Here is a 72,089-nt window from a genome sequence, read left to right on the forward strand (position 1 = left end):
TCATGTAAGGGTATGTGTGTGTGTGTGCGCACGCGTATGCATGCACTAATTGAAATGCAGAGAGAATGAAAGGGCAAACTGCACAACGACTAAGTCAAAACTCTCTGCCCCACTAAGTTACAACTTCCTCCCAAGCTGCTTCCTTGGTGGGCACAGTGGGTTCCCATATCCATTGGAATAATGGGGAGGGAGGGCCATGTGAAAACCGTTGGGTGGTTTGTCAAGATATAAACTCTAGTGCCTCATTCTTTCTACAAAATGCTTTTAAATGAAAAAGCTCTGCCCCTTAGACCAAAAAAAAACCCAACCTTCTTCTTGGGAAAAATCAGAGAACCTTATACTGATGCCTGTGGAATAATATAGCTAATGTATCATTATGAACACCTAATGAATGGAAATATTATTCACATTTTCCTGTGATTTTTGTGCTTGGTTACAGAGCATCCCAAGGCAGGCACTGTGGCTGGCATAGTTACTTTGATATTACAAATAACTCTATTTCTGATGTCATTATACAGTCCGTATATTTCCCTCTAGTTGTGTCAATAAAAAGATGGCTTTTTCCCAATCTATGCTCTCTGTCCATGATTTACATCTTACTTTCCTTGAGGGTCTGTGTGCTTTTAAGTAAAATAGTTAATTTTCCACGGTGGTGGTGGGGAGGGGAAACTGGCCCTGTCTTCAACCACTCCATGGCAATTTTCCTGTTAGTACTCAGAAAGGAATAATGTTGTTCTTTTTCTGTGAAGAGAAATACCACACACAAGCAAACATCACTAATAGCTCAAGTTCTCCAGAATTCTTACCGCCAACCCACTGGGTTTCACATGTATTTGTTTAATCCACCTTCATGACCAGTGGATGAGGCAGTTCTCTGATTAACCCCATTGTGGAGAAGACACTGAAGTTCTTGGAGAATCCAAGGACACTCAGTGTGATCCAGAGCCAGGTCCCTCAAAGTCAGTGCTCCTGACAACATGATTCTGCTTTCCTGTCCTTTTTCTCAATGAGGAGGTTCTCACATTCTGTGACTGGTAAATGTTCCAGTTTGCAGCACCTTTAGCAAGGATGTAATGGAAACAGGCAGTCATCTTCCAGCTTCCTCCATGGGACCAGCTGAATGACCCTGACCCTCCAGGACATGAGTGTCATTATCTATCAAAGGGGTAATTACAGAACAAGAAAACCAACACACATTGTTTCCACATGAGATATAGTGTTGTAAGTGATTAAAAGGGCTGATGGTGGGGAATGTGCTCATCACAGAGACTGCTTGCATCCTAGAATAAGAGTTTTCTCAAATGAGTGCAGCACATGTCTTTCCAGTGTGCTGAGAGAGGGAAGTCTTCTGAACTTCCTTGTGACTGTAGCCCAGCTTCTCTGTTAGAAATTCCATAGACATGCGGGGCATAGTGCTGCAGCCTATAATCCCAGTGATGCAGGAGACTGAGGTAGGAGGATTGCAAGTTCAAAGTCAGCCTCTGCAACTAAGTGAGGCCTTCTGAAACTTAGTGAGACCAAACCTCAAAATTAAAAAAAATGGGAGGGTAGGGGTGGCCTGGGGATGTGGCTCAATGGCAAAGCACCTTTGGGTTCACTCCCTAGCACCTAAAGAAAAAGAAGGAAAGACATTTCCTAGACTCACTTGAGCATCCCCCTTTCATCTCCTGACTGTTTTGTCCAAAAATGATCTGGACAGTTCTTGGCATGTGGCTTCTTCACCACAAAACTCACAAACAACTATGGGGGCTGAGCAGCCTGGAACCAGAAACAGCCCAAAGATGTACAAACCCATTAACAATGGATCATGATTGACCTTCTCCCAAGAAGGTAGACATGGGTCAATCAGCACAGGAGAAGATGCTCAGCATCCTTTAGTCCAGGGGCAGAAATGCACTACTTCACATCCCCCAAGATGGGCATAGCCAGGAAAACAAAGAACACTCAGGGTTGGTGAGGACATGGAAAAACTGGAAGCTTGGTACATGGGGGGCAGGAAGGACAGTGGGACACGCACCAAGGAAAACAAGTTGGACCTCCAAAAGTTAAGTGGGCAACCACCAATCAGCCAGCAATTTCACTGCAAGGCACAAACCCAAAAAGAATTGAAAATGGATTATCCAACAAGTACTTGAACCTAAATGCTTGATTAACCATGCATACTGCAGCATGGGTGAACCCCAAAAACATTTTACCCAGTGAAAAACCTGGACACATGATACTACAGGTTGTGCAATTCCATGAAATTGCCTCCATGAGCAATCCACAGAGACACAGCAGATTCCTGATTTCAAGGGACTAAAGGGGAGAGAAATCAGAGAAATTACTTGCATGGGCAGTTCTCCCTCTTGGGTGATGCAAAAGACTCTCCAGGGTCAATGGTGTTTGCACAACCCTGGAGTGTGTTTAGCACTACTGAATCATCACTTCAAAAGGGTTCCTTTTATGTTACATTCATTTTCCTTGGTCATCAAAATAAATAAAAGCTGACTTCCACCTGCCAGAACAAAGGACACTCAGCCTTGGACTCCAGCTCTATACCTACACCTGCAGTCTCCCTGGAGTTGGCCTCCCAGGCCCTGTCATTCTGGTCTTGAAACTCTGCTTAATGGCCTCCCAGAGTGAGTCACCAAACCTGCTCATTCTTGGAAGCATTTTTGATAGGATGTGGCTGCAGGTGACCTGGATCTTTACAATAGCTTTATCTTCATTTCCCTCTAGGAAAAAAAAATTCATTTGTCAATTGAAGGGCATCTAGGTTGGTTTCACAATCTAGCTATTATGAATTGAGCTGCTATGAATATTGATGTGGTTGTATCACTGTAATATGCTGATTTTAAGTCCTTTGGGTATAGGCCAAAGGAGTGGGATAGCAGTAGGTGTTGGTAAGGATGTGGGGAAAAAGGTACACTCATACATTGCTGGTAGGGTTGCAAATTAGTGCAGCCACTCTGGAAAGCAGTGTGGAGATTCCTTAGAAAACTTGGAATGATACCACCATTTGACCCAGCTATCCCACTCCTTGGCCTATACCCATAGGACTTAAAATCAGCATACTACAATGATGCAACCACATCAATGTTCATAGCTGCTCATTTCACAATAGCTAGATTGTGGAACCAACCTAGATGCCTTTCAATTGATGAGTGGATAAAGAAATTGTGGTATATATACACAATAGAATATTACTCAGTCATAAAGAAGAATAAAACTAGGCATTTGTAGACATATGAATGAAGTTGGAGAATATCATGAGAATATCATTGGCTAAGTGAGATACGCCAATCCCAAAAAACCAAAGGACGAATGATCTCTCTGATAAGCTGATGAGGATAAATAATCAGGGTTGGAAGGGAGGCAAAAATGGAGGAAGGATGAATTGTATATAGGAAAAAGAGGGATGGGGTGGGGGGAAGGAAAATAACAGAATAAGACAAATACCATTACCCTATGTACATGTATGATAACACAAATGGTATGACTCTACTTCATGTACAACCAGAGAAACAAGTTGTACCCCATTTGTTTACAATGAATCAATAAATGAATTACTTAAAAAAAGAGAGGGAAAAAGTTAGCAAAGATAAAAGAATTAAACAATACTCTCAACCAAGAGGATATAATTAACATTAATAGAATGCTCTTCCCAACAACAGCAGAACACAGGCTCTTATCATCTGTCATGGAACATTACTGAGATAAACCATAACCTCAGACAGAAAACAACAAACTTCAACAAATGTAAAACAATTCGAAATCATAAAGAATATGTTTCCTAATCATAATAAAATTAAACTGGAAATAAAGACAAGAGGGAACCCTACAAACATTTAGAAATTAAGACATTTCTAAACAATGAATGGATTAAAGAAGTCACAAAGGAAATGAAAAAACACAGACTTGAACTAAAATGATTAATACCGCATACCAAAATTAGTGGGATGCAACTAAAGCTGTGCCAAAAGGAAAATGTATAATCCTAAATGAATATATTAAGAAAGAAGAAATTCCTCAATAATCTGCTTCTACCTAGAAAAGAATGGCAAAACAACCCAAAGTGAGCAGTAGGAAGGACATCATAAAACAAAAGCAGAAATCTATAAAATGGAAAACAGAGAAAAAATACAGCTAAAAATTTCTGTGGAAAAAAACAAAATTGATAAATCTTTTTATTTTTACAAAAATGAAAAGACAATATACATGTTTTCCTCAAAAATTTAAAAATAGAATAACCATATGATCTAACAATCCACTTCTATATATATATATACTCAAAAGATTTAAAATAAGGATCTCAAAGAGATATTTGCACTTACATGATAATTGAAGCAATATTCAAAATAGCTAAGATGTGAAAAACTTAAACATTCCTGAAGAGATTAAAAGATTTTTAAAAATTGTATATGTGAGTACACATGTGAGCATGCATGGATGCACATGTACATGTGTATGCACACATACACACACACACACTCAGTGACCCTGGGTTAAAGGACTCAATCCTCAGTACTAGAAGTGGAAAAAGATAAAAAGGAGCATCCATGAGCAAGTGACATGGTGCATGAAATTTGAGGACATTACACTAAGTGAGCCGGACACAGAACTTTAAATACTATGTAATTCCCCTATATGAGGCATGTGAAAAGATCAAAAGTTCAGATGCAACAAAATATTCAAACTCATAGAAGAAAAGTTTGCCAGGGGTCGGAAAGGGAGAGGAAGAAACAGAGAGTTGAAAGATCTCATGCCAAGAGTTCTCGTCAGAGTAAAATAAAGTAAGATAAAATAGAAGAAATAAATCACTAATATCTGAAACAAGACAGGAAGTATCACAGCTCCTATACCCATTTGAAAGACAATAAGGGAATACTATGAACAACTTTGACAAATTTGATAATTTAGTTCACAAATATGGCAGCTGAGAAGTCACTAAGATAATGAAATCCACCAACATAAAATAGATACCTTCAATGAAGTTTGTAATGAAAAGCCTCCTGAAAGCAAAATCTCCAGCCTACTTGTCTTCACTAGAAAATTTTACCAAATATTTGAAGAATGTATATTAGATTTGCACAATCTCTTTCAGAAAATAGGAGGAAACTCTTTCCAAATCAATTCATGAGATATCACCATGAAACCCAAACTAAACAAAGACAGGGGGTGAGGGTGGAGAAGAAAGAAAGAAAACTTAAACTCAAAAATCTTCAGCAAATATTTTTCTAGGGGTGTAGCTCAGTAGTAAAGTACTTGCCTGGCTTGTGTGAAGCGTTGGATCTGGTTCCAGCACTGCAAAAAACTAAAAACAGAAAAAAAAAGTAAAAAAAAAAAAAAAACTTCAACAAAATATCAGCAAATTCAATCCAACACTAAAAAAAATAGAGACCATTAAGGAGAGGTATACCTATAAAAAATTAACCACAAATAATTACAGTTAAATAATTACAGTTAAATAAACATCAAACTATAATGGGTTTAGAATAAAAGTAGGAGAAAATCTCTGGGATCTAGGAATAGATAATTCTTAGACTTAACACCAAACTATAATCCCATTATTTAAAGCATGTGAGAGTGGTTTGATATTTCAAAATCAATTAATGAATCTACCTCATCAAAAGGCTAAAGATGAAAACTCCTATGATCCCTTCAACTGATGCAGAACATCCACACAAAAACCCACACACAAATGCTCAGGAAGTAACAGAAGACCACAACTTCAACTTGATAAAGAGCACCTACAAAAAATAACAAACATCAGCTTTAATATCACAATCATGGTATTCCATTGTGGAAATTTAGATGCTTTCCACCTAAGAGCAGGAACAAGACAAGGGTGTCCGCTCTTGACACTTGTATTCAACATTGTGTTGGAAGTTTTAGCTCAGGCAATTAGGCGATTAAAAAAAAAGTGAAAACTAAAAATAGAAGAAAGAAAAAGCATGCTGATTATAAAACTATAAATGAAACTGTCCCTATTTGCAAATAACTACCTCATAGAACATGGAATAGATCTGTGAAAACACTGGAATTAATAGGCAGGTTGAACAAGGTCACAGGAAAAAATGCATTTCTATATACTAAAAATAAGCATACAAAAAGTTTGTTGATGCCATCTATAATTACCTCAAAGAAATGTAAATAATTAGTTATGAACTTAACAAACATGTACACAGGGGCTGAGAGTAAATCTCAGCAGTAGAGTCTTGGCCTAGCATGCTCAAGGCCCTGGGTTCAATCTGTAGCAAAACAAGAAAAAACAAATGCAAAACACATACATAATATGCATGCTGATAATTAGAAAATGTTGATGAAATAAATTAACCCCAAAAAATGAAGAACTACCATATTCACAGATCAAAAGCCTCAACACAGAAGAGCTGTCAATTCTTCCAAAATTGATCTATAGTTTTAAAGCAATTTCTATCCAAATCCTAGCAAAGATATTTGTACATATAGGCAAACATTTTAAAATTTAAATGAAAAGACAACAGAAATAGAATGGCTAGACAATTTTGAAAATGAAGAATAGATATCAAGGATTGTTTCAACTGATTCCAAAACTTACTCTGTAGCTATAGTAATCAAGACAGTTTGGGGCTACCGGGGACAGATACATAGACCCATTGAACAGAGTAGAGAACTCAGAAACAGATACACATAAATACACCCACTTGATTTTTGACAAAGGGGTCCCTAAATTGAGGAAGGACGCCTTTACAACAAATGGTGTTAGCGCAATGGGACCTTCATAGGCAAAAAATATAAACCTTGATCTAAACTTCATACCTATAAAAAACCCCAAATAATTACAGTTAAACTATATAAACATCAAACTATAAAGGGTTTAGAATAAAAGTAGGAGAAAATCTCTGGGATCTAGGAATAGATAATTCTTAGACTTAACACCAAAATATAATAGCATTTAAAAAACTAGTAAAATGTACCAAATCCAAATTTAACAATTTGCTCTGCAAAACACCCATGAGAAAATAAAAAGACAGCTACAGACTTCAAGAAAACATTTACAAACGACATATTTGATCAAGAATGAGTACGTAGAATATATTAAGATCACTCAACACTCAACAGTGTGTAGAAGCAAAAATATCCAATTAGGCAATGGGCAAAAGAGGCAGTAGAGGCAGAATCCTCCGGAGCTCCGCCCTCGGGGCTGGGCGGGCGCCGCGCAGGCTTTCTGCCCCTCCCGCGCTGGACCCAGGCGTGCGGGACGGGCGTTCGGGGTCCGCGCGTCTGAAATCTTAGTGACCGCGGGCGGCGGACAGCCGCGGAACACCGAGGTGGTTAACCCGGTCTCACGGCGGCGGCGAGGAGGGAAGAGCGCTAGGCTCGGGCGCGTGAGCCCGGTGGGGCCCGCTGGTTGCACAGGGCCGCGGGCGCGAGCGCGCGGATGGAGGACGCGTGGCCAGCCAGCTAGGAGCGGAGGCAGAAGCAGCCGAGGTGCGGGGGCGACCCGCGGTGACGCTGCGGCCCTTCGCTCCCTTCTCCGGGGCGACAGCAACTGGAGCTTCATCTGCTGCGAGAAAGAGGTGGACCTGCAGGACCTGTCAGCGCCACCATCGCCTGCCACCTGGACCCGCGCGTGTTCGTGGACGGCCTGTGGAGGTGAGGGCTGGGCCGGGCGGAGGGCGGACACCTGTTGCCCACAGGAAACGGCGCGGGTAGCAGCGCCGAGGTCGAGCCGCCGGCAGGGCGGGCAGCGACCCCAGGGACTAGCCTGCAAGGGCCCCTGCTCTTGGGGTGGCGCCCCGCCGCCCCGGTTCCCTGAGCGCCTGCCAGCCGCGCGCAGCACTCAGAGGGGCTTCGGAGGTTCAGCTAGGCCAGGGCTCCCGGCTGCTTCCCAGCAACGCCCCTGCGTCTGGTGGTTATTCGAGTGGGGGAAGAATTAGCACCCCAATTGTCCAGGCAACCCCTGGGTACCCCTGGGGCATTAGCCACAGCCCTGCATTTACTCCTTTGGAAGGGGAGCATCTCATACATAGGGAGGAGGAAAAACGTTGAGCGGCAGTGTGACTCACTGTTCATAAACACGACGTCTGTGCATGATTCTAAGAAAAGCCCGTGTTTGGGGGAGGCTCCACCGTTGCTCTTTATCCTGTGGTTCTTCGGCCAGTTTTGGTCGAATGGTATTAGGAGGAAGGAGACCATTTTCAAAACCTTTTTATGCCTTAATTTTTAAAATGAATGGTTAAGTGCTATTGGAGGAGCAGAAAATATTTTTTTCTCCATTTGGTCAAATATAGGTCAATTTAAGTCTATATGTAGATAGCACAGTAAACGTACTTGATATTAGGAAACTCGAAATTAATCTCTTTGAACGGCTTCTGTTCTACATCACTTTAATATTTTCCCTACCTTGAATTCTGGCCTGATAAACTCTCTTATTGTCTTGTTCTGTGTATTCCTTTCTTGCATCTCCTTCCCGCTTTCTGGTTTATTAACTTCGTCCTACTTTTTTCTTTCTTTATCCCAACCCTTTTTTATTTAATTTCCCACGAACATTTGTTGAGCTCTTAGAACAGATTGCCCAATATGTTCTCAGTCCTTTGGGAATTTACAGTTTGGTGGTGGTGACTGTGGTAGTGACTTTGTTTAATGGTGAATTGATGAGGAGTAGGACTCAGACTTTATCTTATGGGTATCTTCTGATGAGAATCAATTTATCTCATCTTATTAAGGATGAGAGAAAAAAGAATGCTTGTAAAAGTGAACATTTTTGCATCAAAATGAGTGGGAGGGGCAATCATAAATTAATAATGCCTGAACCATTTGGGAAGCCCTTTGTGTCTAATTTTACATTCTTGATTCTGAGAAAAAAACTGAATGAGTTTAAAGGAAAGATCATTGTAAGAGGAACAATTCAAGGAATATTTTGCAGGAGAAATGGCAAAACATGGCAACTTGAACCTAAGAGTGAGGGGAGGGTATAAATAGTCCACAATGGTGCACAGGTTTGAGTGTGAATTGTGGGCATTGGGAGGCTTCACTTACATTAATAGAAATAGGGGAACTGGTAAGGGGAGTGCAAAGTGATGAGTTTAGTTACATACGTGTTGACTCTTAAGTGGCAGTAGGACATTCAAATGGGAATATGGTCTATATTTATATTATCATCTAACAATTTTTAGTAGTTTATGTTCTTACTTTTTTCTAACATTCTCCTTGCATTATAAGTTTGTACTGTGTAATCACTGAGGTAATTTTTAAGGATTTTATGTTCGAGTAGACAGATTATCATTGTTCTGTGATATGCATGATCTTGTACTTTGGTTTGGTCCAAATTAGTTTGGGGTTATAATACACTGGTTATTAATCAAGAGGAGACTTGTTTTAACATTTGACTTAATGAAACAGAAATAGAAAGGAAAACATTACATAGAAGTGATGTCATTGAGCAACTTGGGAGGCTGAGGAAGGAGAATTGCAAGTTCAAGGCCAGCCTAAGCAACTAGTGAGACCCTGTCTCAAAATAAAATATAATAAAATGTACTGGGGGACGTACCTAAGTAGTTAAGCATCTCCAGACACAATCCCCAGCTTCCCCCCCAAATAAGTAATGTAATTGAGTTGAATTGGTAAGTATGCTTTGAGTAATGACATTTATAAAGGGTATTTGCAAAGGTCACTTTGCAATTCGTTATACTGCTTTTGTATAAATACCACGGAAAGATAATATCATTAAATATTTAGTCACAAAATATTAATTGATGCTCTTTATAAATAACATTTTATTTCTTAAAATTGTAATAACAAAACAAGCTCATTTAAAGGGCACTGAGATGTTAAGGAAATTATTTAATAGTCTTTTAATAAATGTCTTTTAATAAATGTCTTTTTGACATATCTTTGATGATTAAGTTTTGTCTCAATCTCAAAATGAATTTGTTGAATCAAAATGAAGTTGAATGAATCAACTTCTTTAAAAAAAAAAAAACTCTCTTTCTAATGATGGTATCGTAGTCTTACCTTCCTTATTTCGGATATACAGTTTTTGTAAACTTACCTCTTTCTTAAGTGACAACATGTGTTCTTTCTTTCTGTCTTTTTTTTTCTTTTTTTTTGGTACTGGGGATTGAACTAAGGGATGCTTTACCACTGAGCTACATACCCAGCCCTTTTTATTTTTTATTTTGAGACAGGGTCTTGCAGAGTTGCTTAGGACCTCACTAAGTTGCTGAGGTTGACTTTGAACTAGCAATCCTCCTGCCTCAGCTGCTGGAATTACAGGCATGATCCAACATGCCTGGCTAATTTACTGATTTTTGTGACTGTTTTCGAGTTACCTGTAGTTTAATAATCAGCCCACAAAATTTGAGAATATTTAACAACCTGTTTATATACACCATTGATATTTACTTTCAGAGACACAGTGGGGCTGATCTTTTATCCACCTGCACTATCATTTATAAGCATAATTTTTCTGTTTTTTCACATATAATATATGCCTTATTGAGATTCATATACCACTATAATTCACATATGCACTTAAAGTGTATAATTAGGTATATGCATGAAGTTTTGTAAACATCATCATCATCCATTTTAGAACATCTTTATCATGCCACAGAGAACCCCCATAGCCATTAGCATCATGCACCCTTTCTTCTAACTTTCTCATCCTGTACCACTAATCTATATCCTCCCAAAAGACTTCTTACACCTCCTGCTGGTCAGTACCCTTTTCTGCCAGATTTGTTTGTTTACCACCAAAGATTGATTTTCTTTATTTTTTTTCTTTTGGTACTGGGAATTGAAACCAGGAGTGCTGAACCACTGAGCCACATCCCAAGCCCATTTAAATTATTTTATTTAGAGACGGTCTCACTGAGTTGCTAAGTGCCTTGCTGTTCTGCTGAGGCTGGCTTTGAACTTCTGATCTTCCTGCCTCAGCCTCCCAAGTTGCTATTACAGGTGTGATCTGCCCAGCAAGTTTTCCCTATTTTAATTGTCTTTTAGAAGGAATCATAAAATATGTATTATTTTGTGAATAAGCATATACTTTCAGAAACAAGTTATATTGATCATTTTTTGTGTGCTAAATTCTTTCTAGAGGATAAACTGCTTTCGCTAATATCTTTCCAGCCTTTGAATTTAGTCCAATCATGTTATGATCTGTTTAGAATTTTAAAATTCTAAGTATATATCACTATAGTCCTATAGAGTTAAAAGGATTGTAAGGGAATATTATGAACAACTACATACTAAAATATTTGATAATTTCGATGAATAGCTATAAAGAGACAAATTACCAAAATGAGGCAACATAAAATAGAAAATTTTACTAGACTGATATCAAGTAAGAACATTGAATTAGTCATTAAAAATTGCCTACCATGGACTGAAGGGCATAGTTCAGTGGTAGAGCTAGAGACTCCAGATTCAGCCCCCAGAACTGCAAAACAAAACCAAATACATCTTCCCCTGAAGAGAATTCCAGGCCCAGATGGCTTCATTTGTGAATTCTATTCAACATTTAATGAAGAAATAATACCAATCCTGTACAAATACTTTCAAAACATAAAAGAAAACAGAGCAATTTTCAGCTCATTGTGTGAAATCAGATATCAAAGTCAGAGAAAAACATCCTAAGAAAACTACAGTTAAAAATTTCTCACAAACTTAGATGTAAGAATTCTTAATGATATTAGCAAATTGAGTCCAGGAACATATAGAAAGTTTTTTCACCATGACTAACAGGGATTTAGCTCAGAAATGCAAGATTGGTTTACTATTCTGAAGTCAATTAATATAATATACCCTAATTAATAAATAGAGGAAAATCCAAATTATGATTACTACAATCTGTGAAGAGAAGATAATTGTCAAAATCTAGCACTCATTCATTATAAAAACTCTCAGGAAACTGCACAAAGAAGGGAGGTTCCTCATCCTAAAGAACATCTATAAAAACACTTGTAACTAATATCATACTTAATATTGAAATATTGCATGCTTCCCACCCCATTCTTGGAATGAGGCAAGAATATTTGCCCTTTCCACTTCTGCTCAGTGTTGTACTAATTCTAACTGCAATGGAAGCTAATAAAAAGAAAGAAAACAGGGCTGGAAATGTGACTCTATGGCATGTGTCTAGCATGTGTGAGGCCCTGTGTTTGATCCCCAGAACTGCAAAAAGAAAAAATGAAAGAAAGAAAACATTCAGATTGGAAAGGAGCAGGTAAAACTATCTTTATTTACAGACCACATGATCTCATAGAAAATCTTAAGGAATCTATACTAAAACTAATAATTGACTTTATCACCTTTGGAAATAGACCAGACTTGGAGCGGGAGAACCAAACAAATAATTGAGGTTAGCAGCATCACAGGACACAGAAATAGACAAATCAATTACAATTACACAATTAGGTACAAATCAACTATACTTCTGTATATTAGCAAGAAACAGTCTAAAAATAAAATAAGTAATTCCATTCACTGTAGTATCAAATGGAATAAAATCTTAGGAATAAGTTTGGCAAGAACTCTCAAAGTAATGTACAGAGAAACGAGCATACTTACTTGCATTCTTGTTTTTGTTTTTTTTTTTTTTTTGGTGCTAGGGATTGAACCCAGAGGTGCTTAACCACTGAGCCATATCCCTAGCCCTTTTCCTAGCCCTTTTTATTTTGAGATAGGGTCTCAGTAAGTTGCTTACAGCCTTGCTGAGTTGCTGAGGCTGACTTCAAACCTCCAGTTGTCCTGCTTTAGCGTCCTGAGCCACTGGGGTTACAGGCATACGCCACCATGCCCAGCTATACTTTCATTCTTAATTCAGCTTTGCCTCTGAATAACTGCATACAATTCATACAAACTTCTGAACTTTGTTTCCCTCATCTTTAAATTGAGAATTCTACTGTAGTATTACTTGCCTTACAGGCTGTTATGAACATTAAAACAAAATTAAAGTATAAAGCATCATACAGTGAATAATTATACTAAATATAGCCCCCAGGAGCTGTTTGCCTGTGTTGCCTGTTCTGTATTTCTGCAGAGGAGCAGGAGCCATCATTTTAGATCCAGATAGTTGGGATTCTGTTTAGATTTCCAATTGGATCACTCAGTTTTACCCTGAAATCACCAACAAGGCGTTTATTTTTCATGCCATGATTTATTCACTTTGTAAAAGGTTCCAATTTTCAGTTGTCACTTTGAAATAGCATATCCTGACCCTTCTTCATGTTATAAAGTTTAGGAGGAGTTTTTGTTACAGCATATTGAATAACTGAATTGTTTTTCAGTACTAGGGATTGAACCCAAAGTGCTTTACCACTAAGCTACATCCCCAGCCCTTTGTATCTTTTTTATTTTTTATTTTAAGTTACCTAGGCTGGTTTGGATCTTGTGATCCTCCTGTCTTAGGCGTCCTGAGTCATTGGAATGGAGACATGAGCCTTTGTGACTGGACCGATTGTTCTTTAAAGCTGTCATTTTTTAGTATTTCAACGTGTACCATTGAATTTAACTTTCTTTTCCTTAATTCTCCACTTAAGGCTTTACGGCAGCCAGCTCCTTTTTCTGATGAAATTGAAGTTGACTTTAGTAAGCCCTATGTCAGGGTAACTATGGAAGAAGCCAGCAAAGGAACACCTTGTAAGTAGATACCTAATCATTTTGTTGTGTTACTAGTTTTTAACATTCTGTTGTATTTATCAAATACATACCTACTCTCCATATACTTCCCTCAAGTTTACTTATAAATGTTGTGAAAGTCATTTAGGCTACTATTCTTATTTTTCTGTATATTAGTAGAGAGGGAGGGATTCCTCCTATTTCAATTTGGGAGGGTAATTCCAGGCTATAAAATTTTATATTTTTCCTTAGGATGATGCACTTGTTTCTTGACCTATTGTCATATCTGTGAGATATAATGAAACATAGACAATAAGTTATTAGCTTGCTTTGCTAATTTGTGGTCCTGAGCCTGGGCCCTGGGCCTTGTACATGTTAGGCAAATGCTCTACCTACTGAGCTACACCCACAGCCCCATGATCTTGTCTATTTTTATAAAGATTCAGATAATATCTCAATCTCTCATATTTTTCATATCATTCGGAATTTTCCTCACAGTCTTCCCTCATTGTGTCTGTCAGATATGATGCTGATTGATAGAGGACAAAATATCCCAAGTTGGGGGATATTTATCACTTAATTTTGTCCTTAGTAGTAGTATAATTTTCCAGGTTTTATTTTTTTCCTTTTTGGTACTGGGGCTTGAACCCTGGGGCTTTACCCCTGAACCATATCCTCAGTCCATTTTAGAATTTTTATTTTAAGACAGAGTCCCACTGAGTTGCTGAAAGCCTTACTAAATTGCTGAAGCTAGTTTCAAACTGGCAGTCCTCCTGTCTCAGCCTTCCATGTCACTGGGATTGTAGGTATTGCATCACCGATCCTGGCAAGACTTGCTTTAATATTTTTAAAGCTCATACTCTTTGTTTGTAGGCTTAATTTATATCATCGTTTAATAATTTTTACCACATAAATAAATTTTTTAAAAAGATTTTTGTAGTTACAGATGGACAGCATGCCTTTGTTTTATTTGTTTATTTTTATGCAGTGTTAAGGATTGAACCCATTGCCTCACTTGTGCCAGGCAAGTGCTCTGCCACTGAGCTACAACCCCAGCCCAACCACGTAAATTATTAATATGTGTTCTGGATACTCCTGTTTGAGGCAATTGGTTTTAGGAATCTTTATAAATAGAAACTTCAATGAGCACTCTTTATGAGTACAAAGTCATTTAGGCAACTATTCTTACTATTCTGTAAATTATTCTTTTTTTACAGTCCTTTTATATTTCTTCTACTCACCATGGTAAATGCCCTCTCTACTCTGTAAATACACGACTTGACTTAGACCAGAGAATAAGAGGCCATGATAGCCACAAATATTCCCTATATACATATGATACCAGTCTTAGAGATCAGGATTGGGCCCTTGTCCCCTTGTGTTGAAGATTAAATACCTGAGAAACACCAAGGCAAGCATAGAAAGCAAGTTTTATTTAAGAAAGAGACACAGATAGCATACTTCTCTGGAAAGAAGTGGGGCCCAGAGCTGGATGCCCATGGAAGTGGGCGTGTCTTGCTCTTTTATAGACCCCAGAATCCCCCACCTTCTCTTCTCTTCTTTTTTTCTTCTCCAAAGGGCAGGAAGGTGCGGCCCAGGGGCTAATCATTAATAACTCTTTGTGCCAGGAAGTGAGATCTAAAGGTTACATATTAGCGATACTATGAAAATCCTCAAACTGAGTGGCAAGAAGTATATACACAGTGGAGATGCATGTATACTTCCTTTTTAACATTCTGTCTTCCTTGTTTATTGTCTTTGGCTCATTACATGTCTTTTTTTCCCCCCAGAAAGTGAACAAATTTGTTTGATGTTTTACAACAAAAGTTCATCATTAGTTCTTTGTTAATTAATCTTGTCAAAAATAAGATACATTTCTGCCTTCCAGGCTTCAGTGTCCACATGAAGGTGGATATTTTTATAGTTTATTAGCCAGAAAATTGCTTAAAAATCCCCTTTATATATTTTCTTTTAAAAATTTATATTATTGAAACATCATTGGTTTTCTTGATCCTGGAAAAGAATGGAACAGTTATAGAAGTAAATGACATAATATTGTACTGATGTGCATTAAAATGAAATGAATGTGACTAGGCCAAGAAATGGAGGAAAGTACTCGGTGGGCCTCAGGATGAAATTCCGATCATGTAACACTGATTCTTGTCCAGAAGACCTTCCAGAGAAGCAGTGCTCTGACTTTGATGGGAAACATTTCAACATGTTTGGAGGTGGCTTCCAATGTACAGTGGGAGCAAGTAATTATAATATCTTTGATGTAAATTTTTTGAGACCTAAGAACACATGGCTTTATTATTTTACACCCCGAACTGACTCTTTTTAAAATTTTTACAGTTGCCATAAAAGATCTTTGTAAACTGTATTTTCAGGTTGTCAGAACTACTAACTTCTACCAATTGAAGGATAGGGTTGTCGAAACCACTGACATGTGTTCAAGGCCTATGTCTGGTAAGTAAACTAGAAGTTTATATATATATATACATAGAAGTTTATATATATATATACCGTGATTTAATTACAATAGTTTTTTTTTTTTCTCTTTCTCTAACCAGATATTCCTTGTGTGGCTTCCTGGTACATTCTTGTGACTTCCAATAAATTAATTTTTACATCATGTTATCTATTGGAATGTGATTAAATTTGTTACTAGGTCATTCTCTGTAATTTAATAATGACTCACAAAGCACTGTTTGCTGATTTTGTTTTGCTTATGCTATTCAGAATCAAGATAAAGATGGTGTGAGCTCCCTAAAATGGTAGAAACTGCTTATGCTACTTTGATTGTGACCTGCTGTGGTGACATTTAACTTACACCTTTGTTAAAATTCTCTCTCTAGCCCTCTATCTCTCATTTCTTATGTACATTCAAGGAGTATCTTAATTGTACTAATTGTGTTTTGAAGCAGTCTGACTGTGATCATGTGTTAAACTCCAAGGTCAAGAGAGACAAACATGGAGTGTGTGGTGGAGATAACTCTTCCTGCAGGACAATGGCAGGTGTCTTCAGCAGGGCCCATTATGTTCAGCTGTGTATTTGCTTCTAGTTTTCCCATTTATTTAATGTAATAGTAGAGTACATGATGAAGGTATAATAGTAACACTTCGCTATTGCTTTCTGTGCTCTATACCCTCAGTTCAAAATGATTATGAAAGAAATACTTCCTAAATATAAAAATTACATCTTATACCAAATGTACTTTCAAATTAATGAATTCACCCTCCCAAGACAAATCTAATTATTAAAAATATAATAGGTGCAATTTGAGAATAAGAGTAATTTCAGTGTTATTTGACCAAGATGTGTAAATAAATTCCTAGAGATTGAATGTTACTGTAATCTAAAATGCATATACTTATGATATTTTTTTCAGGAAACTTGCTTTAAGTTATTATCATTTGAACCACTCTTTTTTTTTTGTCTGACCTGGTCTTAGCTGTTGTGTTTGTTATTAATATTGAAAATTTTGATTGAAGACAAAGAATAAAACCATTAACTTAAATAGTAGATCATAAGTATCATCACATTTGATTTCTCAAGCAGTATCTGAATTATAGATATTAATAATATTTTGTCTTGATTCCATTTTTACTCAAAATGGCTGTGAGAATATCTCAGATATTTTCCAGTCTAAAATTTTCTGGACAAACATTTTTTTTTCTTTTATATGAAATAAAAGCAGACCATTAGGACTTTCCTTGCACAGTACAAGTGTGTTATTTATAGCTATGTTTTTCAGCATCATATTGTGTTCATATATGTTTGAACATGTGTTAGGTTATTATGAGTTACCTCAATTAAAGAGGTGTAACTTAAAACTCAAAGATTATATTTTTACCTATAAATAAGTGTAGAACACTTCATACTCTTCCAGGCTGGTGGTACTTATTAGATGATTTGACATACTATTTTTCTAGTTTTTTTAATTCATTGTTTCATGAAAGCCACACACATTTGATCTCCTTCTATAATCAATGACTCATACTTATCACAGTCTGTTGAAAAGTATATTTTTTTGAGGAAAAAAACATATTTCAAATTAGGATTAAATAGTTAACCTTGCAAAAACTGTATTGTGAATTAATTTATTTGTAAATGGAGAAAAGTGTTGAAGTCATTTTCAGTACCTTAAATGGCATTGGCCACATTTCTGCTCCATGGTGGTCACCTTTATCTTGTTGCCTTTGCAATGTGTCAAGCTAGCTTTCTTGAACAACTCTAGCAGCTAGAGTGAAAGTAGTAGACAGGAATATTTTATAGTGAAGAGAAGGTGAGTTGAAATTATTCTTTAAGGTTGATAACCTACAACTAATATGTATGTATACTGTATGCAGACTCTTCCTACTATTTATCACATTATATTTAAAATGGGATGCTTTAAAGAGATAGAAAAAGGCACTGCAAATATATCAGGATCACAAATTTAAGCTTTTATAAAACTTATTAAGTGTATCCAATGTTTTAAAATTTAGTGCATGAGAAGTATTGCCATTTCTCTCACTTTTTATTAAGTAGGGGAAAATCCTAATAAGAAAGGACAAGAAAAACTTAGATTAACATAACTAGAACATAATCAATTATATACTTCCCCGAGAGTATTTGGATAACTATGTAATATGAATGTTTCTGTGTCAGGAACAGAATGTTTCTGTTTCTTGTTTAATGTATATTTAATATAGTATTTCCCCTTTTTCTTTATTGAATTTGATCTCATAAAATAGAGGTATTACTTTTATTTAATACCAGTAAACTTTTAATTTTTCTTCTAGCTAGTTTATTAATAGACTTTTAAGAGCAATGTAAAATTGAGGGAGGTTAGATAAAAGGATTCCAGATTGTTGGGGGTAAATAAATATAGGGATTCCAGGTTATACTACAAACAAAAAGCTTAAGAAATAGCTTGAGGTTTACTTTATTAGTATTATTATTTCTCAGCAATGGAATTTACTGCTTATTATCTGTTCACATTATCACATGCAAAGACCAATTATATTTATATCTCCTGGATTTGTGAATAGCACTTGAAAGTTCATATTTTTCCCAATAGAAAATCTAAATGCATTAGTCAAACTTAAAAATTTAGTCAAACTAAATTTAGATTTAGAAAATCTAAATGCATTAGTCAAACTTGAATATGCTAATTAAGCACTTAATGTGCTAACATACTAATTTCATTTTATTCTATGTTAAGAATTGTATGCTGGATGTGGAGGTGCATACTTGTAATTCCAGTGACAGGGGAGATTGAGGCAAGAAGATTTCAGGTCAGTCTCAGCAACTTAGAAACCGTCTCAAAATAAAGAATAAAAAGGGCTCAGGATGTAATTTAGAGAGTCCCTGTGTTCAGTCCTAACTACTGAAAATAATAACGATGATAATAAAAGGAAGCAAAAACAGAACTTTAAAAGTAAAAAATTAGGAAGAGTTACACATTAAGATTCTGAAACTCTATGTGCTTCTAGACCACAGCTGCTTTTTTCCAGTCCTTAGTAACTTATTAAGGTATTGGTTTCAAAGGAATAACCAGTTTCATTTTTTAAAGGTAAAATGAAATTAGAACTGACTGTATCATTCATTTAGCAGTAATATCCTCTAGGACACCTGCTCTTGTGAAATTGAACATGTATACCTTTATATTGTAGGTTACAATGTTGTTGTAAAGATTCCCACAGGAGCAACAAACATTGAAATTCTTCAGCACAGCTATTCTGGAAAACCAGAAAATGACAATCACCTTGGTAAATGTTTTTGGTAAGCAGCAGCCAATATGTGGTTTGTGTGAGATTTCATGGAGGTCTGAGGTTGGTGTGAATTCCCGGAAGGCAACACAAATACCTGGAGCAAACAGTTTCAGTTCCTACTGAGCTTAGGTCCTCTGATTCTGTACATATGTTCTTCTTAAGCTACACAAAATACATCCTTTTTGAAAGAAACACTAAATGAAATTCTGAAATTTTTTTTCCATTTTTTTCTTCATAAGGATATTTTAGATAATCGAATATATGTTCACTTAAAGTTACCTGTGTATTTAGAATACAATTCTCCTCCTTTTAGCTAATAATAATTATGCAACTTTTGGCATTTATATTTGGAAATTAACTTTAAAATTTTGATAATTTTGCTTAGACACAACATGAAAAGAATATTTTACAAAACTTTTCCATCTGAGAAACATCTTAAAAGTTGACTTACCAACAATTTACCATGCTGGAATAGGTGGTGATGTTCAGCTGATATTGAGGAATTATCTACTTCATATTAATAAAATATGAAATATTGGCCCAGATAATTAATACTTATAACAGGGAATGTGAATCTGTTATGAATAGCTTATTTCAGGAATTATATTTGGCATTACCAAAGTCAGATGTAAAGGGATCAACTGCATAATGGATACAGGGAATCTTTTTGGGGTGATAGAAAAGTTTTATAACTAGATTAAGGTGGTGGTTGCACATTATGAATGTATTAAATGCTATTGAAGTGTTCATTTAAAGTGATTAATTCTGTGTTTTCTGAATTTCATCTTAATAAATGCAAATGATTAATTTTCCCAGAGAATAAAATATAAATATTTTGATATATTATCCTTTTATATTTATTTGAAATTCTTTTCTTCTGCTAAAAAATATTAACCTGTGTGCATAGACACAGAAAAATACTACAGTATATGTAGATAAATAATCCAGTAGGTCTCTCTAAGGTTCCAAGTGTACATATCTGTATCTTCCTGGGAATGGACCACAGGTTCTGCCCAAGGTTAAAAAATTAGAAATGTTCATCTATAAAGTATCATCATTTCTAAGAGAACTACAAGTGTAAATGTTAAAGTTTAATTTGAAGTGAGAAAAACAAACATAATTCACTAGAAGGGATTTTTAAAATGTTTATGAAATTTTGTAATTAAAAGTAACAAAATATGTAGAATTTTTTTACAAAGCCTTGTTTCCCTTAGAGTTAATGTAACAGATGTTTCTTTAAATAGGCCTGTCTACATTTGATCAAGTGCAGATTCCTACACAGAGGAATTTCTGTTTCAGAGAATAAATTCAGAATGTTATTTGTTCTTCACTGAACTCAGTATAATATATAAAGGCAGTTAAACTAGTTCACATATACACAGAGACATGTAACTGATTTTGCAATGATCCCTTCAAGATTGCTTTTTCAGAGGGGTATTGCATTTATTATGAAGTTTAGCATTTATTATGAAGTAAGTCACCTTTGTGCTTTTGGTGCAGTTCCCTGGATGTCAAACACATTTTTCCCCAAAAGGTTATTGTTTCACTGAGAAGTATAATACTAGTAAAACAAGAAGAGAAGCACTTGATTATTACAGAGTTTATTATTGTAAAGTTTTAAATATTATATATTCTCTTGAAAATTAAAAATAAATAGCATAGATTTTAACCTTTACACACTTTGTAAACATTTTCCAAATTTGATCCTGATGAAGGGCCTGTTAAGGCAGAAATTTGTATTGACTTATTATGCAATGTAGGAAACAGAGCTAGAAGTTTGTCTAACATCACAGAGCAACTAATTGAGACAATTTGAACTTAACCCACTGTTTGAATACTAAATTCTTTTGTCTTTTTACTACCACACTATTGTGGCACACCATTCAATTTTATATTTAAAAAGCAACAAAATTAAGAATATATACTATACTGTTCTTTTGCATGTATGTATTTGATAGGCTTATCTTATTACCTATCAATGGGAAAGAGAGAACAAGAAAAGGCATGAATAGAGAAGGAGATAGGAGTATTATTCTGAAAAGCTGATATTCACATATATTTCAACAGGGATAGAGTGCCTCTACAAAAAGATCGAGACAGGTGCATAGAGAGTGGTGTAGTCATTGCATAGCCTTTTAGAATACTGACCCTAGTTTTTAAGCCTTGTATATTTTTTCCAAGACAAGTATAAATGGAGTCTTGCCACAGTCTGCTCTTTGTTTCCTTCTGTTGATGACCAAGATTGGTTTAGCTGATGTGTCTGGTAGGGGCATGATTTCTTTGTGCCTGGCCACTTTGTGTAGGTTGCTCCTGAGACTTTGTATCCCTTTCAGATAGAAAAGTGTAGGGTGAATTTATTCTAATATCTTTGGTTGATGTGCTGAAGTTCCCCTACTTATAGAATTGATACCACACTGTAGCAAAGTAAGGTTTATTTCTTTAATATTATTCTTAATACCAATTTAAAATTTTATTCTTTAAATTCAATACAGGAATTTAATTTAAACAGTTAAAAAAGCTTTTTCTGTACTGCTGACTTTCTTTATGGTTTGGTGAGCAATACATTTGTTCTTTTACAACCCTATCTGATGCCCAAGGGAATTTTCTTTTAAATGGAAGTTTTGTTGTGAGTATGTTAAAAAAAGAAATAAACATACAAGGAGCTCTTTTTGAATACAGTGGATCAAACAACTCAATTGAAAGAATTAACAGTACTGATCGACTGGAAGAAGAACTTGTTTTACAGGTAACTCTTTGGTGGTCAGTAAGAGTTTGCTTTAATCATGTTAGTGAACTACAGTAGTTAAGTACTTAGCATTCATTATTAAACGTAGAAATTATGTTTGAAGCATGTATGATTTATAAATTGATTGTATGTTCCTTTGTATCTTTATTGAGGTGCTATGTGTGGGTAATTTATACAACCCTGATGTACGATATTCCTTCCACGTCCCTGTGGAGGATAGAAGTGACCTGTTCACATGGGAGCACATGGACCATGACAAGACTGTACCAAAATGTGTCAAGGTACCCCAGTTTTAAAGAGATGGTGGTTTAAAAACTGTGTGCTGTTATCATTTAGTCCCTTTGAGTCAGGCTGCTATGGAATCCTCCTCCTTTCCATATGACACAAAGACAAAAGTGTAGTTATATTTTGTCCTTACTTTTCCCTCTCTTTGTGTTTCTTACTTAACAGCCCCCACTTAAAACTACCCTTTTCAACTGTTCCTGGTACATTTTCACATTCTTATTCTCTTTCTCTCTCTCTTTCTCTTACTTATTTTTTTTGCAGTTGCAGACATTTTCTCTAACTTACTTACATCCCTCTTCCTAGTGAAATACCTACCTTCTCATCCACTCTCCTCCACATACTTTTTCTTAGCAACCTGTCTCCCTCTTTTTGTGTTGAGATTTCAAACATTCTGTCATTCTTTCATTTCCCTTCCCTGGTTATGTACTGGTGGCTTGAATGACTGAAAGGAGCATAGAAGAAATGGAAGAGAAATTTATAGTTGGGACAGCAAATGGGAAGACTAGAGTCTTTGTGTAGTGTGTAATTATGGATGCTTAGTTGTGCAATACATGTTTAATGAAGGACATTTATTGAGGGGTTGCTTTGTTTTAGGTCATTAATGAGACCCCAGTTCTGCATTCAGGTTTTAAAGTCTAGTGGATGCAACAGAAGCATGAGAAGAAATCATAATGTTAAATAGTAGTATAATAGTAATAAAATGGTAAATGCAATACCTTATCTCTGTGTGTATTAGAGATGATCAGAGAAAGAAGGTATGAGTAGACTGAAGCTGAGGTATAGAGAAGATGTATGGAATGGAGAAGTCGTTTTCATGGAGAATAGAGAGAAAGCTTAAGAATAGGGGAAAACAGTGGTCAGAGGAAAGGAAGCCTAGAGCAGTATGGAGATGATCCTATAGGAGGAAGCAGGTGACCAGAGGCAGTGGCCACAGATGATAAGAATGTGAGGGACAATCTAGTTAACTGATGTGAGCAGGTTCCACAGGAACTGTGCTGCTTCATTCAGGAAGAGGCCCACCTGCGGGCCTGTTGCTTTGGGACAGTGATGCACAGAGTGATTATTGCATGGGAACAGGCATTCCTGAAACTGCTTGGGCAGTGTCTCCGAGAAGGGTGTGGTAGTGGATGACTACCAGTTCGGCTAGAATAAATGCTAAAGTAGAACCAGGGTCTTTGGTAATGCAGAAGGAAGAACTAACTTGGTGGAAAGGCCCTGGGTGTACTTTATTGAAGAGTATTGGAATTTGGGGAGCATGGGGACCTAGGGGGACAAAGCCAAGCAACAGGTGAATGAAGGCAAATTCTTAAGTGCAGTGTACACACCAAATACATAATAATATGATTCTTAGAGTTTGTGAAATATATAGTGAGAAGTGGTGGGGGTGTCCAAACCAGGAGAGTCCCCTTAAAGAATCACGTGCAAGAGAAAAGAACTAGTAATTCTTTTCCCACACAGTACGCTGTGAGTATATTCCTTTTTGTACCTTTTGGTTTCTCTCAAGATGCATTTCCTTAGTTTTGTTTTCTTGTTTGTTTTTCTGCATATTGAAAGTTATCAGTCCTCAAGATTTTTGTCAGTACTGTACATTTTCTTAGTATTACAAGCCTGTTTGATAGCTTTAATTTTCTTTCATTTTTTCATCTTTGTCCATGATCCTCATTTCTCTTGCACTGATTTGTTTGTGTTGATTTTTAGGCTTGTTATGTGACCATCACCTCCAGATGTCCCTCATTTATTATCCTGGCAATTCCCTTCAACTTTCTCTTAGGTTGGATTCCTTGTTTTCTGTTCTATGAGTTCTTCTTTCTGGTTTCCTTCCCTCATTAGGTGGACATGCTTCTTAGTAATTTACTGAGAAGGAAAGGTAATCTTAGAGGTTTCCATCCCTGAAAGTTGTTTCATTCCTTTCTCATTCTTGCCAAATACTTTCATACAAATTCTAAAATACGTGATTTCCCTTGAGAATTTGGAAAGTCTTGTTTTATGACTGTTTCCTGAGCTTATTTTTCAATTTCCTGTGCTTGTATGTGGCATTTTCTGTTCTGGAAGTTTTGTGGATCTCTTCATGCTAATACCTTGATGCTGATGTTTCATTTCATTTTATTTTTCTTTATTTTCCTAAGGAATTAGGTTGTCATTTCAACTTGGAAACACTGATTCTTTGTCTTGAGAAATTTAGTTGCATTCATTAATTTTTTATTTGTTTTATTTTTATTTTTATTTTCATTTATTTATTTTTTGCAGTTCTGGATATTGAATGCAGGGCCTTGTACTTGGGAGGCAAGTACTCTACCAACTGAGCCATATCCCCAGCCCCATTAATGTTTTTGATAATTTCCTCTCATTCATTTTTCTCTTATGTTTCTGAAGTTTTATTGTTTGAGTATTCAACCTCTTAAACTGAGCACTTAATTTCTCATTTATTCTCTCCATTTCACTGTTTTCATGTTTCTTCTCATAATGTCTTGCTTTTATTTCATGGGTATAATATCTTCTTTTAGGCCTCTGAATGTAAGTGTAGTCTTGAGTTTTCGTCTGCTCTGATATACTAGTTTATCCTAGTCCTATTTTGTTTTTATTTCTTTTATCCTCTTTTGTCAGTGGCTTTTCAGAATTTCCAATGATCACTTGTTGATTATTCATATTCAGGAAAGACTAAGATACTGATGGGAAGTTCTGTGTGAGGCAGACGAGTCAACCAGAGGCTTCGTTTTAGGGTAGCTGGATTGTTGAGTGGCCCTTTTGTTTGTCAATGGGGTGAAGAACCAAATTTCCTTGTCAGTTGATCCTTTTTCTTGGTTATATGGTCCCCCAAGAGAGGAATTCCCTCATCTTCTGACAGTCGTGATGGGGGGAAACAACAGACGTCATCTTTGGGTCACAGCAGGTGGCAAGTCAGGCTGGAATCTGTTCTTTCGTTATGGAGACTCACTTCATCACCCCATTTCAGTCTGCTGTGCTATCGCTTCTCTGCATTATGTCCCATTCCTTCAAGTTCTCCTCTCCTAGAGCTGTGCTGTTCATCTGTGGCTAGTGCATGTGCTGTGTGATATAGTCACTGGTTTTGGAAACTTAATATGAAAAAAAGAATGCAAACATATTATGGATAATTTTTACATTGGTCCCATATTAACATGGTACTATTCCAGATAATTGGGTTAAATACAAATGCTATTGAAATTAATATCACCTGTTACTATTTTTTAATGTGACCACTAGAAATGCCAAGTGACTCAGGTGGCTTACTTTCTGCTGCTGTTGGCTAGAAGGGTTGTTGACTTAACTGCTCTTCATATACCTTTCAATCAAGTCTCCATTTTTTAGATCTACCTCTCACAACATTCACCTCTTCAGACAAACCTGGTGTCTTTTGATTCCTGAACTTCTCTTGGATTTTGTGGCATGAATTTTGTTTTCTAATTCACTCTCCACCTTCACAGGTTTAGGGTTCATCTTCCTTGACTGTCAAAAGTCTATTCCAGGACTGGGGCTGGGGCTGGGGTTCAGTGGCAAAGCACTTGCCTAGCACATGTGGAGCACTGGGTTCTATCCTTAGCACCACATAAAAATAAACAAATAAAATAAAGGCATTCTGTTCATCTACAAGTACAAAAAAATTTAAAAATACATATTCCAATCTGCTTTTTATATTATAAAATTCTTTCTCTTGCTTACTGTATTTCCTTTTATCCCTGTTCTTTTAGACATATGCCTTTTCAAAAAATTTTTATTTTTAAAGGGTCCTTAAGAAAGATCAGAGATAGTCAACTGATAGTACATAGTTGAGCTTTATAAACAGAAAGTTGGTCATATCACAGACTACTTAAACACTTTACTGTCTCTTCATTGCAGAAAATGTAAATTTAGACTATTCCGACTACTTATAACCATTCCTCTGAGTTTACTTTTGCTGTTATGCTGCACACAACCAGCTTTCAAATCTCAGTGGCTTAGAAGAAAAGTTTATTGACTGTCCATATCATACTTTGTTGCTAATTTGTTTAGGGCTGTACTCTAACTTGTTATCTGTATCATGTCATTTTTAAAAAATTGATGGACTTTACTTTTTAAAACATCTTTAGGTTTACTGAAAAACTTTGAACGGAAAGTACATAAATGCTGAATATTCTGCCTTCTTCCTTTCCTCTATGTTTCCCCATGCCCATCCCTTGCCCACTCCCTCTGTTATCATCTTGCATTAGTTTGGCACATATGTGTAATTGATGAGCCAATTTTTATGCATTATTATCAACTAAAGTCTATAGTTTATATTAGGATTCACTCTTTGTGCTGTATATGTTTATGGTGATGTTATCACCCAGAGAAGTTTCCCTGCCCTGAGAATCCCCTGTGCTCACCTTCTCATCCTGCCTCCCTCCCCTGCAATCTGTGACACCACTGATCTTTTTATTGTCTTTTATTTATTTTTTTAAAATCAGTGTTCCAGCAGTTGTAGAGGAGGGTAAAGGTCTAGAGAATCTTATTTTGTAAACAACTTTGGCCACCACCTTGCTGACAGAGAATGTCAAGACCTTCCTGGAATGATTCTAGAGAACTGCAGTGAATTTTCCTGTCCCATTTGAGCTGCTAGTGAGTGGAGTGAGGTAACATTAAAAACATGAGGCTTAGAACTGTTATAACATTGTGTTAGGAAACTGCATCAAAGACTTTATAAAATTCACACATATTTAACTTTATCATTTAAAAAAATAATTTTTTATAAAGGCAGTAAAAGTTTTCAAAATGGCTATCCTTAATGTATTTACAGTTATCAAGTTAGCAATAACATTTGCTAATGTTTATAATTATTTTTATAAGTGCAGTAACCTGGAATATAACCTTCTTCTAAGGTTAGTTTTGTGTCTTTTTTCCTAGTACCAGTGGACATTTCAGTGACACTTGGGCCACAGCAGTTAGGGTTGGCAGTTTTGCCCAGTAACTGTCTGTAAAGGATTGGGGTTTTAATACACTTAGGAATGGTCTTACAACTGTAATTTATCATGCAAATTGATCATTGCATTATTTTGTAATGCACCCTGTTGACTTCTTACAGTGTCTTGTTACATATGGAAAAGGATCAAAGCAGCGGCAAGTTTGTTGTCAACTGAATGAAGATCACTTGAGTGATGGCTTCTGTAATCCAAGTACCAAACCTGAATCTCTAAGACCATGTGAGCTTCATGCACGTGCTGCTTGGAAAGTAGGATCATGGAGGTCTGTGAGTATATTTAAAGTTTTGCCATTACTGCTGTGGTAACTATTTTAGCTTTGCTATTGGATTCATTTTAGTTACCCAAAGACTGTAAATCTCATGTTTTATCATATTTGATCAAACTATAAATATTTTCATGTTCTGTGTTTACATTGGTATCTTTACTATATTTAGAATAGGCATTGTTTAGAAGTTCTGCCGACCAGGCAGCTGGAAATCTGCAAGATGAGCAGTGATCAGACAGATGAGTGTGGGTAGCGTATTGTCCTGTGAAGATTGCCAGAGCTGATGGAAGCCTTTTCACCTCTCCCTCTTTGTCTCTTTGAAATGTACTTAATGTATTAAGTGAGATATCACCAGGTGGAATTTGAAAGTATATTGTTTCTATAATTGTATTGACTTTGCCTCCAAAATATCAGGCATTTACTGATAATTTTACATGATAATTTTTAAAGCTATATTAATAATATACATTTCATTGACTTCAGTATTTAGTAATGTCTACATAATATATTTAAGTAGGCATGTTGATTGAATTTATTAATTTTAGATTTTTGAATGTGGCATAAAGGGTTGTACAAAAGATGTACTGAAAGCATATTATTACCTATATATTTGTTAAGAAATTGAAGTTTATGTAATTTTTTAAAAGCAATGTTTTTTGATATCTTTTTATCTTTCAGTGCACAGCTACCTGTGGACTTGGGTATCAGATAAGTGCTGTTAAAGGTGTCAACGAGCTCGTTAGTGCAGTATTAGATGACAGAGAATGTCAAGGGGCCGTTGCCCAGGTGATAGGCAGGTAAAGGAAACCTCTTTGTGGATTATAAACAAAAATACCTATTATTTAACAAGGGGATCACTAATGTGTTCAAATTATTTTATATGTACTTTTCCCACTTAAACCTCTATGCCTTAAAAATATGTGCATGAGATAGAATTTATCATTCTTGGTTTTGCCAGTCTTATAGCTTAATCATGAAATAGTTTACCCTTTATCTGCCATTGGATCATTTATTTAACTTGTGTATTCCTATTCTTTGAACTGTGCATGTATGACAACATCTATTATTATGAATATTATGGAATCTTAAAGTATGTTGTGCTTTTTTAAGGTGGAGTTCTGTATTCCTTCAGAATATTTCAGCCTAGTGGTATTTTTGAAGTACTTGGCTCTTTCCCTTTTCAATTATCAGATGCAATGATCCAGACATTGATATTCAGTCTTATTATCCACTGCTAGCACTTGACAGTACTTTGAACATTTGAAAATAAAATTCTTTACATCATCACTTTGTAAATTGGTGTGCAGCTATTCTTGAAGAAGATATGTGACAGAGGCAAAGAAATATCAGATTTAATTAAAATGTGGTTGATTAATTAAATGATGTTCTTTGAGATTGGTTTTTCTTTTGAATAGGACTGTATAGTTACTCCCTGCCCAATTATCCCCAATATTGGTGCTACTTCCTTACCAGCTGTTCCCATGGGAAAAGCAGCACAGTGGAGACATGGTTCTTGGACTCCAGTAAGTGAATTTATTGAAGAGATGCAGTATTTCTTATGGGGGCCTTTAGATATCAGCAGAATGTTTGGGACATATTTGCTTAAGTTAATGTATGTATTCATTCACAAGTATTTTGATGGGATGGACCAACTATAGGGCTTAGAATTAGGTCACTTCATTGCTAAATCTGCCTTTCCACAGCCTGTGTTTATGTGCAGGAAATTTGAACCTTTTGTACATTTTCTAATCTACAAAATGAGGATAATGATAATTATGTCCTAGGTTGTTATAAGATACCGATGTGACATCAGGCATTTATCAACTTTTACTTAAACTACGGACATTTTCATGTTGCTTTTCTGAACTAAAAGCTTTAATGTATTTAGAATATATAATTTGCTTTAGTCTTAAATATTCGTTAAGTCTTTTAAGATTGATGTTAATGATATATTAAGATTCTCTTATGCAGTACCTTCAATTTTGTCATATAACTAAGCATTATTTCAAAACATTATATTCATTCATATTTTTATATCTGTTTGTGAAATTTGTGATCTAAACTGGGATATTTTCTGCCCCATCTGTATTTGACTGAGAAATGAAGCCAGGTGATATTATTCCTAATTTATGTTTTCTCAGGAAACTTGATGTTTTATGAATGTGAGCAACATCTATGGTTAAGGGAATTGGGAGAGGTACTATCTAACCTTTTGATGTTATTTTATTTTTTAAGTGCTCCGTGCCTTGTGGAAGAGTTAATCACGTCTGCTCTGTATGCTGTCCTAATGCTCATGATGGAAGAGCAGGTGAATCACATTGTGCACAATTGTCCAGACCTGCTGAAATATCTATGTTTGCTTTAGCCCTTGTGGAGAATGGCAAGCAGGGAATTGGTCACCTGTAAGTATCCTTATGAGAAAATAGGAAGTGAAATGTTTAAATATAATATATGGTATTTTATATAATATCAGTGTAGTATATTACATTGTAAATATTGGCTAAATTTCTGGTCAGTGTTCACCATCCTCTGGCCATGGAAAAGCAACTCAACAAGTTTTATGCATCAACCACCAGCAGCCAATTGATGAGAATTACTGTGCCCTGAAGTTCGCCCTTTGGTAGAACAAGAATATAACCTGCCACCTGCCCACCCAGGTACAGCCACTTTCCTGGTTCTTCTGAGCAACCAAGCCAGTTCCCAGGCAGGCATTTCCCATTAACTCACAAATCAAAGATAATCAAAATCAGGGGGTCCATCTGTCCTTCAGAGGAAACAAATGGAGAACAGGATCATGGGGATCAGTAAGCTGTTCTTTATTGAGTTATATTAATTCTATCGTTTTGTTATATTTGTCATTTTTTATATTTCCTTTAGCAGATCTGTATATAATGACATCAAATACTTTTAATGCTAAATTTAACTGAAGATGGATAGTTTAAGTCTTAAATGAATTAAGCATTTTTGATGTAGACTACAACTCCCTAGAGTTCTTACTGAATTTGCAGAATAATGTGATATTTGATTACAAAGGAATGTACTTAAAAACAATCTGATTAGGGTACATTGTGATAAAAACAAGAGAAAATTCTTTAAGAAGTAAGACTACAAATGTTTATAAAAAAACAAAAATTATTGTGATAGAAATGGAATAGGTAAAATTGAGTAAACTACCAAAGTTCATATTTTACATGAGAATAATGATACAAATTAAAGAAAAATACTAAGGTAAAATTAGGTAACTTCACACTGTGTTTTGTTTTTTATATCTTCCCAGTTGATCTTAAAACTTTAATTCCTTTTTACTTAACATTTAGGATGAGGGTAAAAGATTACTTCCTAATGCATTCTTGAAAGACTTACTTTTTATCAACAAATTTTAATGATGCCCTCAGTAAAACTTAAGTGTTTTGTCAGATTTTCATGCTTCAGTTTGCTTAGGGTTGAGTCAGGGAGTGATTTCTTTTTTTTCACCATGTGAATTCACACTGTGGAATCCGCAGTTCGTGTGTGTTCCTGTGCTTTATCCTGGCCAGTGTTCTCACAGCTGTGTTGGAGGTCTTCAGCGTAGGGTTGTGGTCTGCCAGGATGAAAATGGACAGAGTGCAAGTTACTGTGATGCACCCTCAAAACCCCCGGAGTCAAAGCACTGTGATTCGGGGCCTTGTCCACACTGGAACTATGGAAGCTGGGGAGAAGTAAGTCATAATATTCCCTAAATTTGTGGAGAGGTTTACATCTCTGAAGACCTAAAGTGCTTTCATGACATTGAACTAATCTTACTTCACTATCATGTACTGGTGGATAATTTTACTTCACTGTATTTTGGAAGAGGTTTCTTTTCTTAATTGAGAGATCAAAACCCTATTCTTTTTTAATAGGTGTTCTCTCGTGGTGTAAGTCACTCAACTCATGATAGAAAGCATGTAGTCCAGATTATGAATAATACCTGCTATGCCACCCAGTATGTCTGCAAATTACTACTGTCTTTCTAAAATTACATTATTATTCAAATTATTATTACATTATTATTCAAATTTCTTAGAAAATTGGATTGATATAAACACAGAAAGCAAGTTTGATATGAAGACCATATTTTATTCCTATCGTTTAGTCATTCATTTGATGAATCTTCTCCTTTAGGTTAGATAGTTGTCAATCATTAAGACTTTTCATCATGCTCTGGCACTCTTAGGCACTGTTTAAATGTAAAGATAATTTCTAAAATGGTCACTTTGAATATTTATCCCAACCATATCTTTGGTGGGGAAGAATAGGAAGCAATGATGATGTATGTTGATTATGGATGAAATAATAAATCAGCTGATTTCATTAGTCAAATATTTTTGCTTAATTATTTTTATTACATAATTTTCTTCATAGGAAATTCATCGGAAATCATTGTTTACAGGCATACTTTTGGCCAAGTGCTAATAAATATCAAGTAAATTGTAATATACACTTTAGTATTTTCTACAATTCAACTAACTTTATTATTTCTGAATGCAGGTATGTACATTTTCAAATTGAAATCATAGGAGAAATATAAACAAATAAGAACCTTTATCATTTTGGTATATTTCCTGCTAGATTTTTGCTCTGTGTAGGTTACAGAAACAGATTTATATTATACATGCTGCTTTGCTGTCTATGGTTTTCATATAAAATGTATTGAGTATCTATCCTTGTGTATAAAATTTGACCTGTCTTATTAGCTCTCATGGCTACATAATAATTCATTGATTAAAATCCATACATTATTTAATTGATCTTCTTTACTTAGGTAAATCAGTTTTATTTCTGGCTTAACAAATAGTATTATTATAGACTTAATGCCTTACTGAAATATTTTCCTACTAAGTTTCAAAAATTGTCAGTTTTTCTAATGACCATGATATTAAAACATTTTTATTCAGGGATAAATGTTGACAATTAGAAATAATAAGCTTGAAGTTCTAGCATTACTAATTAATTTAAACAATGAATTAAGCAATATAATAGTCTCTTGAAAGTCACATAGATTTGATATTTCCTCTTCTTATTTTTGTTTACACAATTATGTGCAGGAGGAATAAAATCAAGATTTGTAATATGTCAGTTTTCCAATGGCCAACTCTCACCAGAGCACAACTGTGAAATCCTAAACAAACCACCTAGTGTGATACAATTTCATAGCATGCTTGCCCTGATGATGTATCATGGCATTGGGGACCATGGAAATTGGTACAATAGTATTCTCAATCTTATCTTTTTGTTTTCTTTTACTGTGTGTCTTTCACTTTAATTTCCTTTCTTTATAAATTATGAAATCAAGAGCTTCCTGGAATGATTCTAGGAGAACTGCAATGAATTTTTCTGTCCCATTTGGGCTGCTAGTGAGTGGAGTGAGGTAACATTAAAAACATGAGGCTATTTCTTCTGATCTTTTTTAAAAACAGACCATTGGCCTTCTTGGCTTGTATTATTAAATTTGATAGTTGGAAGAAGGATTGATTGAATTTTAAGTACTATAATATTTAATAGTTTTATAGGTATTTATTTTTTGATATTTTGATGAAGGATTGATTCAATTTTAAGTACTATAATATTTAATAGTTTTAAAGGTATTTATTTTTAAATGTGAATTTTGACCCATAGCACTTTTCCTATGAAAATATATTTCTTCATCACTTCTTTTGTTTGCCCTCACTCTTTACATTTGTATATAACGTTAACACTTTGCTTGTAACAATGGCAAGTCAAGGCTGTCTTACTTGAGCATATAACTGTATGTAACTTTTGTCTGTCAATGTCCAATAACTGATCCAAAACCAATTAATATTATTTTAAAACTGGTTTTTATCATTGTTAAACATTATTTTGTTTGGAAATGTGAAAATTTATATTAAAAAAGAGAAAAATTACATAAAATTAATTGGTTACAGTTGCTTATACCCTAGAAAACTATGATCTATATAATAATTTATATGAATATTTACTTTTCTCCACTGTGTGGAGTGACTGTAGTTTAAGAATATTTTAATTTTCTGTGTTGTTCTTTTTTTAGATCCATAGACCAAAATCATAAATATTCCTCATGAGTGGTTCATCTTCTCTAGTGTTTTTCAAATATCCAAACTTTGAAAAATATATAATACATAAGTATATTGAATTATTTTTCTGTCACTTGTGCTCTTTTAAATTATGAACAACTAAATATATTTCTTTCAAATTAAAATTTGGTTTGAGTATATTTATGAAGTTAAACCATTCTTTAGAAAACAATTATAACTCCAGTTTTACAACTAACCATTTTTCATAACTTTTTATTGGTTCTTTTTAGTTATGTATAACATTAGGATTCATTTTGACATAATTATAAAAACATAGAATACAATTTGCTCCAAGTCAGTCTCCAATACTTCCCCTTTCCCTCCTCCACCCCTCCCACCATTACCTTCCCTTTAGTAATCTTTCTCCTATTTACTTATAACTTTTTTTTATCAGTGCCTTGCGGATATACATAATGGTGAAATTCATTGTAGTATACTTATAGCTGTACTTAGGAACTTTAGGTCAGATTCATTCCACAATTCTTCCCTTATCTAGTCTCTTCTCCTTCCCCCTCATTGCCCTTCCTCTACTTCACTGATTTTGCTTCTAGTTTGATGGAATACCCCTTCCCTGCCTTTCCTCCTACCCCCTTATTTTGGATAGATTCTACATATCAGAGATTCAACCTTTGAATTTCTGAGTCTGCCTTATTTCACTTAGCACAATAGTCTCCAGTTCCATCCATTTACCAGCAAGTGCCATAATTTAATTTTTGTTTATGACTGAGTAATATTCCATTATGTATACATACCACATTTGCTTTATCCATTCATCTCTTGAGGGGCACCTAGGTTGGTTCCACAGTCTGGCTAGTGTGAATTGTGCTGTTATAAACATTGATATGACTGCATCACTGTAGTATGCTGATTTTATATATTTTATTCCAAGCAGTGAGATAGCTGGGTTGTATGATGGTTCCATTATTGTTTTTTGAGGAATCTCCATACTGTTTTCCAGAGTTGTTGCACTAATTTGCAGTCCCACTAACAGTGTATGAGTATAACTTTTTCTCCATGTTCTCATCAATGCTTATTATTATTATTATTCATAATTGAGATTTTGACAGGTATGAGATGAAATCTTAATGTGATTCTGATTTGCATTTCTCTAATTGCTAGAGATATTGAACATTTTTTCATGTTTGTTGTCCATTTGTATTCTTTTGAGAAGTGTCTTTTTAGTTTTTCTGCCCATTTATTAGATTACTTGATTTTTTTATTGTTTGTTGAGTTCTTTATATATTCTGAATATTAATTTCCTATCTGGTGAGGAGGTAGCAAAGGATCTTCTTTCATTCTGTAGGCTGTCTCTTCATTGCTTCTTTTTTTCCTTTGCTGTGCAGAAGCTTTTTAATTTTATGCCATCCCACTTATTGATTTTGGTTTTATTTCTTGCACTTTAGGAGTCTTGGTAAGGATGTAAATGTTGGAGGGTTGAACCTACATTTTCTTCTCTCAGTTGTAGAGTTTCTGGTCTAATTCCTAAGTCTTTGATCCACTATGAGTTGACTTTTGTACAAGATGAGATACAGGGATCTAGTTTTGCTCTTTTAAATGTGGATATCCAGTTTTCCCAGCACCATTTGTTAAAACTAATATCAGATAACTGAATCTAGGTGGGTTTGTATCTCTGTCTTCTGTTGTATTCCATTGATCTTCATGTCTGTTTTGGTGCCAGTATCATGCTATTTTAGTTACTATTTCTCTCTATTATAATTTGAGGTACTGTATTGTGATGCCACCAACATTCACTCTTCTTGCTCAGGATTCCGTTGACTCTTCTGAGTCTCTTACTTTTCCAAATGAATTTTAGAACTTCTTTTTCTAGATCTGAGAAGAATGTCATTGTTATCTTGATGGGGATTGCATTGAATTCATACAATGCTTTTAGAATATGACCATTTTGACAATGTTAATTCTACCTATTTAAGAACATGGGAGATCTTTCCATCTTTTAAGGTTTTTAATTTCTTCAGTATTCTATACTTTTGATTGTGGAGGATCTTCCATTCCTTGGTTAGGTTAATTCCCAAGTATTTTTAAGGTTATTGTGAGTGAGATAGTTTTCCTAATTTCTTTTTCATCAGATTCATTATTGGAATATAGGAAAATGATTGATTTGTGTATGTTGATCTTGTAACCTGTTAGGTTACTAAATGTGTTTATCAGCTCTAGAAGTCTTCTGGTGCATTTTTGGGGGGACTTTTAAATATCAGCAAACAGATAATTTGATCCTTTCTTTTCCTATTTGTATCCCTTTAATTTTCTTTAATTTGCCTGATTGTTCTGGCTAGAGTTTTAAGGACTATATTGAATAAGAGAGGTGAGAGTGCATATCCCTTGTCTGCTTCTTGTTTTTTGAGTAAAAGCTTTCAGTTTTTCTCCATTTGGTATGATATTAGCCTTCTGTTTGTCATATATAGTCTTTGTAAAGTTAAATTTCTCCTGCTATTCATTCGTCATTCCATAGTGTATTATTTAAATCCTAGGTTTTAGGGTGGGTTCTGTTTTTTATCTTGTTTTCTGATTCATTCCATTATGATCTGACAGGATGCAAGGAATTAAATCTGTTTTTATATTTCCTAATATTTGTTTCTATCTTTAGTTTCTCTAGTGTTTTAAACATGAATGAGGGATGTACTTTGTCAAATGCTTTTTCTGTATCAATTGAGATAATCATGTGATTCTTGTCCTTAAATTTATTTTTGTGTTGAATCACGTTTATTGATTTGTATATGTTGAATCAGTCTTGTATCCCTGGGATGAAACCCACTTGATCATGGTGCACTATCACTCAATGTGTTTTATATGTGGTTTGCCAATCAGACATTATTACCCTAAGTACAAATATGATTACACATCAGTGTGATTCTATAACATGTACAACCAGAAGAATGAGCACTTATACTCCATTTATGTACGATGTGCCAAAATGCATTCTACTGTTGTGTATAACTACTTAAAACAAATTTTTGTAAAAGAATTTTTGCATCTTTGTTCTTGAAGATACTGGCCTAAAGTTTTTTTTTTCCTTGATGTGCCTTTGTCTGATTTTAATATCAGGGTTATACTGGTTTCATAAAATGAATTTGACAGTGTTTCTTCCTTTTTTATCTCATGCAGTAATTTGAGGAGAATTGATGTTAGTTCTTCTTTTAAGGTCTGGTAGCTGCTTCAGTTCATTACTTGATATTAATCTGTTTAAGTTTTCTATGTCCTCTTGGTTCAATTTTTGTACATCCCGTGTCTCCAGGAATTTGTCAATCTTCAAGATTTTCTAGCTTGTTGGAGTACAAATTTTCAAAATAGTTAATAATTGTCCTCTGGATTTCAGTTGTGTCTGTGGTGATATTTTCTTTTCATCTTTAATTTTGTTAATCTGGGTATTCTCTTTCTCTTGATTAGTTTGGCTAAAGGTTAAACAATCTTATTTATCCTCTCAAAAAACTCTTTGTTTCATCAAGTCATTTTATTGTTTTTTTCCTCTCACTTTCATTGATCTTGGCTCTGATTTTAATTTTTTCTGTTTTTGACTGATTTTGGTGTTAATTTGTTGTTCTTCTAGAAGCTTGAGGTGCAGTGTTAGATTATTATTTGTTATCTTTCTATTTTTTTAATACACAAACTCAGTGCTATAAACTCTCCTTTTAGAACTGCCTTCACTGTTCCAGAGATATCTATTTGCTGTATCACTCTTCTCATTTGTTTATGAGAATTTTTTAAATTTCTCACCTGATTTCTTCTGCTATTAATTCATTATTCAATAGTGTGTTATTTAAATCCTAGGTGTTACAGCTATTTCTCTTTTTTATCTTGTTTCCTAATTCATTCAGTTATGATCTGATAGGCTGAAAGGAATTGACTCAATTTTTTATATTTCCTAATATTTGCTTTTTGCCCTAAACTGTGATCTATTTAGAGAACATTCCATGAGATGTTGAGAAGAAAGTGAAACCATTCATGGATAGATGAAATATCCTCTAGATATCTGTTAGGTCCATTTAATTAATAGTATTTTTTAATTCTGAAAAATCTTTACTTAGTTTATATCTGGATGATCTATCTTTTGAGGACAGAGGTGTGTTGAGATCACCCAGTGTTGTTCTATCGTGGTCCATTTGATTTTTACTATTGAGAAGGGTTTATTTTATGTATGTAGATCCACCATTGTCTGGGGCATAAATATTTGCAATCATTATATTTTGTTGGATGATTCTTATAACCAGTATGCAGTGACTTTCTTTGTTTCCTCTGATTAACATTGACTTGATATCTACTTGGTCTAATACAAGAGTACCTACCCTCTTTGTTTTTCTAGTACTATTTGTATGGCATATGTTTTCAGCTCCTTTCACCTTCAGTCTCTGACTGTTTTTGTAAGGTTAGTCTCTTGCAAACTCAATATTGTCGAGTCTTGTTTTCAATCCAATCAACCAATCTATGTCTTAAGATTGAAGAGTTTAGAACTTTTACATTCAATGTTATTATAGAGAGATGGTTTTTATTTTCTGCCTTTTTGACTTATCTCTAGGCTTCATTCAGATTTGATTGTTTTTTAATTGACTATTCTAGTGTAATTGACCCTATGCTGGTTTTCATTTTTATTTTTCATTTCTTCTTCATGAAATATTTCATTGACTATTTCATAGTACAGGCTTTATGATTATTAATTATTTTAGTTTCTGCTTATCATGGATGGTTTTTATTCCATCTTCAATCCTGAGGATCATTTTGCTGGACATAATAATCTTAGTTGGCATCCATTTTCTTTCAGAGTGTGGTATTTATCATTTCAATCCCTCCTTGTTTCTAGGGTCTGGAATGAGAAATCAGTTGAAATTCAAATTGGTTTCCCTCAATGTACCTGCAGTTTTTTTTCTTGAAGCTTCAGAATTATATTCTTATTCTGCATGTTAGACATTTACATTATACTGTATCTCAAATGAGATTGTCTTTGAGTCTTTGAATTTGAATTCTATATACATCTTGTATTTTAATTTCCATCTCATTTTTAAGATTTAGAAAAATTTCAAGTATTATTTCATTGAAAGGATGATACGTTCCTTTAGTTTACATTTTGGAGCCTTGATCCACCACAGTGATTCTTAAATTTGGACTCTTGATGTTATCCCATATATCTTGAATATTCTGGTCTTATCATTTTTTTATGGTTAACATGGTTTTCAAGTTGTGTATTTTGTCTTCAAGACCTGAAAATCTGTCCTCAAAGTTGGTGATGCTTTCCATTTAATTTGGTTTATTGAGTCTTTCATTTCTAGGATTTCCTTTTTTTCAGAATCTATCTCTTTATTGAAATTATCTTTCACTTTCACTTTCTGTGTTTTCTAATTTCACTCCTAACATCTTCTTTTAGCCTGCTGAACAATTTAACCATGAACTTTCTGAATTCTTTTTCTGACATTTCCACTGTTGTGTCAATGGAGTCAATTGTTTATGTGTTATGGCCTATTTGGGGTGGTTTGCCCCCATGCATGTTCACATTGCTTGTATGTCTAACCATCTATTGAGATGGTTATTGCTTCCTTTTATAGTGTGACTCACTGTTCATAAATATGACAACATCTGTGCATTATTTGAAGAAAAGCCAGTGTTTGGTTGTGTATCTGTTGTGCCCAAAGGCTTGAGACCCCACAAGGACCACCAGAGACCACGATCAATGCAAGCAGCAAAGAGTCATTTATTAGCGAGTTCGAACCCGGTCCTCTGCGTCCTTAATCAACGACGCTAGGAGAGAGGCCCCGAGCCCTCGTCAGCAGGGTTTTTATAAGGAAAAGCAAGCAGTTTTACAGTGTTCTTCTAATTGGCTAACATTCGAACAGCTAAACCTCCCCTGGTTGGGTCCGGTCAATCTATTTGATTTTCATTGGGTCCGGCCAGAACTGGACGGTCCTAGAGGAAGAAGGGAGGAGGGAAGGGGTGAACTATTCAGGAGCTGAGTCGGGGCTAGGCCCTGCTCTTGTCCTTGACGGATAAGGTCTCCAGGCAACTGCACGTTCCTCGGACAAACATCTCTTAACAACCTTGGTAAGCACAAGGGCCCAGCAGTCCTGTTTGTCCTTGAGACAGTTAGCAGCACAGATACCACCCTGCTCTCAACATCCCCCCTTTCCAAGAACATTTAGAGAGCCAATCTTGGGTCTCTACTGTTCTAATTCTTGCTGCTTAATGGGCTGATATTGGGCCTTTAGCACCATTAGCTGTACTGTATTTATTTTATCTTTAACAAAAGCAATTAACTTATTGATGATACAAGGTCCTATAGTTAAAGCTAGTAACAACAATATTAGGGGTCCCACTGTAGTGGACACCAGAGTAGTTAACCAAGGGGAAAAATTGAACCAGGATTCAAACCAGTTCTGACTAGCTTCCCATTCTTTCTTTCTGTTTGTTAGTCCTTCTCTGACTTCTGCCATGGATTCCCTCACTACTCCAGAATGATTAGCATAAAACCAACATTTTTCTCCCAGAGCTGCACATAGACCTCCTTGCTTACAGTCTTTAAAGTCAGGTAAATTTGGTAATTAATGAGCTCCGGAGATCCTTGACATTTTATTCTTCCAGGGGCAGTCTCCAACTTCCAAAGGCAGATGGCTTCATGGCTTCATTTCCTCAAATTGACCGATTCCCTATTTCTACACTAACTACCTGTCCTTATTCTGACTTCATTTACCCCTCTAATACTAGGAACTCCTTCACTGCTGTAGGGAAAATGGGCAATGACCAATCTGACTTCTTCGAGCTGGAAGTGGGCAGCGTGGGGCAAGCAGTTTGGAGCTCCCTTTTTAAAATCGGGTCAACTGAGGGATCCAAGGTAGAAGTCTGGTTGGGGAAGAGCAGGCTGTAAACTCATCTGGGGGTGGGTGCTTCTATGATAGAAGAACAAAAAGACATGAGTACTGAAATGAAATTAGTACAAAGTAAATGTTGCAGCATCTGGAACTTGCCACTGAGTATCATGAAAATGACAGAAGTCAATCTCTCACCAGGAGGTGGAAGAACTGAGAAATTGTTCCCATAACTAGGCCTAGCAAAGGCTGGAGAGGACAAGGCCTTTATTTGGGGACTTTAACATTGTACAAGTTATCAGGAATGTAAACACAATATTTAACTCTTAATGTCATTGAGGTCCCCAGAAAATATAGTTAAGCTACTTAATGTCATCTGATTTTTGTAAAATATCCCTTATTGGTATAACCTGTGTTTAGTAGAGATCTCTATACTTCTGTTACTTAGGGCTAGGTAATCATACGAGCAAACATAGATCAAGTCTACCTGTATAGCTTAGGAAGGTCTGTAGGCCTTAAACTGACTAAAAACTTCTGACTCTGGCAGTTTCCCTTGATAGTTATCAGGCACATTTGCCTAAGAATCTTTCTTTTGTAGCTTCCACTCTTAATTTTAGTGGGTTAACACAAGTGTACATCTTAAGTTACTTTTAACTATTATTTCTTTTAAATGCCCAAGAATGGCTATATTTTGGTTTTAACTGTTTTGCTGGGTGTCCAAGACCAAGCTGGTCAAATTGACCTGGTTCCTGTCTTATTAAAGAGTCAGCTGAGTTTCCACAGGGGCCACTCATAGAGAACTTAAGAGCAACTTCTTAGCTCTATTAGTGCCATTGGTTAGGCAGGGTCTTGTCGATGAGGTGGCTTTCCTTGAAAGCATTAGGGGTGTCTCCCTTTTTTCCATGACCCTCCTCTGCAGCAGATGCACTGAGCGATTTTTATCCTCTAGTCTCAACAATCTCCTTGATCAGGAGGTTGTGTGACACAGAGTTGAAAAGCTCCTTAGAGAAGTTCTCTTGTTCGTGGGTTCAGGCTGACTGAGGACAAAAGATCCAAATACTGGCCTATCTTGCCTTCTGTATTTAATTCCAATCTCTAAGTTTGATCTTAATCATCCAGCAAGCCAGTTTCACCAGTCATAAAGTAAGAGTACTGGGCTTTAAATTCAATGTCCATAACTTTGCAGTTATTTACCCTTTTATCTAACTGGAGTCTGCATTAGTACTGGAAGTTACTACTATCTGTTCTGGTATTTGTTACCACTATCTGTTAGGTGACGGCTTATTATCACAAGTTACCTAGGTTGCGTGTTCTGGAAGCAGCTACTTCTGCAAAATAGTAACAGGCAACAGTTTTACAAAATGAAATTAGCAAGAGTAAAAACATATTTAGCTTGTATAATAGTTATCTTGAATTTTGGCTGAGTTCTACATTATATACCCTGTTTGAGATCACAGTAATCTTTACAACAAACATCAAACTTTTGAGCACAACTTTAAATGAGTTAAAGTCTGGCTTACTTTGGAGTCATTCTAATATGTAGCAGGGTGAGGCAGAGCCTTATCTCAGATAAGGCAGGACTCTTCACAAGTCTTAAGTAAAATGTTCTAATCCTAAAACTAATTTTTGCCCCTTTTGTCATGACCAGCATGACCAAATTTTTAAGTTCAGTGAGGGTCAAAGGAGTATTAGAAAATAAAGGTTTATAAACACAGATTTTGAAGATTAAGCTGAGATCAGATGGAGCTCTGTTCTCTGATGGAAATGCAGATCTAAAGAGTTAGCAACATTTATACATGTCTTATTATTAAGTTAAAGACTATGTAAGCATTATTCTTTGTTTTCAGGAGAGTTACAGAGACTAGACCATCTACATAACTTTTTCCCACAACTGCAAAGTGCAATGTTAGGAACTCTGTGTAGCTCTCAAAGAAGTCCACTGTCCAAAGTTACTGTAAGGTGGGCAGGAACTAGAGAAGGGAACTGATGAAACACTGGTTATCTAGCAAAACAATTTCTTTCTGCCCAAGAGCTGTGTGCCTGATATCAATGTAAGAGCTGATAGGACTCCTGTACAGAGCCTCCCCAGGGAGGCTACTGCCACAGAAGTTAGGCATCTTGTGCTCCTACACAGGAACACTCCCAGGCACCAGGCATGCTACAGTCATGAAGTCAGGGACCCCAATCTCAGTCATTGTTGTCCCATTTTTGCTATTGTGCATTATACTCTTTCTTAAATGTCATTTTAAGAAGTTACATATATTGATTTCTGAGTCCCTATGAATATTAGTTAACACAGTCTAACATTATATCCAGAACAGGAATCAATCAAAGAAAGGCTGAGAGAGCTTTTAACTTTTCTTTTGTGTAGCAAAGTGCTTTCACCTTCTACAATATGAACCTTTAAACAAATCAGGCTGTCACTAACTCTTAGATATACATTTACATTTAAATTTTTATCTCAGTGAAATAATAAGGTATATGTAAATTATTACATATATGTAATAATTTACATATACCTTACTGATAATATGTCCCATAATAGAACATTAAATGATAGAAATAAATCCCCAATAAAATTTACTCTTTAAGTTTAATATTACCAGTACAGACAAGTTTATTTTGGAGAATAGCAGCTTGACAAATTTCCTGCTTTAAAAACTTGTATACCTGGAAAATATGAATACATTTAATATACAAGGAGTGACCATTTTACAGTTACCTTGACACTTTAATCTTACTAAATTCAGTTTTTAAAGAAAAATTTAGACTCTGTAACATAGTACAATACTCTTAACAGTTGTTTAACCATAATTGTATAAACCCCAATTTTTAAGACTAATTGTTTTAAAAAATAAAACTTAATAGACACAAACTTAAGAGTAAATTAGTGTTTCTAAGAAATCCTTGTTATTTTATCATATATTTTAAACTTTGGCTTATATCAGAACATTAGTATTTCACCTTAGGAAAAATCTTAAATAGCTTTAGCTGTCTCACATACACACAACCAACTTAGTTACACACAGACTTGTTGAAACTTGCCCTTTACTTACACACAGACTTTCTTAGCACTTACTTAGACCCTCATGTATTCCATCACACAGGCACTTTCTTACCCAGAAACATTTTTTTCCTTTTTATTAAATATATTTCCAAACCCAGAACCTTTTATTCTTTCTTTCCTACCTGTTGACCCCTTTCTGTTCACATTCTGAAACAACTCTAACTGAAACACAGTGAAAGGGAAGATGGTAGCTCTAAATCCAAGTCTAAGAGCTCCTTGGAGCTTTGCAGAACTGGAGGGGGAGCAGGGGGAAGTGGTAAGGGAGCAGATGGAACACTCACTCTCCGAGTTGAGGTTTTATCTGTTAGAACATAACTCTTAATAACCTTGTTTTTAGTAATGACACAAAGCAATTTTAAACTCTTTTTAATTTACCAACCAATGAAAACACCAATAATGTTTAAGTATGATGCCCCATGGAATTTGAGGGGTTAAGAGTACTTGATGTTATTTAACAATGAGCATTTTAATTTTGCAAATTAATCAGATGTCACCAACAAACACATTTGAGTAATCCCATACATGTTAACTCTAATTCACTTATTCTGTAAAAACCAAGAAAGCAGGCAGGTGTCCTGAACAGTATTTGCTGTCTTTTTCCTGTTGAAGAAAAGTCCTAGAAACAATTGATATTAGACATTGTTTAACATCAACATTCCATTAGTTTGACCACCTAGAGACTTATGAGTTATTTTCAAAGACATTTTACTTTTATTAGTTTACCCAATTTGAATTGAATCTTTAAATCACGTGAACCAAAAGTATTTGGATCCATTTTTAAATTTTAATTTTAGGAGCGCTCAGTTTTGATAAGACCTTGTAACTTTATCTCCATTGCAATGTAACAGATGTTCAAAAACTCTAGTTGAATAAAAAATAGAACTGATCAAAAAAAATCATTAACCTAGGTATGCAAGATCAAAATTATGAGCTCAAAAATACAGCATTAAAGAAAAACAAAACAAAACAAGAATCCTGGAAAATGAATTAGTTCTGTGTAGCAACCCATAAGTTTAAAACAGACACCCTTTTGTTTTCTTTTTCTTATCTTCAGGTTACCCCCCTTTCCCGCCGAGACTGCTGCAGTCTACATTCCAATGCAGGCTTCAGCAAGGAAAGGCAGGGGGGAGGGAGGATCACCCAGGACTTTTTTTAACCCTTTTTTTTTTTCTGGTTGAGAAATCAGGTTAGGTTTGAATGCAGAAAATCACAAAACATTATTTCTTACTACTTTTGAGGAATGGAGCTGCTGAGCTCTCTGCCTAGGGGGATTGGAGTAAATAAATCTCTCAGGAACAAGGAGAAGGACTGCAAAGTACCCTGCAATGAGTATCCCTAAGCCTAAGATTGGATTAGCACAATGAAGAATTTAATAGAAGGCAAGAGTAAAGACCATATAGTACAATACACAAACAGACAGACACATAGCATGCTAAATCAAAAATTGGCTAGCTGGTATTTTGTAGTTTCCCAGGTGCCACACAAAGCCCAAATGGGACAAAGAGTTAACCAGATACGGCCAGTCGTCCGAATGCAATACTGAAGCTGCTCAGAAGCAGCGCAGACGCTGCTCAGAAGTGACAAATTCACCCAGAATGCAGCACAAACTGCTCAGAGTGCAGCACAAGCTGCTCAGAAGTGACAAATTTACCCAGAATGCAGCACAAACTGCTCAGAGTGCAGCACAAGCTGCTCAGAAGTGACAAATTCACCCAGAATGCAGCACAAACTGCTCAGAGTGCAGCACAAGCTGCTCAGAAGTGACAAATTCACCCAGAATGCAGCACAAACTGCTCAGAGTGCAGCACAAGCTGCTCAGAAGTGACAAATTCACCCAGAATGCAGCACCCACTGCTCAGATGTGACAATAATGTCACCAGATGTGACGAATCGCCAGAATGCAGCACCCGCTGCTCAGATGTGACAAGTGTCACCAGATGGGTCGAGGGGACGTCTCCCGAGACCCTGCTGGGGTCCTATAGCGCGTCCGCCAGGACTGTGCCAGCCCAGAACCAGAGCCTGCAGGCAATTCAGACCAGAAAACACACGGCAATGCCTTACTCACCGGTGGAAGATGTCACTTATGACTCTATGATCAGGTGTCTGGGTGGGCTTGGGGATCCCGGACGAGCCCCCATATGTTGTGCCCAAAGGCTTGAGACCCCACAAGGACCACCAGAGACCACGATCAATGCAAGCAGCAAAGAGTCATTTATTAGCGAGTTCGAACCCGGTCCTCTGCGTCCTTAATCAACGACGCTAGGAGAGAGGCCCCGAGCCCTCGTCAGCAGGGTTTTTATAAGGAAAAGCAAGCAGTTTTACAGTGTTCTTCTAATTGGCTAACATTCGAACAGCTAAACCTCCCCTGGTTGGGTCCGGTCAATCTATTTGATTTTCATTGGGTCCGGCCAGAACTGGACGGTCCTAGAGGAAGAAGGGAGGAGGGAAGGGGTGAACTATTCAGGAGCTGAGTCGGGGCTAGGCCCTGCTCTTGTCCTTGACGGATAAGGTCTCCAGGCAACTGCACGTTCCTCGGACAAACATCTCTTAACAACCTTGGTAAGCACAAGGGCCCAGCAGTCCTGTTTGTCCTTGAGACAGTTAGCAGCACAGATACCACCCTGCTCTCAACATATCCATGGTTGCTCATTATCCTGTGGTCCTTTGGCCAGTTTTGGTTGAATGGTGTTAGGGGGAAAGGGACCATTTTCAAAACCATTTCATACCTTAATTTTAAAAATGAATGGTTGTGTGCTATTGGAGTAATGGAAAATATTTTTTCTCCATCAGGTCAAATACAGGAATCCCTCTGCCCATGCCCGACCCCAGGGCTGTCAGAGAGCTGTCTGCTGTCCCACATGTGTCTGTTGGGACAGAAGGAGAACTGCTGGGAAGGAGGGTTCCTGGCTGCGTGATACCCAAAGGCGGTGGCAGCTTTGGGATCAGGGACCCTGTCTTCCTGCACTTCCTCTGGGAACACTGAAGGGGACAGCTGCTGAGAACACTGTGGGCACCACCCAGCGTCTGACTGAGGACTTCAGCAGGCAGGCTGGGGGGGACTGGTACCCTGCCTACACAGTCCTTTCCCTTGGTATTGAATCTAGAATAACCCAGCTCATGTGCTAATAAAATCTGGTTTTATTTATGTTTGGGCTGCTTTCTTTCAATTTTGGTATCAAGATTCTCCACTTTTAAAATTACGTCTTCATTGCTTAGCTGTTCTGGGGACAATAATAGGCCTCCTCCTGGTTCCACAGTGTAAGACCTGTTCACGTTTGACCACTTCAATCCAACATTTCCACTTGCTTTCTTGTTTTAGAAAGAGAAAATAATCCCCATCCCTCCACTCGAATAGAAGTATCTGCTAACCAAAGCCCACGAGTGGACTGTCCACTGGGTATTCACAGTGAGAGCTCCTGCCCTTGCTGACTCTGTGATCTCCTGGTATGAGGTCTCTACGCAGGAAATTGTGGCAATTTTTTTTTCATTTTTTGAAAATTATTCATCTGAATGATTCAAACTTTTATTGTGACTATAAATTAAAACATCTTCCAATGTGAAGGTTATATTCCATGTGCCCTCATTCTGTGATCTGACTTGTTTTTCTGAGCTGATTCTGGACATTGGTTGTTGACCACAAAAACTGACCCAACACTGGAACATCCTGCCCTCAAATAAGACCTGACCCCACAGAAATATCCCACTTCCCCGGAGACTTCCAAGGGGGACTTGGGGCACCAGTCTGCCTCCTTCCTTCCTCCTCAACGAAGCCCAACATGGGTCCCTCCAGCATTGGTGTCTCCAGGTCACAGTCTCCAGACATGAGTTGGTAACACTGGGAAGACAGGTGTCTGAGCAGGAGGGATGCGCCCCCAGGGTGGGGTGGTGGCAGGGCTCCATAAACCGCAGCGACCCACAAGCCTGGCACCTGACTTTCCACACAGCCAAGCGGACAGCCCCAGGTTCCAAAGAGGATCCCCCCTTTCCAAGGGAACTTTCTCCAGCCCATTTTAGGTCAAGCAGTGGACACGCCAGTGCCAGAGTGTCCAGTATCCTTAGTTGCTTTTAGTTTAGAACTAAGTTCATGTCAGATAAGTACTCAGTTAAGTGCTCAGCCTGGGCCTGTGCACACACTCCACCTGTGCCTTCTCCTCCACTTCTGGTTTGTCTCCTGATTTCATGGCACTCGTCAGGCTGTTCAGAGGGGCACTCAAATGACAGGTTAAGGGGGAAGTGTGGGGGTGAGACTTGGAGTTGGGGGAGGTGCTGCTCTGGCTGACCCTGTCATGCCCTGGCCTGTCCTCTGCCGTCTCCTGGTGGTTAACAGGCACTGTCATGTTGGGGAGGCCCACTCTGTCATGGAACCATGGATCCTGAGAGGGATGGCAGGGACTATTCTGATTCCAAACTGCACTATGTCCTCAGTCTTAGCTGGTCTGCACGGTGCCCAGGGTGGCAAGGACAGTCCCCCTAGCTTAGCCTGCATGACACACCTGGGGACCAAGGGTACCAGCTGCTGTCATCTGACTCTGGACTATCCTCAAAGTCCTTGTGTTGAAGGCCTGGTTCTCTAACCTGTGTCACTACTGGGAGGTGCTGGAGCCTTTAGGAAGTAGGGCCTGTTGGGAAGTGAGGTCACTGGGGATGTCCCCTGGAAGGGGAAATGGGGCCTAGTCCTCTCCCTGCCTGTGCTTTCCAGTGTCACCAAAGGCCAGGTGCACAGACCTCCTCTGCCTTGTGCTCCTGCCATGATGCATTGTTTAAACACAGGCCCAAAGCAATAGGGCCACATGACTATGAACTGAATCCTCCCAACCTTCCCTCCTTATAAGGTGATTATCTCAGGTATTTGTCACAGTGATGGAAAGCTAACACACCATCTGTAATCCTCCCAGAGCCCAGAGGGTCCTGCACAGTGCTCTGCTGCCTTTCGTCTCCACATTCCAACATTGCAAGTTTCTGCCTCTGTGGCCTTGAGAAGCCCGGATGTTGGCACCCCAGGGTACTCCTTCATAAGACACCATCCAGGGGCACGCAGGTCTACAGGGTGTCCCTCCTTGCCTTCATCCACTAGTCACTCTGTATCCCAGACATGAGTCCTGCTCAGTGTGCATGCTGGGGGTGTGTAAATACATACATGGCAAGTTAGGCTTTGCACTCCACATAAACACATGGCCCTCTGCTGAGGGACCTGGGGTGGCCACCACCGTGCCCCTCCACACCCTGAAGCCTCCTCACTTACAGGACTGCTGACCTCATACCCGAGCCTAATCCCTTATCGCTCATGTCCTCGACTGACAGCTCTCCCCAACCCTGCAGCTAACATGTCAATAAGTCGCCCACACCGTGCCTTGAGAGTGGACAACATGGAGCTGGTGGCCATGCAGAGGCCACTGTGACTGTGAGGAAGTCTCACAGGAGTTACAGAGACAGTGGTCCTCATGCCATGGAGTGGCCCAACCAAGGTTTGAGCTGCCACCAGGACTCCAGTTGTGTGAGAAGCGGTCTCTTCCTGTGGACGCTTCCACTCAACCTTGCTGCTCCTGGAGCTGACACAACGTGAACTGCCATGGTGGACACTTGTTTTCCTGATGGTACTTATCCTGTGTAACAGGATAAGTGAAAATGCTGAATCATGCAAAATCCTCCCTGTCTTCATGCCTTTATAAATTTTTTTTAAAATTTCTAATGGAGCTGCATTATTTCCTGAATATATTTGATCACATAGTTTACTACAACTTCTTAGCAGGAATTCTTTTGGAGCATTTGGGGAAATACTGTCTTAGTTTAAAACCAGGCTTGGCTCTGAGGAAACGATGGGGTAGGCAAAGCTCCTTTGACGTCCTTCAGTCCCCTGGCTGAATGGAGTAGTGGCCTTAGAAAGGCTTCCCACCATGCCAGATTCTGGCTGGCTCACGGGCCACTCTCAGGTCTGCTTCATGCAGTGAGGCCGCAGTGAGGAAGAGGCCATGGGCTGGGCCCCTGCTGCACCCCATCTGGCTATCTCTGACCTCCCAAACCCCTCCAAAGCTGGGAAGTCCTGGCCCAGCCTGTCTCATGTGTCAAATGTGAGGCTGGCACCATGGTTCAGGTGGTCTTTGGGGCTGGGACCATCCCCGGTCTCAGGAGCTCCAGTACCCTTGCTCTGCCCTCTCATGTAGGACCTGTGACTCCTGATGGACTGTGGAAATGGCTCCCACGGGCAGTCTCCTGCACAGGGAGCCCCTGGCTGACTGGTCTCAGGGCCCCCTCCACCTGCCACATTTTTAAACAAAATTGCTTCAGCCCAGGTCCAGTCTTTTGGATAGGGTTTCAGGAGAGGGATGGCCAGTCACAGCATCTGTGTCTTTAAATGCCACCTGAGTCACTGCGACCTCTCAGACCTGACTCGTCGTTTTCACGTTCAAGCTCTGCAGTGGTTGTACCGATGCTTCTTTCCAGGATTTGTGCACTTCCTGGGGTCATTCCATCTTCTGGCCATGGCCCTGCTGGTGACATATACCTGCTTTCTGGCAGAGCCCCTGCCACACAGACTCCCTCATGGGAGCAAGACCACCCAAAGCAGGAGCCGAGTGCCGGGGAAGTCCCATCCCTCCTGGGGCAGGCGGACTTGCTGGGCAGCTTCAGACAGCCAGGCCCCAAATGCAGTCAGAGGCCGGGCCCAGCTGGCTCCTGCAAGCCCTCCCTCTTGGCCACCTGCCTGGGCCTCTTTCAGCAGGGCCCTGACTGGGCTCCATCTGTTCTCTGCTAATGGAAACTGGAGTGTGGGAGTGGAGGTTTATGAAACAGGGTTTTCAGGTGGGGTCACCATTGATTAACCTTTCTTTATGTCGCAGGTTTCTCCTCTGTCCCTAATTGTGTGACTAATAGCATCATGAGATATCATTTGTGAGGTTCGAGTGCTTCTGTGGGCTGGAACCCTGCACTTGTGTGGGCTGTGGTGGGAACATGGGTGGTGGAGGATTCACCGGCTATTTATAAAGATAATTGTTGCCTGTGAGGGTTCTAGACACCCACTTGTCCATAGCCAGGGAGGAGCCAAGCTCTTTATCATGTCTGAACTTAATGAAGGAGAAATAGTGTGGACTGCAGAGCTGGCTACAATGTGTTTTCTCCAGTAATCCTGTTTCAATTTTCTGCTCAGAATTGTATCCACAGCCAACAACTTCGCCATGTGGTACAGCTTGGTATCCCCACCCCTGAGGACAGAGGAGGGTCACAAAGGATGCCCTTTGCATGTAATCGGATGCAGAATGGGGCAGAGCCCCACTGTCCTTGCTGCCCTTTTGTGAACAAGTCTAATCTCAATCTGGAAACTGGTCCTGATGGCTTTCCAACCACACACTCCAGCAAGCTCTGCTTCTTGGGCCAGGGAGGACTGCCCCACCCTGGGGCAAGCCAGACAGGAGACTGACCCCCCAACACCCACAGAGGAGCCAGGACAGCCTGCAGAGGGGAGCCCGGCCAGCCCACCCTGGCCCCGCCTTCTGTAGACCTGTTGAGACCAAGGGACCACAGGAGGATCTGACCACTGCTGTCTAAGTGATCAGGAACCATTGTGAAGCTGAATAGGAGATAAAGCTTTAGTTCCAAAATTGTGCTTTTTCAGATAAGTTTACATCTTAAATACCCAAGGTGTGTGTAGATTGTTTCCTCAGGGCCCCAACGAGAACTTTCTCCCACCTTTCCAAACTCCCTTGGTCGGGCACGGGGTTCTAACTTATTTCTTAGTTCTCCAAGCATGCCAACATTTCTGCTCAGGTTAAAACAGTTGTTTGTCATATTAATAGAAATTTATATGTCCACACATATTTTAACATTTTTCTAGGTAATTGACGGAGCCATGTCAGATGCTTCCCCTGGTTCAGTGGAGTCAGAAAGGCCAGCCAGTCTCACAGAGACACCAATAGGCCAGCACATGTCAGAGGGCAGGGGCAAGGCCCCTGGGCCCCACACTGGGCATTTGCTCGCCATGGGTATTTGTTCCAGGTTTCTGCTGGAGTCTTCATAATTCACGGCTGTGGGTCCAACCTGGGGCTTGGGGCTGCAGGAGGAATTGAACACAAGAGTGCCCAGCAGGAAGGGGACCGCAGCCATGGCTTCTGGGCATGGCAGGCACTTTTTAATCACACCTCAGAGACATCACCCAGGACGGATAGCATGCCAGACTCAGAGTCCTGCAGGTCACACAGAGGACTCCAGGGTCTAGGAGGGAGTTGGACAGGTACCAGGTAAAGCAGTTCTTGCCTCTCACCTGTCATCTTCAAAAACACAGGCAGCTCCAAGTCCTCCTGCTGACCCGGTTCTGGGTGCTGGTCCAGGAGTGTCCCACTACAATAACCTAAAACCTCTAGAGGCCTTGGGAGGTGACCCACGGTGTGTCATTCCTCTGAATGAGAGTAACTTTTTTTCCTAAATCAGCTGTACTTCCAGAGCTGAAAATGAAGAATCCTCCCCATGGAAGACCCTTCCTGCTGGTGATGGGATCTGCCCGTGTCCTGTGGAGATTGCACAGGGTGTCTTAGGACACGGGGTCCTGGGACCTCTGAACAGTTCATGGGGCTCAAAGTCATAGTCCTTTCTAAGGCCAAGTTTGAAAACATATTTATATAAATCTGAATGTTCTCTCAAGGCATCAAAAATGACAGTTTTCACAATCACAAAAACTGTTTGAAATAGGAGTATGCTGCGTACATACAAGGCCAACTTACTAAGGGAGAGTCAGAGCTTTGGGCAGACCCTGATTCTGCTGTGATGAGCCCTAGAAACAGCCTGATCTACTGAGACACCGAAGCCAGTGTCCCTTTGTGATGGACATGTCCATCTGCCCCACGTACTGTGGTGGCCCTGAATCCCCTGTGGTGGTTCCTAATGTGGAGAACTGAGTTTTGAATTTTATTTGATCACAAATAAATTAAATTCAAATTTAAATTTAAAAAGTCACACATGGCTAGTGATTTGCACATTGGACAGTGAAAAAACTGGGGGGGTAGTGGAACTTTTTTTTTGGTTTATTGCTCCATACAACTCCCTACGACAGGGGCAGAAAACCATGTGCAATAAGCACAGTCCTCCTGTGACTCAGAACAATCGATTTTTATAACTCAAAAATTTAATGTTAATTTCATATGTTTTCTTTTTCATTGATATAGCACAAAAAATGTCCCTGGGAACTTGAGATGAGAAAAAGAGAATCCATCGCTACCAATTCATTGCCTTTGCTGATGTCCTTAGGGGATAGTTTTTAATTCAGACATCATCCATTTCTTTAAAATGCTGTCTCATGGGTCAATTACGCATGCAGATGTACCCCCAGAAGCCACAGATCAATATAAAGGCAATTAGCAATATTTTGATCCTTTAAAAATAAAACAATAGATCCAGTTTTTGAAAAAAATAATTTTTAAAATAAAATTTACTGGATCTTGGCATAATATGTCAGAGTGACTGCTCAGAGATGTGATTTACATCTACTGAAGCCGGTGTGTCTGGCTATGTCATGCACAGCATTCCACATGGAAGGAGTTTTAGGATCAGCTACTGTGATCCGTGGCCTTGGTGGCAGGTCATGTGGCACTGTGCTCTATTGTGACAGTCTATATTCCAACTTCTCCATCAAAGTCTCAATGGGACACTCATTGAAAGCACCCAGAAGCCACTCCGGGTGTAGGGAGTCACTCAAGAGATTTTGCTAAGCAAAGAAACAGAGCATCTACCAACAGGGTAAGAGAGACAGAGAGAAAATGAGAGAGAGCAAGAGAGGGAGAGAGAGAGAGAGAGAGAGAGAGAGAGAGAGAGAGAGAGAGAGAGAGAGAGAGAGAGAGAGAGGAGGAGAGAGATGCAGTGGAGCAAGGCGGTGGAGCCCTTCTTAAGTAGTGTAAGTTTGTGGGCTGACTCTCTGGGTTGTAAAGTGATGTGGGGGAGGCAGAATAATGGCAGCAGCAAAATAGCAGATCTGATGCTATACAAGCTCCTGATTGTGAGATAAGACTGAATTCACCTCCTGTCTGGAGCCCAGGAGGCTCTGCTTCCATTTCTGCAGCATAGTGCGGCAACAGTTGGCTTAGCACAGGTCTGCGTGCCTGGACAGGGGGAAGTAGGTGAACAGGCCAGCAACAGGAGCACAGCTGGGTAACATAAGGCAGGACAGCAGGGCCTCTCAGCCTCCTACTATGGGTGTCAGGGGCGGAGGGCATCTCACTGGGCCACCCTGTGTGTGGGCTGCTTCGCAGCATCCTTGCCCCCCCCAGAATCAAGGCACACTTCCCCTGGCCAGGACAACCATTGTGAACTCGGACCCTGCCAAAGGTCCCCTGCGGGAATCTGACTCATGGCTGGTAGGGCTCTGGCTACGAGTCTCCATAGATTGTGAGGGTCAGCCTCAACCCTGCTTTGACAGAACTGAGGATTTTCAGAGGTGCACAGTGGAAACCCCATCTGATGGGCCACATGCTCAAACAAGATGTGCTTGGAAGATCAGGAATGATGCCGTTTTCTCCTGCAGGATTTTATGAACAGTCAATGTCTCTGCACACACACACCCAGAGAACCTGGTAAAGTTTGATTTTCCATTTATTTGTACTGGGGATTGAACCCACAGGTACTTAACCACTGAGCCACATCCCCAGTCCTTTTCTTTTTTTTCTTTTGAAACAGTGTCTTTCTAAGTTGCTTAGGGCCTCAATGGGTTCCTGAGGCTGGCCTTGAACTTGCAATCCTCCAGCCTCAGCGTCCTGAGTCATTGGACCTACAGGCATGTGTCACCATTTCTGGCAAGTTTAATTTTAATACTATGGAAGAAGTATATAAAATGTACTTGAATTATTAAACTAATTTCAAGGAGAAACAACTTCTTCACTTTTGACCCAAACCCTTTAGGCATATCCCAGGCAGACCCACCCCTGGAGGTGTAAGGTCATCACCAGTGAGTGGTAACAACTGTGCTACAGATACGGTTGAGCACAGTGGAAGGGGACCCTACCTCCCCATGATGAGGCAACATCACCCTCTTGGAGGGTGTGGCTGCTTCGCTGAGCTGTGGGCCGGCTCTGGTTGAAACACCCTTCAGGACCAACGGCCTGCTTCTTCAGTCCTTGGGTCTCTGAACTATTGCTTTAAATGTGGTTGTTGAATCAATACATAATTTTGCCAGTGCTAGAGCACTGGGCTGCCCTGCACCCATCTGAACATCAACAGGTGCTCAGAACCGTGAGACCAAGGGCCTGTCCTTGACCATGAAGTAGAATTGCTGCAGCAGGCTTTGCAGACTACGGTGGGCACAGGAGCCCACCTGGGAGGCTGCAGCAGGGCAGGAGCCTGGGGCACCCCAGAGTTTGGCCTTCTTGCATATTTTGTGGTATCCATGCAGACTATTTAAAAGACCACCAGGATGAAGCCACCAAACCTCAGGGACACAGTGTCAGAGAGGTAAGGAAGGAACCTGAGTAAAACTGGGATTCCAGCCAGGCAGGTTGGGCCTGGGTGGACCTGACCCAGAGGGATGCCTGCTACCCACGCTCTCAGACCACGATTATGCCTTAAAACTGAAGAACAGTTTTCCTAAGAGGCTTTTGTGGGAGGCACTGTTCAATAATAAGATAATAAAATGTTTGAATGCCAGTGTCATCGAAGGCTGATAGCAACAGATCTTGTTCTTCTCTTGATTTTATTTTTATAGGCAGGATAAATTAAATTACACCAGCTCTCTGCTCAACAGCCTTCAATGCCTTCCAACTCAGACCCCACTCTCCCTGAGAAGGACCAGCTGAAGGGTGACCCGGTACAAAGGTGACCTTCCTTGCTGGCATGACTGACAGGCCACAAGGAGAGAGGGGATGCTGCCCTTGGTTGACCTACCATTAGGAAAGTTGCAGGGTTCCAATCAGTAAATCACAGGTGGACCTAAGGTCAAGGCCACATGATCTAGGACATCTCCCAGGAGATTTGGGCTTGAATGGAGCAACCCAACCCTTCCCCACCACGGCCCCCAGTTCCAACACAAGCCAGAGAAGACTTCTTGCAGTCTGGCCAGGACTTGGAGTTAGCAAACTGTTTAACAACACCCTCACTTCTCATTGGTAAACATGGCGTCTACTGATATATATTGAGGAACTTAGTGTTTTCCTGCAGTGTTTTCTGGTACATTACCTGAACTCAATGCCAATGCACACATGATGCTGCATGGCCACCTAGCATTGGACCCCAGCATTCTGCCACCAGCCATGGGTGTTGCAACAATAATTTGACAGGTGATAAAAAAAGAATAAGCCCTTTGGTGCAATTTTTTTAGTCTATTCATCACAGTCTTTGTTGTTGGAGTAGAAGGAATGAAGATGTACAATTTAACCAGTATGTTTACATGCATCCAACAGATATTTTTCTTTTGGAGATTAATTGAATTACCCCTATAAAATACTTATATTGTATGCTTATCATCCAGAGATGATTTTGAGTAATTGGGAAATGATGTTTCTGCTACTATGAGAAGATTGCTACCGCAGCTCGGTGGCAGCGGGGTGCCCTGGCACAGGACAGTCTTGGTTTTTGCCAGTGTCCTCTTGGAAGGTGTCTCAGTTCTGAACTCCCACGTTCTAATGAGAAAGACTCCTGTATCTGAACTTTCCCTGCCTGGCCCTGCCTGTGCCTGAGTGCTTCCTGCATTGGAACAGGGGCAGGGAAAGCAGCCCCCTTGGGGGATAGAGGTGGGCTGACTATTCCTCAGTCCACTGCCAAAGCCACGTCATCTCGAGGAGCCTGTCTCCACATGGCCCCTTCCTCTGCACATCCCTGTGGGGCTGGAGATGTGGGAACTGAGCAGAGCCCCTGCAGGTCCAGGGATGAGGGTCGGGATGCTGGCAGTGGCATGCTGGAGAATGTTTATCAACCGGTGCTCGGAAGACACCACGGGACTGAGCACAGACAGAAACAGAAGCAGGAAGAAACTGCCCCATCTGTGGGAATGGCCAGTTCCGCTGTGAACACACAGTGGCCGACTGCAGGGGGCCAGGTGACCCATGACTGGGGGGCGGGATGGCCCAGTGTCAGCTCTCCTGACCCACCTGGCCACGAGCACTGCGTCCTGCAGCCGGTGCCATCGCCAAATGTTACATGTGCCAAAACGCGAGCATCCACTCTACAGCTTTGGAGAAGTCAGCTTTGCCGTGGCTACAGCACCTGCACAGTCACCACCCACTATGACCTTTGAGCCCAAAACATAAACTTGGCTCTCGTCAGCACCACAGGGTTATGTCCCTCAAGCATTTGTGAGGAGTGTCCTTGTCAGATGGGATCCTCCATTGTCCTGTGGTTGGGATTTCTTGTCTGACAGCAGAGCCCCCTAGGCCAGGCTCCTTGCTCCTCCTGTGACTAGTATTGGCTCCATCCCTGCTCCATCCCTGACCCTCAGAGCAGCAGAGGGCTCCCGGTGGTGGCTGGCATGTCACCTGGAAGGTGAGAGAGAGCATTCCTGGAACAGAAGCTCTTTACTTTTTTAATTTTTTTTTTGTGGTACTGGGAATCGAATCCAGGGCCTCATGCTTGCAAGGCAAGAACTCTACCGACTGAGCTATCTCCCCAGCCCTCAAGCTCTTTACTGAGGGCCACCCAGTGTCAGGATGATGACGGGTCCAGGTGGGGGACACATGTTGAGGCAGTCCACAGGGTGAATGTGTTGCGTTTTACAAGGGGCAGACCGCAGAAGAACCCACAGGAGGTCTGTGTCCAGGACAAAGCTGGGGCAAGCCCCAGAGAGCAGCAAAGCAGAAAGGTGGGTGCAGGGCCATGTGCACTGCTTATGGGGAGGCTGTGGAGGGCCTCACTCATGGAACAGCAGCCAGGGCTGGGCTCAGGGCTGGGCTCAGGGCTGGGCTCAGGGCTGAGCCCAGTCCTGGCTGGAGGTTGGTAAACTGGAAAGAGCAAAAAGCAGAGGAGAGAAGCAGTTGTGCTGACATGGCAGGGCCCCACAGGCCACGCTGCAGACTCTGGCACTTAATCTGAGTGGAATGTGATGTCCCTGCAGGATTTGAAACCAGGGGCAACAACATCTGTGCAGGGTGGTATGGGCTCCGATCTCTGTGGGAGGGGCCAGGTCCTCAGAGGACCCTGGAGGTGGGGGTGGTGGAGAAGGCAGGGCTGAGGCTTGGAGGGAGGCCACAACATGGGTGTAGGGAGCATGCACAACTGAAAAGTGCAGCGTGTGCTTCAGGTCAAGGCCAGGGACAGCCATGTGGCAGAAGGTAAAGGAGAGCCAGAAGCTCAGGGCCAGTCAGACTGGGGGCACTAGTGCTAAAGAGTAAGGCAGGTGAGTTGGCATCTGGCACTTTCTAATGAAAGGTGTGGGGGTGGGGAATATGGAGACAATTCCAGGTCAGGCTGAGCTGGTTCCCGTGAGCTGCACACAGACACATAGATAGAGCAGCCTCCTATCAGGTGAGGGCAGCTGACTAAGCTCCTGCTACCCCATGAATGATCTGGAAACTTCCTGCTTCCATTAGCAGATGGGAACAGAATGGTCTGGACAAGGGAAGAACCCTAGCCCCAAACATCACCATGGCCACATTCAGACTACAACTGTATTGTAAAATAACCTATTCCTCAAGTGACTAGTGTGCACACATGACTGAGCAGCATGAATAGAGAGAGAGCACAATATCCTCGCAACAGCATGGATGAGAAGTCTCTGCATCCTGTTCAGCCCAGAGCAGAGGACCTCAGATTACATAAACCAGTCTGTTTCCTGCTCTTGCCTGTGTCTGAATGCTGTAGTCAACAGACCTCTGCTTCCTGGGACAGGCTGTACTGGGCCTCCACCTCCTGGAACAGGAGTAACTGGGTCTCTGCTTCCTGGGACAGGAGGTACTGGGCCTCCACTTCCTGGGACAGGAATAATGGTCCTCTGCTTCCTGGGACAGGGTTACTGGGACTCTGTTTCCTGGGACAGGGGGTACAAGTCAATGAATACTGCCGAGCCCATCTAAGAGCTGGGGCCAGGGCATGGATGGTCTGCTGGGTTTGCTGGCTGCTGTGGTTCTCTGCCAGGCTGGTGATGCCATTGTAATTCCATAGGAGACTTTTCCAAAACACACATACCGGACTCCCACCTTGGCCAGCTGCACTCTTCTGCCCTGCATGGTCCAGAATCTCAGGATAGCAGCAGGGAGGCGTCATAATGAGGGACAAAGACTTCCAGGGCCCCTGGTCATGGCTCTCCCAGCCAGGAAGGCACCTCATGGTCTCTGCTTCCTGTTTGCCATTCTTGGGATATGCTGAGCAAAGGCCTGCAGATGGTGTTTCATGTGGTCACAGGCTGCTCTACAGAAAACCAGAGCAACACTTCTCCACTCACTCTGTGTCTTTCCATATTTGTTTATGCAGCACATCCTTGGTGACCAGACCCACAGGACAGTGGTGGTTCCTACCTTCCAGAGGCCCTTGAGCAGACTGCAGCATCCCCTGTTTACAATGACAGCAGGAAGAAAGCAGGCCAGGAGGAGGCCTGAGCTAGGCAGTGGCAGCCCTGGTTCTTCTCAGCATGGTCTGATTGCCCTCCCTCCCGTGGGCCTGTGGGTTGGGACTGAGTGGAGGCTGGCCCCAGGGACCCTATTCAGGGCCCCACAGCAGAGCAGCTCTGAGCACCTCCCTGCAACACACAATGCTGCCCTGCCCAGCCGGGCAGACATCTGCACCATCTGCAGGAGGGTGCTTCAGCAGAGCCCTCGAGAGTTACCTCTTGTGCCACCGGGGGAGCGCCAGGCCAGACAGCATGGGCTTAATTGAACATGCATCCTATACAAAGGTCCAGATGACCCAGATGGGTGTCCTGAGGCTGCACAGGTAGAGGGACAGCAGATGGGCTCCTGGGAAGACTCACTAACCCACAGGGCGGGGCTTCTGACTCCACCAGGAGACCAAAGTCAACATGCCAGAGTGACTGAGGCTATTTCTGGACACTGTGACTCTCTTCCCCTCCCCTGCTGTCCTCACACTTCTAGAAAGGCCTGGACGGGGTTCTCAGGCAGGGTTCCCAGATCAGCAGTGGTCAGTATGGCCTGCTTTCCTGAGCGGCACACCAGGGCCCCAAACTGTGTCTGCTGGGTCTCAGCAAACCCTGCAGGGTTGATGGTCTGCAGTCTGAGGGCCTCACCTTGTGCAGGGTTGGGGCAGTGGGGAACCCTGCCTCCAGGTGGAACTGTGGTATGTGGTGGTGGAGTCGGCCCACTGCACAGCTGGGAGCAACAGTGCTCAGAGGCACCCCGTAGGATCCACGCTGCTTTGTGCACACACTCCTGCCACACTGCCTTCAGCTGGGCCACAGGTTCCTGCAGTTTCTGGGAACAGAACCCACAGTGGGCTGCCTGAGGGACCAAGAATGCAGACCAAGCCTGCTGGAAACAGGGCTGAGCCTCCCAGACCAGGTTCCACAGCTCAGTCTTCCACCTGGGCTCAGGTCCATGTCATCACACCCATGAGAACTCCTCTTAGCCTTCAGCGGTACCTCAGGGCCCAAGGTGTACGCCCAGCTCACACCCGTGGTGTGTGCTGTTGTGTCAGTTTTCACATCAGACTGATGTGACTCACTTGGCCTGAACACAGGTGCCACCAGGATGGGGTCTCTTCCACCCTCACCCCTGCAGCCCTGCAGAGAAGGCCAGACCACAGCCAAGAGAAGCCCGCCCTGGCCAGCAGAGACAAGGTCATAGGGCAGCTGCTCAAGTAGCTCAGGTAGATGGGGAGAAGGCCACACCCTCTGGGGCCCTGGGGACCTGGCTGACCCCAGGCTGGTTGAACCTCATGGCATGCAGGGGTCCCTGCCTGTGGCACTCCTTGCTGCACTCCCTGGATGCCTGTCCCTGTCCCTCCAGGGCCAGGGCCATGAGCACATTGCAAGAAGAGAAGGTCATGCTTGTCTGGCAGAGGAGACCAGCCCAAGTCCCCAGGTCAAATGGTGCAGGCCCATTGGTGCGGCCTCTGCAGAGGGACTTCCCGGACCCATCTGAATTTGCTCAAGTGGGCCAGCTCTGAGGTGTTCCATCTCAGGAAACCAGAGGGAGGCCTCCCTGGCCTGTTTTCCTCTTCTCAGCAAAAGTGATCTTCAGATTTGGGACTGGAAGAGGCGTGGGAGGACGCCAGGTGCTCCCTGAGCCTTCTTGTCTTAGAATTCCTGTGTGTCCTGCAGACTTTCCAATTTCAAGCCACACAGAGCAAAAAGGTTTCTCTTAGAGGACAAGGAAAACAGGAAGGATGGCATCCCTGTGCCTCCTCTGTGCCTGGCTGTTCTGGGCACTCTCAAGTACTTCCCCAGCAAACAGGACAGTGCACCCTTAAACACAGGAGGGTCCAGGGGACCTTCCAAGGCCACAGGGTCACTGCACAGGAAAGCTGGTAAACAAATAAGCAGAGTCCTCAGTGCACTTGGACCAGGCACTGAGAGGTTCCAGGCCTCTCTCCCAGCATCAGCTGTGTGACTTTGGGCAAGTAGTTCCACCTTTCTGAGTTTTGGGCTCTGCCTTCAAGTGACAGTGAAGACACATTTCACCTCCTGTGGGGGCAGGTCCCAGGTGTCCCAGCCACTGCCCCTGGACAATGAGCCACAACCTCGGGTGCCCGCAGACACACGTGGGGCTCCTGTGCAGCCCTCCACTGATTGAGGTGGAAGCTCAAAGGCAGAGCGGGGCCTCCAACACCCTCCTCATGTTTCAGGGCAGAAGTGGAGGGAAATGAGCTTTCCAGTTAGATATCTCTTCAGGGAGCGTCAAATGGAGCATGAGTGCTCAGAGCCGTGGGGAGGAATCTCTCCTCAGACATGGAAGGCGGAACATGGCAGGAGCGAGATGCTGGCTGGTGAGGCTCCTCTGGCTGCCCAGTCAAGACCCAAGGGGTACCAGCCTGTGCTGGAGGCGGCCCTCCCTCGCCTGGCCCACCACACCCATGTTGCTGCCACTTCCACAGAGTCAGGGAAGAGGGACAACCAGATACCGAGGCAAAAGTCAACTATTTATTTTTCTGAAGATCAAATGTTTCTGGTCCTGGGTCATTGACACTCCTCACCTCTCTGAGTGACAGAGAAGGCAGGAAGCGCCGGAAGCGCAGCACGATGCCATGCTTCCACAGGGTGTTCCCCAACAGAACGTGAACCCCAGCACCTGCCAATTCTTTCTTTACACTCCAAATGTATTTTATCTGTTACGTATTCACACTGTGCAAGGTGAGGAGAGAACACAAACACAGTGCCTGTCCAGAGGCCCACATGTCCAAACCCAGGGCACTGGCTTGAAACCGTGGTGGCTTCTGCATGTCCACACTGTGAGCAGCATGCCTGACCAGCTCCTGACCTCACACAGGGGAGAGTGGGAGGTGGTGGCTGGCCTCCACATAGGCAAGGGGGCCTCCTCATGGGTGACGGGGCCAAGCTGGTGGGCAAGCAGACCCAGGGCTACAGGCTCAGTGGGGAGCAGCAAGGAGCCTCCCTTCCGCAGGTCCTGGACTCAGGACAGCAGTGGTTCCCAGTCCCACCACCAGGTGTGAGTGTCCTCCCAGCTCTCCCAGAGGCCATCCCCCTGCAGCCTCCTCCCACCTGCCCCTCTGACCCCTCACTCCTGGGCACTGCTCTCAGCTTCCTGAACCCCATGTCTTCATCTCTCTGGGCTCATGAACCTCCAAGGAGCCTACGCCTCTCTGTGTTGTTTTTTAATTTGTTCTAATTGTGCATGACAGTAGAATGCATTTGTGCATTTTGATAGATCATACGTAAATGCAGTTAATCTCTCATTTTTCTGATGGTACATGTTGTAGGATCACTCAGGTCATGCAGGTAGTGATGTCTCTTTCACTCTGCTGTCCTTCCTACCCTCCGCCCATCCCTCCCCACCCCCCTCTACCTAATATAAAATAACCCTATTCTTCCCTAGTGCCCCACCCTATTGTGCAATATGCTAAGTAAAAGGAGCCCACGCATTTCTGAGAAACATTTTTTGAGCAATTTTATGTTTGATTATAATTTCATTTTGTTGAGGGTTTGGGTTAAAAATCTAACAGGAAATCATTTTCCCCACAAAATTTTGGAGGCCACCTTCCTTTGTCACCTGGGCTTCAAATTTCCTGTTGAGGACCTCCTGTCAGTCTCATCATGATCCTGCTCTCTGGTCACTGTGGGATCTCCAGAAGCATCTGAAGTCTTTCCTCTTGGGCCTGCCAGCTTCCCCAGAAAGGGGCCCTCCAATGTTCTGCCAGAGACATGAGTGCCCAGGGAGGTTCCAGGGGAAGGAAGTCTCCTTTCCACACTCTGTGGCCTGGCCTCTACCTGGACTGGGTCAGAGGCCACTTCTCCATCCCACAGCCTTGGGCTGGGGTGGGTGTAGTCATCCACCTGGGGAGGGTGAGCACCTGGGGACCTACCTGCCTCTGAGGTAGACCTTCAGTCAATCCTTCTGCTGGATGCCCGGACCCCAGCTTCCACACTGACCCTCCTTGGAATCCACAGATGAATTTGCTTCTGGCTGGCCCAAGGTCAGCTCGGCTCCCAGCTGCCCACCCCATGATCTGCCTCCAGTTTCCAAAGCTTGGTTCCCACTGCCCACTCCACCCTGCACCCTTTTTTCTGCCTTGAGTTTGTGTCTTTTTTTCTTTTCCCTTTTTTTTTTTTTTTTTGGTCATTGGGATTTGGTGATCACTCTGCCTCTGAGTTACAATCACAGCCCCTTTTATGTTGAGACAGGGACTTACAAAGTTAGCCAGGCTGACCCTGAACTTGCCATCTGGGGTTACAGGTGTGTACCACTCTGCCCAGCTGCGTTTGTGTCCTTTAAAAAAGATCACTTCCTGTTATTTATAGAGGCTTCAGGAAGTGGTGGGTGAGCAGGGTCAGTCTGTCTAATCCCAGACTGCCTGGGTTCGTGTGGACACGATGAAACCACCTGGCTCTCACGTCACCCTATATGTAAAGGGAGGCCAGGGGAGCTCCCCAACTCTGCAGGGTGTGGGCCTGGCCAGGCAGCCCTGCTCCAGGTGGTATGTAGGCTAACCAGCTAAGAACAGGTGGGTGGAGGGAAGGGGCAATGAAGGGCAGACATCAGGCCTGTGCACCCAGAAGACTGCAGGAACCACACAGCTGAGACCGTGGGAACCTGATCCAAATGGGCAAGATCTGGGGGGTGAGATCTGAGTGCACAGTCTGCCCCAGGCTGCAGAGAACTGTAATCCCTTGAAGGACTTGTTACTTAAAATCCTGGACCTAACTAAAGTAGAGAAGTATCGGAAAAGTGGGATCTGGTACCTCAAGCCCAGCAGCTGCAGCTACTGATGACCCCTCAGGGGCACTGTGCCTTTCAGATAAGTGCCAGCATTTCCCCTGCAACCAGCTGTCTCATGACCATCTGTCAGCCAGTGCCCAGGTCCCCACAGAGGAGCCTGCTGGTGCTATCCAAAAGGTAATGAACTGGTTTAGGAGAGAAAAGGAAATCAAGGCATGAATGAAGGACTCAGTTTCCTTAGAAACTCCAGTCTGTGAGCCTGTGCCATCCTCTTTTTGAGGTGCTCTGAGAAGGGCCATGCCATTCCTATGCCATATGTAGCTCTGTGTTTTGCTGGTGTTTTCCTGGTGTGGTCATAAGGACCGGCTGCTGAGGTCTGTGGAGGCTGCCCCAGCTCAACCTGTCAGGCCCCCAGCTCCACCACACAGGGACCTGAGCTCACACGGGCAGGGAACTGGGGGTGCCTCCCTGCAAAGCTGCATGGTTGTGAGTCACAGAGCCCCCTGCCCTGGGACCCAGGAAGGCATTCCCTCTAGCCCCTCCATCTGTGTTTTCAGGCCAAGTGCTGTCCCTGGTGTTCACAATGCTGGGCTTGATGAAGGAGGCCACAGAGGAAATCCCAAGTCACCACTGCTGTTAGCTCCTTTGTAAGTCCTTCAACCTCTGGTGGTTTTAGTCCTTGGAAGGCAGAGCCTGTCCACACAGGAAATCTGCGGGAGGACCATTCTGTTCCTAGGAATGGACAGTCCAGTGCCAGAAGAGAACTTGCTGGTAATGCAGAAGAGGGAAGCAAGGGTGGTGGGGGGGTTCGGGTATGCTGCCCTAAAGGCAGATCGGGGAACCCTTGGTGCTGACCCTTTTCCCGACAAGTCCCTGAGTAGTCAGAGAAGGACTTGTCAGCATTCCAACCTGTCCCTCAAGTTCTGGGCTGGGAGGATGGAGAAGAGCCCAAAGGGAGGAGAACAGAAACCACAACCCTGGGATGAGGCTCCTGACCTCATCCCAGGGCTGGGGGTTGGAAGTGCATCGTGCTGGGACCCACTGTGACTCACAGGCAGAGGAGGCAGGCTGGCTCATGTGGCCTGTTGTGGTTTGCATCTGGAGTGACAAAAGTCTCTTGTTGAAGTCATTGTCCCAAGGATGACATTCCCAAGAATGTGGGGAGTGGGAGGAGAGACTAGGGACTATGGACAGGGCTGCTGGGATGAGCAGGAGCCAGAGGGAGGATGAGAGACACACAGAACTGGAGATGAGCCACCAATCTGGGGAGCGAGGCCAGCGGGGCCCCGCCAGTCTCTCCAGAAAGGAAGAGAAATCCCAAAACTCCAAGGGCATTCAGAGTAAGGAGGAAGTGAGCAACACAGAAGGGCACCTTGGAGGGGCCTTGAGTTTCTCATCACTAACAGAATTTGAAAGCCAGAAAGTTCTAGAATGGTACCTGTGGCCGATGCAGGGAGGAGTGCAATCCAAGACTCCCACCCATTTGGGAGGAGGAGCTGAGTAGAGGGCACCTGCCAGTGCTCAGCGTTCAGAGTACTCGTCTGGGCAGACGCTCAAGGAAGTACCGGGGAGGAAGGCAGCCTGGGAGCATCCGGCAAGCACGGGAAACCCACCTGACTGAAACTGCAGTGTGGCCGTTGGAGTGGCAAGTGCAGGTGCCAAGGAAAGTCAGCAGGAACTCTGTGTGGAGGCCACGGGCATGGTAGATGGGCACACGCAGCCCAAGTGGACCAGCTCACCTGAGGCCTACCAGGGCAGGGAGTGCTGTGTCCTCTCACAAAGCAGGTAGGAGCTTGAGCACCTGGAAAGAGCCTGTCCCTAGCAGCAGGGCCAAGCAGGAGCTGAAGGGGACAGCACAGCCTGTCAAGAGAAGGTAAGGAAGACTAAACCACAAGAGCGAGCCCTCACAATGGCAGGAATAGAGCAAAGCACTTGTTCAGCCTGTGCACTGACCACAGCACCAGTTCCACCAGGGGCAGAGGCAGCAACTAGGTGAGGAGTGGGCCCTGGGCCATGCTCTGTGGCCAGAAACAGCTTCAGAGAGGCCAATGGCAAGGGGACATCAGGTCCATGAGAGACATGCAAGGAAGGGCAGCAGAAACCCAGGGAGATAGAATGGAACAGGAAGGGCCCTCCCCGCAGGCCAAGGAGGGAAGGCAGAGTGGAGGCGGGCATGGGCTGTGACCTTCTTGTGCGCAGCTGGTGCTGCAGGATGGCATTGTGGCACCATTTCTGACAGGTATGAGTGGCTGAATTATCTGATGACTATGCATGTTTCAGGTCCTTTTCTACCAAGAGCTGAGAAGACTGAAGGAATCTATGGTCTTCTCTGGAGATAGAGGCCTTGACCACTTGCCTTTCATTAGGGAATTTCCAGTGGTTTCTCCAAGCGGCTCAAAGTGGTGCTGCTCCTTCCGGCTGATGGATGAAACTGCACAGGTGGATCCAGTCTTCCACTTTTCCCCAGGCTTCTGGGATGAGACTAGTCTTCCTCTCCACTCTCCCTGGTGGGCAGGCCTGGAGGCTGACGCAGCAGGGCCTGAAGAGAGGGGTTGGGGCAAGTCGCCCCATGTCCTCATCCATGAAATAGGAACAGTAGCGCCCACCTCACCAGGAAGTTGAGAGAATCACTGAGTTACCAAGGGACCAGTACACAGCTGGTGAAAATATCTCTCCAACGGCTCCTCAGCAGGTTAGCCAGCGAGGGCATGGTGCCTCCTGGGGAGGTTTGTGGCCTGCTTTCCCAGCTGTGGTCCAGTCTCTAAGGACAGATGATGGCCAATGCATTTTGCTGTGATTCGCACACTCAGGTAAGAAGGCTGTGTGTTTGTGGAAGCTCAGCCCACCTGCTTTCTAGCTGGGCTCCATGGTCCACAGAAAAAGAATAAAGATTTATATTTTAAGGATGAAATATTTTCCAAAAGAGAAATGTAAGCCTCTGATTCACCTGCGTTTTGAATCAAGAACAGGCAAGGTCACTTATGGGAGAGGCAAAATAAATATTAAAATGTGCATTAAATATCCATGTGTCACCCATAAAGGGCCCAGGAAGATGCACAAATGGTGGCAACTCGGGGGAGGAGAGACAGAGGGGCAGGGCGGGTGGCTGGCTGGAGCTCCAGGAGAAGGGGAGACTCTATTTCCCCTGCTGGACTCCTGGTTTGAGTTTGCTGTGGGCTCCAGGAGAGTTCCTTCCATGGTGAAGCTCTTCTCCTCTAGTGAAGAGAGAATCTCATTCACTGCTGCCTGGGCTGGGGAGGGTCAGTGTGCCCAGCAAAGGAGCTACTCGGTGGTGACAGTAGTGACCATGGTGATGGCAGTGATGCTGTCACTGTGATATGTGGTAAGGAGCAGGCAGCTGGCCCAGGCCCTTTGCTCCTGCATGGGCTGGGCCGTTTCTCTGGAGCCAGAGGAGTGCAGGCCTGGAGGGACAGGCAGCCCTGGCACCAGCTCCAGGCAGGGCTCACCCACCCCACCCTCAGCGCAGGGCCCAGGACCTTCCTGAGCCCTTCTCTGCAGCTGCTCCCACAGCCTCCCCTGCTACCATGCAATAGCACAGTGGTTCCGGTTGCCTTCAGGGCCAAGGCGGATGTCCCTTCCATGGGGGAAAAAGCAGCTTGCTGGTCAGGAAAGCTGGCTTCTATGCAGAAATGCCTGTCTCAAAAGTGAAGGATTCTGGACCAGGGCTGCCATTAAACCTAAAATTCTCTTTACACAACACGCTTCACACAGGTATATCCCAAGCCAATCCTGCAGTGCAGAGAGCCCTTCCCACTGGTTTCTATGAAGGCACCCGCTGGAACCCTGAGCACAGCCCACTCAGATGGGCCACTCTGGGCTCAGTGTTCCTAATACCCAGCAGTCCCGGCCAGTGGCACACTGCCCTCCATCCTTTCTCACCTCAGCGTTCTCCTTCTTTCTACATTCACCTTCAAATCAATACCCACATGAGAAATCCTACTTCCAAAGCAAAGCAGACAAATTGAAAATAAAAAGAAGCCATTTCTACCAGCAAAGCAGCAGCCAAGGTCCAGGGTGCCCCAGCCTTTGGTTGCTCAACCTGGCCACATACAGGCTGCCCTTTGTCTATTTTTTTTTCCAGAAACAAGGAGCCTGCCCAGTTCCCAGAGGCCTCTGCCCTGTGCGGGAGACCTGGAGTGTCAGTCAGGTTGGCTCATGGCGTTTACTGTGTAGCAGTAAGACTGGACACACAGAGAGGAGAAGCAGAGAAGGCTGCTGGTTGGCCTGAAGAGGGCTCAGGAGGTGGGGGGCCAACTGGGGTGGGGACAGTGCCAACAGCTTACAAGTGACCCTTCAGCTTCAAAGCTGTGATTTTCCACCTGTTTCCATCCTCTGGACATGAAGTGCCTGGGTGGAAACCATCACAGAGGTCACTTCTCACCTAGAACCTGCCCTTCCCCTGACTTCGGCAAGCCAGGACCTGCCCCTCTAGCTCTGCACCTGCTGAGCCTCAGTCCTGGTCCCAGCTCCAAAGTTCCCTCTCTCTGTCCCCTGGCATGCACCTCTGACCACACAAAGCCCCTTTCCATCCACACCACATACTGCTTCTCATCATCTGGGATGGAAGTACCAGAACTATCCTGTTGTTTAAGCCACCTTCTGCACAGCTTTATAGCAGCGGCCCAGGAAACTGGTACCCTGTCCTCCTGTCCTGGGGAGGTCATGGCATGCCAGAGGGCCAGATCTCCAGGCTACTCCCATGCAGCTCACTCTCTGTTGGGCTGGTTGAATGCAGTGCCCAGGCTGCTTCTTGCCTCCTGTGTGGGGATGAGGCCCAGGAAGCTGCACTGTTTATCAGAGTTCCCAGAAGGAGGTGTAGCCAGCCCGACCCCATCTTTCCACAGCTAGTCTGCCCGTGCACTGGAGCATGAGATGGGATTTAGTTCCTATTTCACCTGGTAGGGACCATGCCTACCTTCTTTGCCAATGTGGGTGATAGGGTGACTGGAGATATAACTGATAAAGTTAGCCCATTATGTCCTGTTATCCATTTTGTTGCATGTTGATCAATAAATATACCATGTACATTACTTTGGAAGAGCTATTTATGTTTTCAGAGTTCAATTCTTTTGAGGAAAATAGATGAATGAATAGTCATAATATCCCTTAATTTCACTGGCTTCATTAATAGTACTAACAATAATAAAAGATATAATAAGCTTTGGATTATGATTTCTAATTTATTTTAATGTACCTGTGTCCATTTCACTGAAAAGTTCAGAAAATCAAAAACGTGGGACTTGGTGAGCTAAGATGAGGTTACCCTGGTAAGGTGGGTCTGCTGCGGTCTGATTGGCATTCCTGAAAGGAGGGCACACAGGGAGCCAGAGGCCCCAGAGAAGACAGTTCTCCTATCCATGACAACTGTTAGTGCTGGTGTGGAATCACAGTTCCAAGACCCTGTAACAAGGGAAGAAAGCTGGTCCTTACTGATGAGGACAGAGTCTCATCTTCCCTGAGATGGAGGCTGGTCTGGGTCTTCACATGCTCTGTTGGCCAGGACCACACTGGCCCTCCTCCCTGGCAGATCAGGGTTCAGCATCCTTCATAACCTGGAATCCTGTTCTGCCAAGCCCACGGGACAGAGGCAGAGGCTTCCAGGAAGGACTCAGCCCCACCCTTGCTGGGAATGTCCAGAAAGGGTATTTTGAGGAGCTTCACTGTGTCTCAAGGCCTGGACTTCAAAACCTGAGTCAACTTGAGACACTGCTTGGATGCTTCTGGGGGTATAGAAATTCTCAAATGTCAGTCACCTGGAATCCAGTACACATCCCAGCAAAGCATTTCTATGAAGCGTGGTGCTCAGATGAAAGCATTTGATGTACCGTCAGCCACGTGCAATCAGGGCAGGAAGCACTCCTTCTGAATTAGCCATTTTGGCGAATTATCCTAATAGAGTATTATTTTTAAACTACCACAATATTTTAATTACATTCTCAGCATGAGTCATTATGTACCTTGGTGGAAAAGCACTTCTGAAAGTAATTGCTTGCTGGAGCCCCTGGTACAGTCAACAATCTTGGATTTGCCTGGAATGGATTGACATCTGTGTCATGGCAGCTGCTCTGGGCTCCTCCCATGAAGAGCAGCAGCTGTCCCATACTCTCTTCCTCTTTCCTGCCTCTCTGTCCCTCTGTCCCTCCCTCTTTACAATCTTCACTAAGCACTCCACGCAGGCCAGTGACTCTTCTAAGTTCTGGGACCCTCCAGAACTCTGGTCCTTGGACTTGCCACCAAGAGGGAGAGCTGGGCTTACAGGGTGGTGGTAGGCTTTGAGGAAGACCAAATGGGGAGGGTTAGGGTCATGGGGCCAGGGCCACCGAGGGGCACAGGGAGACAACCTAGCGTGGTCACCTCCATCTGGACATGGCCACCAGACTTGTTGCATCAGGAGGCCCTGGTTGAACACAGCCAGCAGGCAGGATGGGGTGTGGCTGGGCTGCATCTCTCCCTTCTCTGCCATTTGGGGGTCTCAAGTTCTGAGTACCCTGGCGCAGGAGCCAGAGGTGAGCCTGTGGTCTGTGTGCAGAGATGTCAACAAGGCACAAAGAGCCCATGTCCTGTGCTGTATCCCTGGTGGTCTCTCCAGCCACACTAGATTTTCTGCAGGACATCACTGTGAATGCCAGCAGAGGATGGTAGGACATTACTTGCCCCAGCAGTGCCCCATTCATCTAGGAGGGCGCAGAGCTGAGGTCAGGAGGAGTGTGCTCAAGCTCCCGAGAACAGTGCTATGGGTGCCTCAGAGCAGCATGTGCCTGTCTGCCCAGAGTGTGACTTACCTGCCTCCAGGTGTCCTGGTGGGTCTATTAGACCAGACTCCCTGAGGTGGACCTGCCCAATCTCTTCTCCAGGTGCCCTGCTAGCTGGTTCTAGACCATGGACCTGGGGTTTGTTCCTAGCAGCTGGTGAGAATTGTGAAACGGCCTGTCCACCAGTCCTGACCTGAGGAGATGCCCAGCCTGCCCTAGTCTAAGTCGGACCTCATGTCCACGTGACTTTTAAGGGGAGGGGTCAGAGAAGGGCTGTAGGGGCATTGGTCCTGCTGCCCTTTGGAAACATCATCAAGAGACACAGCCCTGGTCTCAGCATGGAGCCCAGCCTGGATGGCTGCGATTCAGAATACGGAAACCACCTCAGGCCACAGAGACAGAACCAGGGGAGCTGTTTCACCATTAAAGAAAAGTGAGTGAAGAACACACAGGGTCTCAAGTGTGCCAGCCTGCGGTCCTGAGGCATGAAGCACCCAGAGCCCCACCAAGCAGCCTCCCAGAATTGTCTCCATGACTGCCCTACCTGCACCCCAGCTCCGGGCGGCACAGCAGTGCTCTGCACTGAGGGCCTCAGGGAGCAAGTGCAGGTGTGCGTGAGTGTGTGGGGGAGAATGAGCGGGGCTGGGCCACAGAGAAAGCTCCTCTTCACCAGACACCCAAAGAGCAGCCGAGACCAGAAGTGTCCAAGTGGTGGCAACCACAGAAACAACCACGTGTTGCCGCTGCAACCCCTGGCACTCTGCAGGATGACTCAGGGCATGAACCTGAACTTTCTCTTTGCTCCTGGCCCTCCTGGGGCATTCCAGAAGGGGCTATCCTGGTGTGGGGCTGAGGTGAGCAGAGCAGCCACAGGTAGCCAGAGGGGCTGTGCCTGTGAATTATGGCCAGCTGAGGGACAGGCCTGCAAGGAAGCCAAGGACAAGGGACAGGCTTGGCTCCTCCCTGACTTACTTCCTCTGCTCTGGGCTCCACATTCATGCAGTCTGTTCCCTGAACAGGCAGCGCTCTGACCAGGTGAGGTGCCTCTCTTGCCCCATGCCACTGGTACAGCCTGGGGGGAGCCAAGCCAGCCACTCTGGCCCCCGCCTGGCTCTTATTTCCCCTCTACCAAAAGTGCCAGGTGATTCGCTCCATCCAGCCCCATCTAGGGACAAATGGCTAACTGACCCTGTGTCATATCACCCTGGGGCCAGGTTTGCCTATGGAAGGAGTTGCAGCACTTGAGCCCAGAAATGCACACATGGAGGACTCTGCTTGGCCAGGGCAGGCATGGCCCTCCCAGCTCCTCCCCACTCCCCAGAAGGCCTGCTATACCCCTGGGGTGACTTGTGAGGTCCCTGCTCGCTCAACTTGGGGCCTGGCACCCCCTTACCTAAATGGACAACAAATATCACAGTCCTTTGTGCAGCAGGTCCTGGAGCTACCCTCCCTGGGCAAAACCGGATTTCACTCCTGGGCACTTCACTCTTCCTGCCACAGGCTCCCCAGC

At 41.9% G+C, this 72,089-nt stretch overlaps 1 pseudogene; it reads left to right on the plus strand.

The window, feature by feature from the left end:
- Nucleotides 1-15,667: 15,667 nt before the first annotated feature.
- On the plus strand, nt 15,668-32,827 carry LOC124974697 (A disintegrin and metalloproteinase with thrombospondin motifs 20-like; annotated as a pseudogene).
- Nucleotides 32,828-72,089: the final 39,262 nt, after the last annotated feature.

The sequence above is a fragment of the Sciurus carolinensis genome, unplaced genomic scaffold, assembly GCF_902686445.1.
Source record: "Sciurus carolinensis unplaced genomic scaffold, mSciCar1.2, whole genome shotgun sequence".
NCBI classification, from domain to species: Eukaryota; Metazoa; Chordata; class Mammalia; order Rodentia; family Sciuridae; genus Sciurus; species Sciurus carolinensis.